The 72,089-nt window shown below is 39.9% G+C and overlaps 1 protein-coding gene across 1 annotated transcript; it reads left to right on the top strand.

Annotated features, from left to right (window-relative positions):
• The first annotated feature begins 29,844 nt into the window (after positions 1-29,844).
• Positions 29,845-69,707, top strand: LOC132858422 (sialate:O-sulfotransferase 1). The gene is made up of 9 exons (XM_060888757.1): positions 29,845-30,149; positions 44,822-45,395; positions 45,910-46,024; positions 54,838-55,022; positions 63,016-63,137; positions 63,643-63,814; positions 65,037-65,201; positions 68,159-68,359; positions 69,042-69,707. The coding sequence occupies exons 2-9, from the start codon at positions 44,990-44,992 to the stop codon at positions 69,392-69,394; spliced, it is 1,719 nt and encodes a 572-aa protein (XP_060744740.1). The 5' UTR covers positions 29,845-30,149; positions 44,822-44,989; the 3' UTR covers positions 69,395-69,707.
• Positions 69,708-72,089: the final 2,382 nt, after the last annotated feature.

The following is a 72,089-nucleotide window of genomic DNA, read 5'->3' as shown; positions in this document are numbered from 1 at the left end:
GCAACTATTATGGCGGAACCTGCAGGGGCGGCTGGCCGAGGGTATATTTTTATCAATAAATGAACTCAATGAGTAATACTATGGTAATACAAATTTGTTTTTGTATTACTGTGTGTTGTAGCTCCGTCTCAGCCCGACTCGTGCATCCCTAATGAACAAGTCTGAGGTGACTGAGGCAACTGTGGTGAGAAAACTCCCTTAGATGGAAGATGAAGAAACCTTGAGAGGAACCAGACTCTAAAGTGAACCTCATCCTCATTTGGGTGACACTGGAGGGTGTGATTATAAACTGTTAAATAAATAAAAAATGTAATATATATATTCACCTTAACACGTGTGTTATTTTATATTCTTAATATCGTCAAGAATATTCGTAAAAGCTGCAGTGTAAACTCCTAATTTTATTGCTTTATTCATTGTTAGATGTTAATTTTATTACTTCAAATTATTTATTTACATAATCACTTAAATTATTTTTTTCCAACGTTTTAAGGTGGAGCTTGTTGTTATCATCAACCAAACAGTAACCAATGCTGATAACTAACAAAACAAACAAACAATTAAACAAACAATTTTTAATATCTTTTATGTAAATTACCTGAAATTATTACAAGAATATAAAATATAGCACATTTTCCATTTGATCACTTTATTACCACACGTGTTATATCATCGTGAATATTCAAAAAATATCAGAAAATAAAGATTTTCTGTAAGAATTTTTTATTTTTTTATTTTTGCTAACCTAACAGACATGTCTTATATATAATATAACATCGAGGTAATTTGGTATCAATCAGTTTATTTAATATAATTCTAACCCAAAGCTATACATGTAGTCTGTGAGATTAGTCTGATTTATGTAAAGCTACACACCGAACACTTCAGGATTTTCTTCACGCTCGGACACGATAAGGAATGCAGTTTATAGAACATAAGGAATCCGTCTTAATTACTTTAACTGTCTCGTTACGCGTCGTCTCATTCAGAGCCCGGTAATTAATACAAGACTTGCCAGAGATTCGGTACAGAGTGAATATGAATAGCACAATTTGCGTATATGTCTTTATTTATTATTTAGTTTTTTTATCTGATCAGAATTAAGTGATTTCTTTTTTAAATTTTTTTCTTTTGCTTCTTTCTAGTGAACAATTATCGATATCAGTTATTTCAAATAATTACTTAGCGGATAAAATGCTCAGTGTCATGCTGGTATAGGTAAGTAATCAATCCCAGTGTGGTGGGATGAGCTACTGTTACTGATCTTTCTGTAATATCACATCCCAGATTGTTTTATTCCTCTTCTACAACAGCAGCTCACCAGCCATGAACTTTTTCACTGAAAAAAGAGCAGGGCCGGCCCTGGCCAAATTGCTGCCCTAGGCAAGATTTCACCTGGTGCCCCTGGAATCACAGACAATTGTGTTCCGATCATTTTGTTCATAAACTTACACAGAAACAAACTGCACAGCTTTGTCCTGTTTTTCTTTATTTTGAAAATATTTTGGAAAAACACACAAACTATATAAAAAAAACTATATTACGGAGACCTTGCTTTCCTTGCCTTTCTTACAGCAATAAAATATATATATAATAAATATATAAATAAAATACTTCTCAGCCCCTAGTGGTGGGCGGCGCCCTTAGCATTTGCCTATTCTGTCTATGCGTAGGGCCGGCCCTGAAAAAGAGTGACATGTCATAGGTTTTATCCTTTTATTGTTACATTTAACACTATGGAATGGATGTAAACTTGTGTACAGTCGCTTTCTCACCTGCCTCAATTTTTTCTCCTTAAGATAAAAAAAAAACATTGTCAGGTTACTGGTGAGTGTAAGCTCCTTTTTGTTAAGTTTTAAGGTGGAGTTTGTCATTCATTGTCATCAACCAAACCAAAAAAATGGATTCAATTAAATTTATTTAAATGAATGAGACACTGGGAGACACTGGGAGACATAGAGAGACACTGTGAGATAGAGAGACACTGCGAGACACAGTGAGACACCGTGAGACACAGAGAGACACTATGAGACACTGAGACACCGTAAGACACAGAAAGACACTGTGAGACACCAAGAGACACAGAGAGACACCATGAGACACAGAGAGACACCATGAGACACTGTAAGACACAGAGAGACACTGTGAGACACTGTGTAGCTCCTCTGTGGTGATGTTCTCACTACCCCAATAGAGCTCACAACTCTTTCAATGCTCTTGTATTTTACTATATATTTATTATCTTATTATTCCATTTCTATTCTATATTTAATTTTATTATAGTTCATTTTTTGCTCTGATTCCTTAGGAAAACCTCTTCACTACATGACCTCACACGTATGTAACATATGTATGTGACAAATAAAGAACCTAAACCTTGAACCAGGTTCAAGAAAATGAAATACTTTATTTGAGTTATTAATTCAATTCAATTCGATTCGATTTGATTTGTATAGCGCTGACTTTTAACGACGGACATTTTCACAAAGTCGCTTAACAGGAATGAAAAATTGTTCCGAACATAAATGTTAAAATTTTAAAATTCGAATTATTAAATGATCTAATACAGCTTTGCTGTTTTGAAATTATTAGAAATTGTTTAGAAATGACAACAAACACGAACGTTTAAAAAGGTGCAACGAAATTGCAGAAATCCATCCAGCACTTAGAAATTCCCAGCTGTTGCTTAATAAATAATTAAAAAAATTCTATAAATATCTCATATCTAACTAGGGCATTTGTAATTCATTTGTGAATTGTGTTTTTTAACAACAGACATTTCTGTAGAAGTGTATCATATCTCTGTTTGCACCTCATATGTCAATTTAGCAGCTTGCTCACAATCTAAATGAAAGCGAATGCTCGGTTCAGTCACTGCAGTGAAATCCAATCCTTCTCTCGCTGCAATCAAAGCTCCTGGGAGTCTGTTAGGAAGTGGAGCGAGACACCACTCGGGTGGTCTCAGATCGCTTGTTTTGGTCCGTGACCAAGTGCAATTAGTGTGTTCTTCCTCACACAAACAAACTGCACCGATGAAGTAAACACACAGGGGGTTCCAGTCATATCGACTACATCAGGGTCAAGGACCGGACCGTGGATAGAATTCGAAGGATTTTAGTGGAACGATTAAAGCTATTGAATAAAATATTGCAGCATTTTGTCTTAAAGGAAACATCTAAACATCTGCTTCTGAAATGATCATGTTTCTGTCCAGAATCGGGACTCTTTTTGCTTGAGATTGTGTATGACTGTGATAGATCATTGTACAGTTTAACTTCTCAGAACAAAAAAACTCATGAAGATAAAAAAAACACACACATAAAAACTGTCATCGAGGATTAAGACTGAATCATGTGTGAACGTAAACGTTTAAATAAATAAAAGTTTCTTTCTTTTTTTTTTTTTTAAATTAATTAATACTTAATGCACTCCGTCCAGGGTGTATCCTGCCTTGATGCACGATGACGCCTGAGATAGGCACAGGCTCCCCGTGACCCGAGGTAGTTCGGATAAGCGGTAGAAGATGAAAGAATGAATGAATGAATGAATAAATAATACTTAATGCTATGAAATACATCCAACCACAGACATGGATGCACGGACACAGTAAAGCAATTTTGTGATTTTGCTATTTTGTCTTGTGCCATGTGATTTGTTTATATTTTGACTTTCTGTCTGTCTGTTATATTTATATAACATTTTTATATAAGTATCCCTACTTATACCTGCTGTTTCATGTGTGTGTTTTTGCTGAGTCCTCATTGTTTGTTACCTCGAGTTCTCCGTTTTTGTTTGTATGTTCTTTTGTTTTTATGTTTTGTTGTTTTGATGTTTTTTTTGTTTCTTTGTTTTTTGTTTTTATGTTTTGTTGTTTTTATGGTTTTTGTTTTTATGTTTTGTTTGTTTCTTTGTTTTGTTGTTTTTATGTTTTGTTGTTTTTTGTTTCTTTGTTTTTTGTTTTTATGTTTTGTTGTTTTTATGTTTTTTGTTTTTATGTTTTGTTGTTTTGATGTTTTTTGTATCTTGTTTTGTATTTTAGTTGCTCAGTTTTGCTTTAGTGACATATGTTTGTAGCACAATTTTGTTGATTTCAGCCTGATGTTTCTAACATAATTAAAAAACCATAATGCACATAAACAAAGTTTATAAATAAATAAATAAATAAATAAATAAATAATGCGTGTGTGCCCTGCGATGGGTTGGCACTCCGTCCAGGGTGTATCCTGCCTTGATGCCCGATGAAGCCACCCAAGGTAGTTCGGATAAGCGGTAGAAAATGAGTGAGAATGAGTGAGTTAATAAATAAATGAATAAATAAATAAATAAATAAATAAATAAATAGATTAATTAATACAATTCATGATGATCTTTAAATTGAGACACTAGCCAATAGCCAGCAAACATGACCTTGTTTTCAGGTTCCAGTGTCAGGTTTGAAATAAAAGTCACAGTTCCCCAGATGCCGAGGAATAAGTAACATCTGAACCAAAACAACGAGAAAGTGTCCGCTCGCAGTGAGGACACCGTGAGACACCGTGACCCCTGTGAAGCTCCTCGGTGGTGAAGTCCCCTCTGCACATCGCCATTATTACTAATGACTGCAACACTCGGGTCACACCTCCCATTCCCAGAGGTTTTTTCTCCCTCATTCATATGCATGAGACCGTTTTCCTTTGCTGAGATTGCGCTGTGCCATTGGGCCGAAGTGGGACAGCTCTGCATACCTGTATTGCTGTTCATCACCTTCAAGGGTCAAAACATAACCCACATAATCCCACAGCCTATTAAACTCCAGCGCATGATTATACTAGTCGTGTCAAAGCCAGAGAACATTTCAGCAAGAAAAATGAGGACAAAAAGTGTAAATATACGTACAGTTTATAAAGCATGTGATTATAAGTAATGGCACCCTCTGCACCATATGTTCTACACCACGGATATGAACGCAAGCACTAACTCAAAACGACGCAGATATTTAGGTAGAATGTAGGACTTTTTCTTCTAATCAATTGTAAACATGGCCTATTTACAAGGATTATTAATGTACGTGTTGAGCGTGTGCCTCTAACCGTCTTTCCATCTCGTTCCCAGTGGTGTTGCGAGTTCTCAGTTCACACTCATTTAGAAAGCAACATGGAGTCTTGGAACTCAGTTGCAGACTCCATGACTATCCACCCGGAGCCAATTCGTCAGACGGCGCGTGCACACGGCAGATACAGTGCACTGAAAATTGCACTGAGGCAGGGGAGTAAGTCATAATCACGAGAGAAGCGTCTGAGGGGAATTCAGGCACCAACTTCTGACTTTCCTGACGAATATTTTTGTCATTTGTACCCGAGGTCTGCTTAAGTAATGGCAGGATTTGGTAACACTATCTGTTTAGTGCTACAGTACATGTGTCTGTGACATCGTATCTGGAAGTGTGTGACTTAAATCAAAAATTTGAATGAAAATAACTATCTAATTATACAGCGAAATATTATTCATAACTTTCTTTACCTCCTGAACCAGTTTTTCACTCCTACATTTGTCTATAGTCTGTCGGTCTGTCTTTTTGCTTATTTGCCTCTCTGTCTGTCTGTGTCTCTATCTTCTGTCTTTATGTCAGTTTGTTTGTCTCTTTGCCTGTATCTGTGTGTCTGTTTGTCTTTTTGTTTGCCTCTCTGTCTGTCTTGGTCTCTGTGTCTTTCTATCTGTCTATCTGTCTATCTATCTATTTGTCTTCTTGTCTGTCTGTCCTTCTATCTGTCTTCTTGTTTTTCATGTGTGTGTTTTTCCCTTTGTTGATAATCTCACACTGAAATTTTGTGGCTGAAGATAAACACCTTCATATTTGAGCTGCTTATGAACAAGAACTTGGAGCATCTCGGAGAGCAGAAATAGGTTTGATATCAACATTTACTTTGCAAAAATAACTGTTTTTGTTTGGATCGTTTCTATGAATATCTCACTCTACTATCATATGAGCTTCATATTAACACCACTGTGGAGTGAGACATGATAAAGACATTAAGTGATCTACATTAAAAAAATAAAACAGGAAGAGACATTTAATTGCCCTCTGGGAAAAACTGTTAAGCGGAAATGTCTAAAATGACAGAGAAAGAAAAAACAGTTTTTGTCAGGACTCAGGCCGGACTTTGTCCATGTGCATTTGTTTTTGTGTCACGTGTCTGCCCCGCCCTTGTCTCTTCCTCCTCGCCTCTGCACACCTGTTCCTCATGTGTCTCGCACTCGCTCTCTCTCACTCATCTTCTACCACTTATCCGAACTACCTCGGGTCACGGGGAGCCTGTGCCTATCTCAGGCTTCATCGGGCATCAAGGCAGGATACACCCTGGACGGAGTGCCAACCCATCACAGGTCACACACACACTCTCATTCACTCACGCAATCACACACTACGGACAATTTTCCAGAGATGCCAATCAACCTACCATGCATGTCTTTGGACCGGGGGAGGAAACCGGAGTACCCGGAGGAAACCCCCGATGCACGGGGAGAACATGCAAACTCCACACACACAAGGCGGAGGCGGGAATCGAACCCCCAACCCTGGAGGTGTGAGGCAAACGTGCTAACCACTAAGCCACCGTGCCCCCAGGTGTCTAATCGTGATTAGTAATTAGTCGAGCCGCGTTGCCTTAAGCAGCGTGGAATCCTCTGTTGCCTGATGTCTGTTGTCGTCTTGTCTTGAGTCTGTGTTCCTGCTCTGTGTTTTTTTAGTTAATAAATCCTGTTTATTTTAGCTATCCTGCATTTGGTCCCCCCCCCAGTTTTGTTTACATCTTTGTCCTATTTGGTTCGTTACCATCATACAGTTAATGGTAGAACACAGACAGTCGTGTGTCATCTGTCTATAGCTCAATAAATTTATACTACTGTATAAAAAATTGCTTTTTTTTTTTTTATTGTCAAAATTTGTAGAAGAAGAAGAAGAAGAAGAAGAAGAAGAAATTGATCAAAAATAGAACTTATCTGTTGTGCACAAAGATGAAATGAAATGAAATCTGCATTTCTACAAGACATGGCTCATGTGTTGGATATACAAGCTTTCAGCTCATCTTTTCTGCCCTTGTTTGTACATTTTGCTGATCAGCACATCCTCTATATTGCAGATTATACTCTAGTGTTTATTTGCAGTTTATTTCAAAGTGTGCTTTTTTTCCCCTTTTTCATTACATTTGATAGACTAAATGTTTCCATGAATATTAAAAATATAATAACGGTGAAATGGAGAAGCGAATATTCCCATCTGGAAATGTGCAAATAACATGCAAAGATGCTGCACACTCTGTATTTTATTGAACTCGCAATCACTTTTTAATGAATTCCAACAGATGGGCTGTCGGTTTGGGTATAAAACCGTTTTCCTTTCCCTGTGCATTTTGCCCTGCTGACGTTCTGGTAAACAGGATGTGTCCATAACGGCTTAATGTGAGAGAACGTGTCTGACACTTGAGCAGAAGAAGGCCATCATATTTTCTATGTTATTACCACGGTTTTGGCTACGAAGCGTTCGTCTTTCTCAAGGTCACCAGAGCTGCTGCTCTCGTCCTTCCTCGTGTCAGCTGGCCGGGGTTTGTTGATGAGCAGGTCTGATTGCGATGGGCAGGAGACGGAAGATGAAGGTGAAAATTGAACGTCTCGGGAGAGTCTCCCAGGCAGCACGAATCGATACTGCTTTTCTCAAAACTCTCTTTGTGACTACTAATGCTGTCTGTGTGTAGACCGACTGGGGATTTTAACGCTTTGCATTTCTTTGTTAGAAATAGTATTAAAAAGCAAGTGACAGCACAAGTAGCATTCTTTTTTTTTTTGTCAAACAAATTGAGTTTCCTCCTGTCTTTGTTGTCACTGAATGTCTTTGGCCTCCTTTCCACCAAAAAGAACCGGGTGCTGGTTCAGAGCTAGTGCTGGTGCTGGTTCAAAGTTGGTTCCACTGGCGAACCTTCTCAGAACCGGTTTGCCTTTCCACCGGCTAAAGAGCCGTCACAGAGCCGAGTCTGACGTCACTGTATACGTGTCACGTGTCCCAGGAACTTTAGCGCAGCAGCGGCAAACACAAACACAACAACAATAGCGGATGTTGCTTTACTGTTAATGCTCATGGCTTTGTGAACCTACATTAACACCCAAACGCGGCGAATCCAACGTGTACGTGCAGCTCCATGTAATCTGTATAAACGGAGGTTGTAATGGAGAAAGTACATAACATTATTTTATCATTAACACAGAAAAAATTTAGCCTTAGCATGTAGCTACTTACTATCATGTGTGCTGATAATGTATCATATCGCGGTAAAGTAAAAGTGTATTAAACATTAGTATACTTAAGGTACATTATCAAATGCGCTAACAGTAGCCCCGCCCACAGCCCCGCCCACAGCCCCTAACACAAGCGGTTCTTAAGTCTAGACCAACAACGTTTTGGTGCTACTTAAGAACCACTTTTCCTGGTTCAGAGCCGGTGCTTTGGCTGTCGGAAAAGAAAGAACTGATTCTAAATTAGACTCCGAACCAGCACTCAAACTGCCTCGGTGGAAAAGGGGCATTTGTCATGTCTCACTCCACAGTGGTGCTTAATAAAGTAGAGTTATAAAGACTATATGACACGCCGTGTTCTACCTTTAACAGTATGATGTTAAAAAAGCAAAAAAAACAAAGATGTAAACAAAACTGCTTTATTTTCTGTATCATTTTAGACATTTCCCTTTAACTCTTTATCCCTGAGAGCAAATAAATGTTTCCTCCTGTTTTTATTGCGTTCATGAAGATGATTGAAGGTCTTTGTCATGTCTCACTCAACAGCGGTGTTAATATGAAGCTCATATGAAAGACACTCAGGACAGAGTTTCATACCGTAAGCAATATATTCATTGAAAAGTTCTTTATCAGAGTAAATGTTGATATCAAACCTGTTTCGTCTCTCTGAGATGCTCCAGGTTCTTGTTTACCTTAAGAACAGCTCAGATTTATCTTTAACATTAAGATTCAGTGTAAGATTCTCAACAGAGAGACAAACACACGTCTAAAACACACTAAAAGAACAACAGAGTCCTGACTCACTTTAGACACAACGTCAGTCGGTTCTTTATACTAATTAAAAATGCCCCATACGTCCATTTTGAGTTACACGCACACGTAATGAGATTTCTCAAGCATTTTATTGTACATTTACTTCTCTATGTTGGATAACTGACTAGAAAATCAATTCATTTATTCCTTCCTTTCTTCCCTCCTTCCTTCCTTCCCTCCCTCCTTTCCTTCCTTCCCTCCCTCCTTTCCTTCCTTCCTTCCTTTCTGCCCTCCTTCCTTCCCTTCCTCCTTTCCTTCCTTCCCTCCCTCCTTTCCTTCCCTCATTCTTTCCTTCCTTCCTTCCTTTCTTCCCTCCTTCCTTCCCTTCCCTCATTCTTTCCTTCCCTCCCTCCTTTCCTTCCTTCCTTCCTTTCTTCCCTCCTTCCTTCCCTTCCTCCTTTCCTTCCTTCCCTCCCTCCTTTCCTTCCCTCATTCTTTCCTTCCCTCCCTCCTTTCCTTCCTTCCTTCCTTCCTTCCTTCCTTCCTTCCTTCCTTCCTTCCTTCCCTTCCTCCTTTCCTTCCTTCCCTCCCTCCTTACTTTCCTTCCTTCTTTCCTTCCTTCCCTCCCTCCTTACTTTCCTTCCTTCCTTCCCTCCCTCCTTTCCTTCCCTCATTCTTTCCTTCCCTCCCTCCTTTCCTTCCTTCCTTCCCTCCTTCCTTTCCTTCCTTCCTTCCCTCCCTCCTTTCCTTCCTTCCTTCCTTCCTTCCCTCCTTCCTTCCTTCCTTCCTTCCTTCCTTCCTTCCTTCCTTCCTTTCATTCCTTCCTTTCCATTCTTCCTTCCTTCGTTCGTTCCTTCCTTCCTCTACGAAACACTGCCCAGGAGACTGTGTGACGATTCCACGCTGAGTTTCAGTTCCAAGCTTCAGTTCCTTTTGTACAGAGACAGAAAGCACATCCAGTGAGTTTTGTATATTTTACAAAAGCACATAGACTCTTTACTCTTTCGATCGACGTCTTCCTCTCTGGTGTATGAGCATAAATGGCGAAGTAGTCGAACTCGTCGCTGTTGGTATTATTATGGTTTATTAATGAAACCATGGCAACATACATTTCATTAGCGGTTGCAGCTAATTGGCTGACATTGGTATTGAATAGAATTTAAATTGATGATTTTTTTTTTTTTGCATATCTATTTTTTACTTCCTCAATCTGTGTTTCTTCTTTTCTACTTTGTAGATGGTGTGACCTTTTCGCCTTTCCACTGATTCTGATTACTGCCTTGCCCTTTCGGTTTTGCTGGTCAATAAAAACCCTTCACATCCAAACCTTTTCATTTCGAATAAATTGCCTGTCTAATATCAATTTATGATATCAAACAGAAAGCAGAAACAGTTTGAATGTGAATGAAAATAAATTTATAAAATATATATATATATATATATATATATTAAAAAAATGCACTATAGTCTTTATTATTTTTTGGGCTTTATAGCGTCAAAGTCTTAAAATTCTCATTCTTGGGCTCATGTGATAATCTGAAACCCCGATTTAAGGGAGTCGGATATTCAGAGCTGTGTGACTTAAGCTCTATTCGGACGGGATTAGTTTTACGTGGGGACGTGGGGTAAAGTAATTATTACCAGAGCTTCTCTGTGATTTTAGTCCCGTCCGAATGTGCCATCTCTGTAATCATTACGGACAATGTCAGTAAAGATTACGCCGACTTTTACCTTCTGTAAAAAGGTCCGGAAAAATGACCTCAGGTAATACTAATCCCGTCCGAATAGACCCGCTGTAAATATGTACGGTAAAATTCCGTCATTTCCTGTTTAAAAGTAGTTTTTGGCGCGTTTTGCAAGCATGGAGGCGCCATGTTGTCTGTTTGCGCACGTGATAACAGGAAGCAACGTCATACGCATATGATGACAAGGAGGTTACTGTGCTGTGTAAAGCGAGTTACCCCTCCCACTTCTGCTAGTTTTACCGAGATGTCTTGTCCCGTGCGAATTGGCCAATTAATATTACAGACGTCCTGAGGTAAAATTGCATTACTCCACGTCCCCACGTAAAACTAATCCCGTCCAAATAGGGCTTTAGAGCCTGGTTTAAAAGGAGCACAAAGACTGGTGTTATAAGACTGGTGTAACAACTCTACAGGATATACATTATAAATAGACACATTTATCTCCACTGATCACGTCAGAGGTGACGGCAGTGAGGAAAAACTTCCTGAGATGAAATGAGGAAGAAAGACACAAGAGAAGAACATCCTCATCTGGGTGACACGTTTGGAAAAATGGGATTTAGAAACTAAGATAGATTTGAAACACACACACACACACACACACACACACACACACACACACACACACACACACACACACACACACTGAACATTACCCACCCCACCCCATTTTTCCACACCCTATTAGGAACCAATATTCCTGAATTTCTTGTTTTATTTTTTAGTTGTGGGGCACGGCGGCTTAGTGGTTAGCACGTTCGCCTCACACCGCCAGGGTTGGGGGTTCGATTCCCGCCTCCGCCTTGTGTGTGTGGAGTTTGCATGTTCTCCCCGTGCCTCGGGGGTTTCCTCCGGGTACTCCGGTTTCCTCCCCCGGTCCAAAGACATGCATGGTAGGTTGATTGGCATCTCTGGAAAATTGTGTGAGTGAATGAGAGTGTCTGTGCCCTGCGATGGGTTGGCACTTCGTCCAGGGTGTATCCTGCCTTGATGCCCAATGACGCCTGAGATAGGCACAGGCTCCCCGTGACCCGAGGTAGTTCGGATAAGCGGTAGAAAATGAATGAATGAATGATTTTTTAGTTGCTTTCAGGATGTACAGAATGTCAACTCATGGCTCATGTCACATGTAAGTCAAGGGCACTGTTTGGCTCTACACATCCGTCCTGTTGTGTCTCGTCTGCATTTTTATGACAGACGACGCTCCGTGCTGGTCAATAATGTCCTTGTGTTATAATTCATTCAGTCACCTTAGTCATCAGTCATGCCTTAGAACTTAATCATGTCCCTTTGTGATGTAATGGGTTCAGTCATTCAGTCATCAGTAAACACTTTATTTCTCCTGGATAGACAGAGCACATGTTGTGATTAGGAGCATCACTATTTCACCACTATTTCTCTTGTGTCTCATTTACAGCTCTCTGTCAGCATCACCTTTTATGAAGGTTTGTTGGGGTGAGAACATTTATATTTAAATCAGTTGTGTCTGGTGTTAATTGGCAATTACACACAAACGTGTGTGGTAAATGTTCAGTGTGTGTTTGTGTGGTTAATGTTCAGTGTATGTGCGTGTGATTTATTTTAAGTGTGTATGTGTGTGGGTGGTTAATGTTCAGTGTGTGTGTGTGTGTGTGGGCATGTGGTTAATGTTCGGTGTATGTGTTTGTGTGGTTAATGTTCAGTAAATATCTGATTAATATTCAGTGTGTGTGTGTGTGTGTGTGGTGTGTGTTTGTGTGGTTAATATTATGTGTGTGTGTGTAGTTAATGTTCGGTGTGTGTGTGTGTGTGTGTGTGTGTGTGTGTGGTGTGTGTGTGGTGTGTGTTTGTGTGGCTAATATTCTGTGTGTGTGTGTGTAGTTAATGTTCAGTGTGTGTTTGTGTGGTTAATGGTCAGTGTGTGTGTGTGTTTGTGTGGATAATGTTCAGTGGTGTGTGGTAAATGTGTGTGTTTGTGTGTGTGGTGTGTGTGTGGTTAATGGTCAGTGTGTGTGTGTGTGTGTTTGTGTGGATAATGTTCAGTGGTGTGTGATAAATGTGTGTGTTTGTGTGTCTGGTGTTTGTGTGGTTAATGGTCAGTGTGTGTGTGTGTGTGTGTGTTTGTGTGTATAATGTTCAGTGTATATGTGTGTGTGGATAATGTTCAGTGTATGTGTGTGTGTGGATAATGTTCAGTGTATGTGTGTTTGTGTGTGTTTAATGTTCAGTGTGTGTCCTTGATTAATTTTCATTGTGTGGTGTGTATGTGTGTGGATGGTTTTATGGTTAATATTCTGCATGTGTTTGTGTGTGGTTGATGGTCATTGGTGTGTGATTAATGATCAGTGTGTGTGTGTGTGCGTTTGTGTGGTTAATGTTCAGTGCGTGTGTGTGTGTGTGGTTAATGTTCAGTGTGTGTGTGTGGTTAATGTTACGTGCATTTGTGTGTGTGGTTGATGTTCAGTGTGTGTGTGGTTAATGTTCAGTGCGTGTGTGTGTGGTTAATGTTCAGCAAATGTCTATGATTGATATTCAGTGCGTGGTGTTCTTTGTGTGTGGTGTGTGTGTTTGTGTGGTTAATGTTTAGTGTGTATGTGTGTTTGTGTGGTTAATGTTCAGTGTGTGTGTGTGTGTGTGTGTGTGTGTGTGTGTGTGTGTGTGTGTGTGTGTTTGTGTGGTTAATGGTTAGTGGTGCATTAGCCCCACGACACACGACAGATGTGGCTACACACAGAACATTGCCCCATCCTCAGTTTCACACTTCGGCCATGACACTGAGCATCTGCACAACACACTGCCATGTGTATTCCTCATGAGGGATATCATCAGAGGGATCTGCGTGTCCAAGGACACTTAACACAGGGACGGACCCTGAGGATGAAGAAGGACCCTCACACAGGGCAGGTGCCTCCTTCACTCTTCACACCACTTCTCTCCTCACTATGAGCAGCACACAAGAGAAGAGCAGTGAATGAAAGGCTTCACTGAGTCACCTGAGTCACCTGAGTCACCTGAGACACCTGAATCACCTGAGACACCTGAGACTCCTGAGACACCTGAGACACCTGAGTCACCTGAGACACCTGAGACTCCTGAGACACCTGAGACACCTGAGTCACCTGAGACACCTGAGACTCCTGAGACACCTGAGTCACCTGAGACACCTGAATCACCTGAGACTCCTGAGACACCTGAGTCACCTGAGACACCTGAGACACCTGAGACACCTAAGTCACCTGAGACACCTGAGTCACCTGAGACACCTGAGTCACCTGAATCACCTGAGACACCTGAGACTCCTGAGACACCTGAGACACCTGAGTCACCTGAGACACCTGAGTCACCTGAGACACCTGAGACACCTGAGACTCCTGAGACACCTGAGACACCTGAGTCACCTGAGACACCTGAGACACCTGAGACACCTGCGTGGGTGAATTAGGACTTGCAGCTCAGGACTGTAGAGAGGGACAATGTTCAACAGAGTCAATAAACTAGTAGCAAGGTTTCACTTTAATAATCAAATCACAATCACATATAACAAAGCACAACGGTAAACAACCTCTAAACAATTAACACACACACACACACACAACATTAACCACAAAACCACACCCACACCCACACTGAACATTAACCACAAAACCACACCCATAAACACACTGAACATTAACCACACACAATCATACACAGATATACACACACAAACTGAACATTAACCACACAAACACACACACTGAACATTAACCACACACATGCACACACACACACACACACACACACACACTGAACATTAACCACACACATGCACACACACACACTGAACATTAACCACACAAACATACACAGTTATACACACACACAAACACATGCACACACTGAACATTAACCACACACAAACACACACATGCACACACACTGAACATTAACCACACACAAACATACACAGATATACACAAACACACACAAACACATGCACACACACTGAACATTAACCACACAAACACATGCACCACACACACACACTGAACTTTAACCACATAAAGAGAGACTCATCACTTAACCATTAGCTTGGTCCCAAAACAGAAGTGAAGAAACCGTTAACTCACAGTGAATCACAGCTTAATGTGATTGGTCTGAATATTTCTCTGAGACACTCACTTCTCAGTAGGAACAAAGTGGGGAAATGTACACATTCCTGACACAGTGTGTAGAAAATATTTACCCAATAAATAAGATTTATTTTCGCACCCACACAACTCGAGGCTCGTCGAGCGTATTCGAGCAGCGTCTTCTGATTAATTATGTATGTAATTTTGCAGTCATAGCTGAATGCCCTCTGAGCCGAGCACCACGGCGCTTTTACACGTCGAGAATGTGAATATGCATCGAACAGGAATAGCTCTCGGAAAGAAATCCACGGCAGACAACCCGGAGCGCCTAGAGCTCCTTCGGCCCTTATTTTCTTACGGAGGATGCTTGCTTTGTGACATTTACAAATCCATTCCATAAAGGTCACCTTCTCATTAAAACCTTTTATTAACACTGCAGAAGAATGGCATGGGAAATGTCATACCTTTTTATCTGGGATTTTATCTATTATTCAAAGCCTACATGCACTCCAAGCAGATCAAAAGCGGCACGTAGGCGTAGGCGTTGGTGTGTGCGTGAGCGTGTGGGGTCAACAAAGACACACTCGGTTGATGTTAATAGTAGCAAGACGTACTCCAGAAATGAAAAGCAAATCACGTCGCTAATAGGAGCCTGACAAACTTCAAAGGAAATAAAGATGCCGTGTAGAAAATGCTGTTTTCAAGCAGCTGACACTTTCGATAATGTCTTTAATTTCAGCGCGTTAGGTTGGGGGCGGCGACGTTTGGCAGGTTTGAGAGAAACTCGCCTCTGCGTGTAGCTCACATATTAACATCCCATTTGCATGCATTAAGCAATCAGTGAGAGGTCCCCTGCCATGAATGTCAGTCTCATTACACAAAGGCTTCCAGTGGAGTTCTTCACAGCTGGAGAACCCGAACACCACTGCGCTTATAATGATTAAACTGCTGTCAAACGCATGGCTGGACTCTAGAGCCCGACAACACCAGGTACAGCTCTGAGGAAGAAGTCGAGAGGGAACACGAACAAGGATGGATAAAGTGATTTAATTGCCATGTTTGTTTTTTTTTAAACTATAGGAGGTTATTTCATGGTTGGGAGAAGAGTATGCACATGCACAGGGTCTGACTCTGGGATGGTGTTACATTAATTACACAAATAAGCTACTCCAGGTTTCACTCGAGTGTCTCGGCTCGAAGCGAAAGCGATAATAACGACGTTAGCGAGAGAAAGAGAAGTGGCTGCAGTAAAGACAGGTGAGAGAATGGAGAAGGGTGGTGCAGAGCTGAGGAGAAGGCTTTGGGTTCTACTGTATGAGGCAGGATCTCAAAGTGCTGAAGCATGATTGGTCTGAAGAGCAGAACATGATTTAATAAAATATTATTACTGAGCTGATAAATTTGGAATACAAATGGATATTAGAACCGGACAGGATTACAGATAGCTGTGTAGCAACGGGAGAATTTTAGCTTCTGATCTGAGGCAACAATTGATATGAATCAGGGCAACAAGCATCATTCATTCATTCATTCATTTTCTACCGCTTATCCGAACTACCTCGGGTCACGGGGAGCCTGTGCCTATCTCAGGCGTCATCGGGCATCAAGGAAGGATACACCCTGGACGGAGTGCCAACCCATCACAGGGCACACACACACTCTCATTCACTCACACACTCACACACTACGGACAATTTTCCAGAGATGCCAATCAACCTACCATGCATGTCTTGAGGAAGCCGGAGTACACGGAGGAAACCCCCGAGGCACGGGGAGAACATGCAAACTCCACACACACAAAATGGAGGCGGGAATCGAACCCCGACCCTGGAGGTGTGAGGCGAACGTGCTAACCACTAAGCCACCGTGCCCCCTCAGCAAGCATTAAATGAATATTATTTTTACATTTATGGAATTTAGCAGACATCCTTAATCCAGTGTGATTAACATTTTATCTTATTTATATACAACTGAGAAATTGAGGGTTAAAGCCCTTGCTCAGGGGCCTGGGATTCGAGCTTATTCCAGTTGGTAGTCAAGGTAGTAGTAAAGGTAAATTAAAAACCTCTTCTTCTTCTTCTTCTTCTTCTTCTTCTTCTTATTATTATTATTATTATTATTATTATTATTATACAGATGACTAGACACAGTTGTTGCTGTAGATACAGATGACTATAGATAAAGATGACCACAGATCCAGCTGGTGCTATAACATCTTTAGCACCCTTGCTAAACCATATTGCACTGTCCTCCATAATGATAGTGACATAGTAAATTATAAAGATGAAGCGATGTCCCTGGAAAGTTTCTAGTAGTTTCTTAGCCATTAGAAAACATTATTCATTATTCTACATCGTCTACATTGTTATGGCATGTTTGAGAAACACTTCTTTTACACAGTGTGTAAGTTTAGAGCCATATCCACCAATCTAGAGTATACGTATCACACCAGAATTGTGATTTTGACTGAAGACCTTCGACAGGCCTGAAGGGGAAAAGCTGAGGGACATAAGAACCTCCCTGTTATGATTGCCTCTGAACTGACACGAACAGACTCGAGTAGCAGAAATACATCCCAGCCTGTCTCTGAAATGTGAGCGTCACGGCTGTTTGAATGAATGGGTCTGTATATGCCCCAGGCGTACCACTGAGCACAACAACGCCAGAAAACAACAGTTTCTTACTACAATGCGTTACTTACTGATGTTTGGCGCTATGAAGGATTTATAGCTTTGTGTCAAAATCTTACAGTTATAAATGGAGGTAACCAGTCAAATAAATGTAATCAGGTATGTTTTCATGTAAAGAATATTTTTGTTACTGGTCTCAAACTGTTTTATACACCATTTTGCTTGAAAGTATTATTCAGCATCTGTAATCAGGCTATGGCTAATGTGTGTCTTAGATCAGGCTAAATTAGGCTATGGCTAATGTGTGTCTTCGATCAAGTACTATACTTACAGACAACATTTCGAGATGGCCGACGACACTCCGGCTGGCGAGATGAGACGTCTTACGAATGTCTTTTTAAAGATTTTAAATTCTAAAAACGCACTAAAGCTACTGTAGCGGTGTGTTGTTATGTGAGTTTGACGCCATTCAACTCACTCACTCTCACTCATTTTCTACCGCTTATCCGAACTACCTCGGGTCACGGGGAGCCTGTGCCTATCTCAGGCGTCATCGGGCATCAAGGCAGGATACACCCTGGACGGAGTGCCAACCCATCACAGGGCACACACACACACACACACACTCTCATTCACTCACACACTCACACACTACGGACAATTTTCCAGAGATGCCAATCAACCTACCATGCATGTCTTTGGACCAGGGGAGGAAACCGGAGTACCCGGAGGAAACCCCCGAGGCACGGGGAGAACATGCAAACTCCACACACACAACGGCGGAGGCAAGAATCGAACCCCGAACCCTGGAGGTGTGAGGCGAACGTGCTAACCACTAAGCCACCGTGCCCGCCACACAGATAATATAGTCAGCTAAACGTAGCAAATTAGCAAAAACCTACATCATCATTATGCTTCAAATCAAATAATATCTTCTACGCAGGAAAAAGACCCAGCTCATTTTTAAGTCTTTGTTTCATCCAGTATAGGAAAAGATTTTACTAAGGTAAGGTCAGTTTAACACTACACAAAGATGGCAGTGTATATTGTGTTTTTCTTTTCTGAAACATAATAAAGCTAGCAATTTGTTTCTATACCATACAATAAAGTATAAACACACCAAAGATATATTTAAGTACAGTAACAAAAATACATTTATTTTCAAGTATTTCTTATTTTTGTTTGTACATATTTGTGTCTTTAAACCTGAAACCCACTAGCAGCACTAGGTATAAATGCTCTTTCCTGATTTAACATGTCAGTCCAAGTGACCAGGAACATCAAGTTGTTTCCACAGGACTCCCCTGAGGTGTTGGGAGCGCTGAGTGCTTAGCATTCATTAGCTAGAGCTAAGGCAGTAATTTGCTGAGGGCTTCATCCGTTACGGCTTGGTGTCATCCACCCATCACGCTATTTTCAGCCTGGCCAGGCTATGGGAGGCTGCGAAGGACTCTCATATCCAAAGAGAGAAATGAAGTTAGTTCCAGTGGAACCTTTGTGCTGAGAACCAATCACTCCAGCCTGTGTGTCCTCGGTGAGGCACGACAGAGCTGCTCGGATAATTGGACATGCTCCAGCCAACATGAGGTAAATATATCTTTGTAAAGCTAGCTGGTGGATGGGATATGACAAGTAAAGACAGCTAAACGAAGTGAAGGTAAATGAGAATACTATATTATGTTGTGTTTGGTCTTCTATCGTGTGGAACAGGATTACAGTGCTAATACTGATGCTACTGCATATACTCTATATATAATCCTTATTAATAACTTCTAATTCCTACAAAAGTATCAGGAGTGACTCATGAAATTAAGCATGTATCACAGTCACTCTATCTGTATCTATATACACTATATATATATATATATATATATATATATATATATATATATATATATATATATATATATATATATAAATTGTGTCTCGTCTGCCTTTACATGCACATTAACTTCAATCACATTCTATTCCTAATCTATTTGCAACCTTTGCAGCTATAACAGCTTCAACACTTCTGTGAAGGCTTTCCACAAGGTTAAGGAGTGTGTTTATGGGAATTTTGACCATTCCTTTAGAATTGCATATGTGAGGTCAGGAACTGATGTTGGACGAGAAGACCTGGCTCGCAGTCTCTGTTCTAATTCATCCCAAAGGTGTTCTATCGAGCTGAAGTCAGGACACTGGGCCGGTCAGTCAAGCTCCTCCACACCAAACTTGCTCATCCATGTTCAATTCAGTTCATTCATTCATTCATTCATTCATTCATCTTCTACCGCTTATCCGAACTACCTCGGGTCACGGGGAGCCTGTGCCTATCTCAGGTGTCATCGGGCATCAAGGCAGGATACACCCTGGATGGAGTGCCAACCCATCACAGGGCACACACACACTCTCATTCACTCACACAATCACACACTACGGACAATTTTCCAGAGATGCCAATCAACCTACCATGCATGTCTTTGGACCGGGGGAGGAAACCGGAGTACCCAGAGGAAACCCCCCGAGGCCTGAAATGGGCCTGAATTATGAAATTTCTTCACATAGGTCTTCATTCACCCTTGGATTTCCCATCTCCTTAAATAAAACTTCACCTTTAAATTTTTAAGATCTTTATCTGTTAATTCATATAAAATAAAGATAAGATATATACCTTTATTCGTCCCACAATGGGAAATTTCTCTAAAAGGAAGAGTCCAATATCAGAAGTAGGATTAATATGCATTGTCATATTGTGCATTGTCCGTGATACAAGTCACAGAGCTCGAGCTACAGAGCTACACTATTGTCAGAGTTCATTTGGAAATGAATCAATACTCAGATTTCGATTAACCAGGATCTAGAATTCAGCAGCTTTGTGGTATAATATTTTGTAATATTCTGATCTGATTGTCTTGAACAGAAGAGTTGAGTAGTGCTGGTGTTCATTCATTTGATTGTTAACTATTTATTTATTTTTCTGTAGTGCAGCTAGCTGGACGTCTCCTCTGGTTTCAGACACAGGGTGAAAATTGCTCTAATGATCTCCATCTCCTTGCTACCTGAAGTTTTCCTCCGCTTTCTCTGCTCGATCCCGCCTCTGCACCCTGTCATTTTCCTCTCCATGCACAACAACAACAGCAGTAGCCGCAGCGGCAGCGGCGGCGGATCTAAATGCACACACACAGCAAACTTTTTATACAGTATATAATATCTCCACATGAGGAAAAGAATAAACGTAAGTTTTACAGCCTCAGGTAAGAAGCATAGCAGTTACAAAAGAAATAAAAATAACTTCTGTTTCATAACAGTCCAATTGCCAATTTGCTAAAGATTCATTCGTGTCTTAAAAATGATGACTTTTATCTCAGAATTATAAGTAGTATCTCGTAGTTAAATATAAGATATCTCATGACTTAGTAGCTCAAATTTATCACTTAATATTCTGAAATTATTGGATGATAAAACCCAGGCCTAACTGGCTCAGAAGGCACACGAGAGTATATATCAGCAAGACTTCACAATAAATCACTATTAATATTCTCCTTAAATCAGTGCTAAACCAGGAAGTGACCCCGACGTGAGATGTGATGGCTTGGCTTCTGCTGGAGCAGAAAGGAAATGTAATGAGTCACATATTCAGGGATATTTATGTAACATTTACAGAAGAAATCTCCAGTTCTTTCTCCAGTTCCTTTCTGGTTTCTTGGTCATGTGACATGCTATGTTTTTTTTTTGTTTTTTTTTTAATGTAGCTGCTATAATACAAGTGATAACAGGAAATAACTTATTCCACAGATACACACGATGTAACTATAAACAAATCTTTCAATATAAATTAATTCATACATTTTTTTTGTAATTGTTGACATGTTGCAGTTGGACCACTTCAGACTGTTCTGTTATTGGAAAACAGGCAACGTTCAGGGAGTCAACAGTAACTCTGCTCTTCATGAGCGAACGCCTGAAGTGTTTTATTTCTTACTTATAGTCTCTTGTATTGTTTGTGTTAATATAAGCACAGCTCTCACTCCTGGAACATCGCTTATATAACTGAAGGGTCAGTGAGACACACTGTCTGTCTCTCGGGGTCTATGAATGCTCTTGTTTTTCTGGAGTAGGGAAGACGCTGCAGTTTTATGTAGCTCACTTCCTTTTATATCTTTTATGGGACTCTGCAGCAATAACAATAATTCCACTATGTAAATTTAAGGAATAATGGCTAATCTTTGTGTCAGCAAAGGAAACCACTGTTTAACATTAACGTTATATGTGTACTCAATTCTCATTTCACTTATATTAAGTGTATGATTGTGTATGTTTCCGTCCCTGAATGAATCATGAAATCAAACTCTTTCCCCAGAAAACGAGCCAGCAGCGTGACATATTTCCTGTTTCACACTAAACCTTCTGTTCCTAACAGACTGTCGGAAGCTGTTAAGAATTATTTTTCACTATTAGCACTATGCATCTGAATGTGATGAATGGACTAATTGAATTGTAATTTGAAAGCGTTAGAAAATATTTGCAAAAAACAAGCCTTGTAACCTGAAGTTCCAGCTTTACGTTCGACTCTTTCAAAACACTGGAACTGGAAATTTTTTACCTGTAAATTAGCCCATTAGTCCATCTGCCCCACAGTTGGTCCAGCAGCAGGAATCTACGGGGGGGTTTACTTAGTGGTTAGCATGTTCGCCTCACACCTCCAGGGCCGGGGTTCGATTCCCGCCTCCGCCTTGTGTGTGTGGAGTTTGCATGTTCTCCCCGTGCCTCGGGGGTTTCCTCCGGGTACTCCGGTTTCCTCCCCCGGTCCAAAGACATGCATGGTAGGTTGATTGTCCGTAGTGTGTGATTGTGTGAGTGAATGAGAGTGTGTGTGTGCCCTGCGATGGGTTGGCACTCCGTCCAGGGTGTATCCTGCCTTGATGCCCGATGACGCCTGAGATAGGCACAGGCTCCCTGTGACAGTTCGGATAAGCGGTAGAAGATGAATGAATGAATGTTCAATGAGGGGGCACACACACACTCTCATTCACTCACACATGCAAACTCCACACACACAAGGCAGAGGTGGGAATCGAACCCCCAACCCTGGAGGTGTGAGGCGAATGTGCTAACCACTAAGCCACCGTGCCCCTCTCTCAGGACAATCAAAGACCAGGAAATTCAACCATTCTAATGTGTTTAGGACTGGATCTGCCTGAGCTGGTTGGAGTTCATTTAATTTTACTTACGTCCTGTTTCTGTTCTGTGAGTCAGACCAAGTTATGTGTGCTCAAGCCAATATGGAGATCAGTTGAGTTGATAACGTGTTAATTAACCAAAAATCGGTGTGCTAATTGAACCATTTGCTTTGTAGCAAGAAAAAACAAACAAGATACAAGAGTATATATTGTGTATATATTTTGTCCATATATTGGAGTTATAGACAGGAAATGATTTATAATTGTACTCTAGAGTGTAAAAGTCTGGTTTTATTGAAGTTTTCTTCTTAGGGAGTAAAGTATAGGCTTAAAATTGGTTCATTTGTTCAAGGATCATTGTTAAAAGTGTTCCTCTCTCTTTTATTTTTTTCCAGGAACACTAGAAGTTTATGCTGGTGGCTTAAAACCGAGGCTATTAAGAGGTTAACCTCCATCTTACGAGGCGGAGATTTAAACCCGTGGGTGAAATGAAGCCCTGCCTGAGAGACAGAAAGAGAAGAACCACGTGGATTTTCTACCCTCGGAGCTTAGATTGAATAGCACACAGCGAGGTGTGAGGCTTTGACGACCACACTCGTTTCTCTTTAATCCCCGCTCGGTTGTGCGAGGAGGAAAAGGTCTGGAGTTTAAATGGAACAGTTTTGTGAAGAAGGCACCCAGTGGGGAATGAGGTCTTTCTGAAGCGAATGGCTCTGTTGTGTGCCGTTGTCTTCCATCGCCATTGTGTCCAGGCTGTGCTGAATGGAGATAGAGACTATTTCGAAGCAGGACTGAGGCAGGGAGCATGAGCCAACATGTGGCTGACTGGGAAATTAAACCAGGCGGATTTTTGAAGTAGGCTATAAATCATGGGGTTTGTCAGCAGGCTACACTCCAACAAGCATATCAGTGCACAACACAGCTCAGTGAATGGGTGGCTGGGAATGAATAGGATAAAGGTGACTATCTGCTATCATGCCTCGGTTTATAAATCTGAAGAATTTGTAGAATTTGGGGAATTTCATCTGACCTCCAGGTACAGTACAATAGTTTACCCAGGAAAACCTTTAAGGCTAGATGATTGTTCATTCATTCATTCATTTTCTACCGCTTATCCGAACTTCCTCGGGTCACGGGGAGCCTGTGCCTATCTCAGGCGTCATCGAGCATCAAGGCAGGATACACCCTGGACGGAGTGCCAACCCATCGCAGGGCACACACACTCTAATTCACTCACACAATCACACACTACGGACAATTTAGAGATGCCAATCAACCTACCATGCATGTCTTTGGACCGGGGGAGGAAACCGGAGTACCCGGAGGAAACCCCCGAGGCACGGGGAGAACATGCAAACTCCACACACACAAGGTGGAGGCAGGAATCGAACCCCCAACCCTGGAGGTGTGAGGCGAACGTGCTAACCACTAAGCCACCGTGCCCCCGATGATTGTTCAATCTGTCTAAATGTCCAATTACTCCTCAGCCTGAGATGTTTTTCTGCTCACCATGAATTATGGTAAAGAGTAATTATTGAGACATTGCATCCTTCCTGGGGGGCATGGTGGCTTAGTGGCTAGTACGTTTAGCGTTAGCACGTATCCGTACCGGATACTCGTTTCAGCCGAGTATCCGGCTCATCTCTAATAGTCATATAATACAAGATTCCACCGATGTCAGGATGGATAGTCAATTTAGAAGATTTTAAAAACACTCATTCTTTTCCCACCACTCTCGTATCCCTCTCATGGACTCTTCACTCTCCTGCCATCTGGCAGAAGGTCCTGGAGTATCCATGGCTCCTCCAGCACCACCACCAACAGATCTAACTACAGCAATTCCTTCTGAGCCACTCAGACTATACAACTCATCTGGACCCTTTCAAACACCACAATAGTCTGAGAATATCTTTATTATTTATTTATTTATTTATTTCTAGCCCTGCTACATTGCTTTGCTGTAGAAATAAACCTGCCTTGCATTGTGAAAGTGCATTAGGGGTTTTGAACAAGAACACAACACAAAAACCATCAATAAAAATGTCCAAATTTTCCAATTGTTGTGTGCAAAAATCCCAACAGCAGCTTCTTAAATGCTCACACTAGCCCATCTGCTAACAATCATGCCATGCAAAAGTCACTATTGCCCCTTTTCCACCGAGGCAGTTTGAGTGCTGGTTCGGAGCCTAATTTAGAACCAGTTCTTTCTTTTTCGACAGCCAAAGCACCGGCTCTGAACCAGGAAAAGTGGTTCTTAAGTAGCACCAAAACGTTGTTGGTCTAGACTTAAGAACCGCTTGTGTCAGGGGCTTAGGGCGGGGCTGTGGGCGGGGCTACTGTTAGCGCATTTGATAATGTACCTTAAGTATACTAATGTTTAATACACTTTTACTTTACCGCGATATGATACATTATCAGCACACATGATAGTAAGTAGCTACATGCTAAGGCTAACTTTTTTCTGTGTTAATGATAAAATAACGTTATGTACTTTCTTGATAACAAACCTCCGTTTATACAGATTACATGGAGCTGCACGTACACGTTGGATTCGCCGCGTTTGGATGCCAATGTAGGTTCACAAAGCCATGAGCATTAACAGTAAAGCAACATCAGCCATTGTTGATGTGTTTGTGTTTGTCGCTGCTGCGCTAAAGTTGCTGTGTAACGTGACACGTATACAGTGACGTCAGACTCGGCTCTGTGTGACGGCTCTCTATCTGATGGAAAGGCAAACCGGTTCTTAGAAGGTTCGCCAGTGGAACCAACTTTGAACCAGCACCAGCACTAGCTCTGAACCAGCACCCGGTTCTTTTTGGTGGAAAAGTCACTAAGACTTACTTCCTTATTTTATGTTCAATATGAACAGTAACAGGAGCTCTTTTTTATTGAGTCTTGGACGATTTAATGCAATCCTCTGCTGCTACATGATTGGCTGATGACATAACCCTATGAATGTTGTATGATTTAATACTATGACCGCTTTCCGCAATTATTTAACGTCCGTCTTTAGTATAATGTCAGGAATTTAAAGTCTTCACCGTAGAAGACCGTTTACTGTTGAATTATTGCCAGATTTGACACTTCACTTTATTGTTACTGTTTCATAAAAAAGAAATAAGCCTTCAAATTATAATAAAGCCGACGTAATGCGTCTAAATCGAGAGCGATTTTTTTACAGGCTTAAAATGAGCGTGATGTTGAACTTAGTGGGAAAAAAAGGATATAGAAATAAATCAAAAATATTATTCAAAAAAAAATAATAATAATAATAATGTGACACATCTTCAAAAAAATATGTGTCAATTTCAAAGAGGACGTTTATGTGACATTTCTGTATGGGCGCAGACACACACACACACACACACACCCACCCACACACACACACGCACATGGATTTCTTCTCTCTATCCAATTTGTGTCTCTAACCTCAGGGTTAGTACTGATCCCATCGATTCAGGTCATAACGTTATTGCTTGCCACACAGACCACACACACCCACACACACACACACGCATGCATACACATGCACACATATCTCATCCCTCTGTCCAATCTCTGACTCTGACCCCGAGGTCATTCCTGATCTCATCGATCGAGATAATGACGCCACTGCGGCCACTTCGGGCTGAATTTCAGAAACACAAGCAAGCTAAAGGATAAAACAGCACACGGAATCAGCTCGGATATCTGCTCTCTCACACACTCGGACGAGTCAGACGATGAGATGCTGAATGATAAAAGAGGATTGAACTGAAATGAACATGTATGAATAGAGGCATATCAAACAGAACCTGTGCACAGTACAATTCAACCACCTCTATTTATTTTTTTCCAATAAATACCAAATAGGGTCCAAAAAATTCCACCATTGTCATGTCCAAGAGCAGGACAAGGCAAGACAAGACCAAATCTTAATGGGGTCCAAATGCAAGTGAGACCAAAAACAAAAACATAAGACAACACAAGTCAAGACCACAACCAAGACTGAGACAAGACCAGCTACAGACAGGTTAAGGCTTTGGGATGTCGTTCGGAGGATGAGGGTTCAAGCTGCCACTTTTGGGCCCTTGAGCAAGGCCCTTAACCCTCTCTGCCCCAGGGTCCCTGTATCATGGCTGACCCTGTGCTTTGACCCCAACCTCCAAAAAGTTGGGACATTTAACGTTCTTTAATGTACGTGTGACAAAATAAAGACTTATTTAAGTAATTTCCTAAAAGAGAAATTTTCCTGAGATCGATTTAATTCGACCTTAGTTTAATTTTTTTTTTTTTTAAAAATTAAAGGAATTTTTTCCTTTAATTTAACCTTAGGTCCATTCACACAGGTCCAGGTTTATCGGATAAGAGAAGATCAGACAGCAGAGACGCATAGCCCTGTGCAGTATGAGTGCGTCTCCGGTGACCACTCGTGATTGGATTTTATACGTCGCTCCTGCTGTCTGTCACACACATTTATTACATCAGTCATCTGCTGCATTTATATTCAGGCTGAAATGTCCCATGAATTCTAACTCGTGTACATTTCCAGATTGGTTCAGATATGAAGGAAAGTGACAGATGAGACGACAAATGAAGCTATCAAAAGCAGATGCTTGGATTTCCTGCTCAGGAAACGATGCGGTGGATAATTTGAGCTTTTGATGCATTGAGACGTTTGTTCAGACTACAAATGAGATGCGGAGATATGAGTCCCACATGCGTCCGATCTGGTTTGAGTGATCGGATCTCCAGGGTGTAGGCTACATGTGGTCATTTGGAAGTAGGTAGAAATATTTATGATAGAATTTGATACGCTGTTGCTTTAATGACACTGTAAACTCTAAGTACTGGTACGAACTCCGCAAGTTCATCTGATCAAGTGCTTCAGTGGAAGAGATTAGACTCAAGGAAAATCAGTCCTGAAAGAAAGAATTTTAATTAGAACTAGATATAGTTGTGTCAATAGAAAGAAAGAAAGAAAGAAAGAAAGAAAGAAAGAAAGAAAGAAAGAATTTTAATAAGAACTAGATATAGTTGTGTCAATAGAAAGAAAGAAAGAAAGAAAGAAAGAAAGAAAGAAAGAAAGAAAGAAAGAATTTTAATAAGAACTAGATATAGTTGTGTCAATAGAAAGAAAGAAAGAAAGAAAGAAAGAAAGAAAGAAAGAAAGAAAGAAAGAAAGAAAGAATTTTAATAAGAACTAGATATAGTTGTGTCAATAGAAAGAAAGAAAGAAAGAAAGAAAGAAAGAAAGAAAGAAAGAAAGAAAGAAAGAATTGTAATAAGAACTAGATATAGTTGTGTCAATAGAAAAAAGAAAGAAAGAAAGAAAGAAAGAAAGAAAGATTAAATCAGATTATTTTCTGTCTCCACTGTAAAAATCTACATTTACAGCATATCATTTATTTTAATCTAAATAAATTACATCTTCATAATTTAAATTTTTGAGAAAGAGAGAGAGAGAGAGAGAGAGAGAAAGAGAGAGAGAGAGAGAGAGAGAGAAAGAGAGAGAGAGATTTACATTTATGGATATTCCATACTATATTTCTTATATATCAGGGTCAGGGTCACAGTGAATGTATCCCAGTATCTATACTGTGGATTCGTCCTGAATGAGACACAAGTTTAGGGGGACTTTAGTTCAGCTAATGAACCTACAGTACCATCATGAAGCAGATACGGAGGAACATCCTGGTGAAACTTCACCCAGACTATAAACCAGGTTTTAGGCTCAAACCTTGGACCCTGGAGCTGTGATGCAGCATCACTAAACATTTTTAATTTAAAGAAACTGGATTTATTATGTAAACTACATTTATCTACTGATACTGATTACTTATTTCTTCTTGCTGTACTGATCTCAAAGTTCTATTATCAAGTGTAATTAAAGGTCAATTATATATCAGTGCTTCTGGCACATTTCATGTCTCCCATGCTTTCGTAAGGAATCACTGTGCTGTTGACCAGCTGTGATATTTTCTGGCTATATACCTAAACCAGGTGGAGATATGCAGGGTACAAAGAGTATGGTTGTGTGTTTAAAGCCGTCTTAGCTTTAAACACCACACACAGGTTTCAAACACCATTTAGATTTATGGCAGATGCCCTTATCCAGAGAAAAGGAGTTCAGGAGATCAGGAGCTCAGCAGTGGCAGCTTGGTGGACCTGGGATTCGAACTCAGAACCTTCTGGTTCAGTAGTCCAACATGCTAGGTTGCTAAAGTTTATAATAAGATCAACTTTATGCTAACAATATCGTTTCCTCCTCACTTTAGTCACTGAGAAAAACGTGTTCATGAGGTAACTCTGTACTGTAGAGCTGAGAGAAAAGAACCTGAAGGTCAGAAGATTAGAAGATGATTGGATTCATTAACAGACCTATTAAAAGTGAGACATCTTATAATGTACCTGTAATGTTACATAGTTCCTGTATTGTTGGCCTTCAGGAAAGAAGTACTCGAGCTCCTGCATCTGCTCAGTCACAGTTTAACCCCCGCTTTCTGCTCGACTGCTCTGTAATTTACTGCTTCTGCTTCAATACATCATCAGGAACATCAGCTGTTGACATAAAAATGGATAGATAGATAGATAGATAGATAGATAGATAGATAGATAGATAGATAGATAGATAGATAGATAGATAGATAGATAGATAGATAGATGGATGGATGGATGGATGGATGGAGTATTGGATGGAAGAACGGACGGACTGACAGGCGGGCGGACGGTTAGGGCAGCCGGATAGATAGGTAGATAGATAGATGGATAGATAGATAGATAGATAGATAGATAGATAGATAGATAGATAGATAGATAGATAGATAGATAGATAGATAGATAGATAGATAGTGTTGATCAAAAATAATAAACAAGTAAATATTTAAATAAACCATTTTAGATTAGTTGCCACAGATTGAGATTGTTGAATTGGACTTTTAAGCGAATTCATGTAAATAATCCACAAATAAAAACTTATAAACAATCAAACATAAAGAAAATGATATTTATTGTTATTCATATTGTGTGTATTATTTATAAACGTTATATGTATTATGTTTATATAAGCATACAGTAATATTTTAGATATTTATGTTATATATGCGTGTGTGTGTGTGTGTGTGTGTGTGTGTGTGTGTGTTGTGTGTGTGTCAGAAACTGTGCGCATGCGCAGAGCCTCTTCGCTGTCCGCCTTAAACCCGTCCGTTCGTCGATGCTGCGCTCTACTGTGCGCGCGAGCGAGAGGCGAGAGGCACGCGCTGCGGGGTTCAGACCCACTTTCGCTTGTCCGGTGCTCTTGAGTCAAGCACGAAATAAATCGTGAGGGAAAAAATCGGATTATCGGTGAGACCGGATGAAGTGCGTCACACACAGAGAGAAAACAGCGGCGGCGGGAAAGCAACATGCGGAGCAGTGACACGCAAAAACACCGAGAACCGGGAGTGTAGAGGAACTCTGATCCCTAACACACACACACACACACACACACACACACACACACACACACTTCACCGTGGGGAAGAGGTAAGTGATCTGATCTGCTGATTACATTTTTTTATTATTATAGAAACACTGATGAAGAGAGAAACACTGATGATGATGATGATGATGATGATGATGATGAGAAACACTGATGATGATGAGAAACACTGATGAAGAGAGAAACACTGATGATCATTGATCTTAAAAAATAATATTAAACTTCTGTGTTTATTATTCTTTACAGTCTGAGATATGATTAAAGTTTCTGTATCTGATAGAACACATCACAGATCAGACTTAATGTGACTGTAGATGCAAACAGGTGATGAACACCGAGGTGTGTGTGTGTGTGTTTGTGTGTGTGTGTGTGTGTGTGTGTGTGTGTGTGTGTGTGTGTGTGTGTGTGTGGTTTTATTTGAACCCTAAACTTGAAGATTATAAGGTTAGACGTGTGGATCAGGACCAGAGCGCTGATGTCTCTCAGGGATGTCAACTTTATAACTGCTTATAGACAGAGAAGACAGAGGAGACACGCAAACACGAAGCTCTATCTATCTATCTATCTATCTATCTATCTATCTATCTATCTATCTATCTATCTATCTATCTATCTATCTATTATTTATTTATCTATCTATCTATCTGTCTATCTATCTATCTATCTATCTATCTATCTATCTATTGTTTATTTATTTATTCATCTATTTTTATATTTTATCCATTTATTTGTTTAATGTTTTATTATTTGTGTAGTCTTCCTTCCGTCCTTCCTTCCTTCCTTCCTTTCTTCAATCATGTAGTTTTATTGTTTATTCATTTATTCATGTACGTTTTCCTTTTTTGTCTATAAAATTAAATATTTACACATTTGTCATCTATCTATCTATCTATCTATCTATCTATCTATCTATCTATCTATCTATCTATCATTTCTTTTATTTATTTATTTATTTATTTATCAATTCATTTTTTCATTTATTAGTCTTTTTTATCTATTTATTTGTCTAATGTTTTTAATTCCCTCCGTCCATCATGTAATTTTAATTTTCATTCATTGATTCATTCATTCTTTCATGTATTTATTTTTTTATAACATAACTAAATATTTACTAATTTGTCATATTTTAGATCAACACCAACTATCTATCTATCTATCTATCTATCTATCTATCTATCTATCTATCTATCTATCTATCTATCTATCTATCTATCTATCTATCTATCTATCTATCTGCTCTGTGTGTGTTTCCGTGTTTGATGGTAAACTGTGAAAAGGATTTTAAGGAACTGTAAAGGGAGGGAATGTCAGAGGCAGAGGAAGGTGAATGTGTATGAGGTGAATACGATGTGTGTGTGTGTGTGTGTGTGTGTGTGTGTGTGTGTTTCAGGCTTAATGACGGTGTGTAACGGTGTGTATGTGACAGGAAGTGAAAGCAGGAAATTGGAGTGAAAAGCTCAGGCTCTTTATGGTTGCTCAGAGTGAAGCTTTACCGAAGGCCGTGTGCATTTCACTTTAAAGGAACGGATATCAGTGTTTTTCCTGTCGATTTCTTTAAACCGCCCCCCGTCTCTTCTGTGTGTGTGTGTGTGTGTGTGTTTGACCACTGAAGGTTTATTACATTTGGAAGGACAGCTGTGTGTGCAGCTGTGTGTGTAAATATTAATGTTTTTAAGATCTGTGCACAAAATAATGTACGTTTATGTGGATTTGGTGATTTTGCTGTAAGATAAATGCTGTTTCTTTTCTTTTTTTTACGTCTTCATCCTGAGTTATTTCATTTTTTACTCCCAGTTGTCTTTATTACACTTGACTTTATGAGACAAGATATTTTTTATTTACTCCTAAAACATTTATATAACTAGGTTCTAATGTAAAATGCATAACTTATTTATTAATATGAAAATATTTTGCTAGTTATCAGGGATGGAGTCGTGCTTATTAAATCTTATCACACCCTAATTTATTTATTTAAAAACGATTCAACTATCAACAGCTAAAAACTTTCTTTAAACTTTCTTAAAGACGTTCTTTAACATCTCAGAACTTAACCTGAAAGTTGATCTCTCGGAGCTGTGCTGTTTGTTCCGAACACAGTTCAGGTAGCAAGCGGCGCAAAAAATAAGAAAATAAAAAGTTTTCTTGTCTAAAAATGAAATTAAGGCTAGGATTTTTAAATATATTTCCATTTGTTTATTTCACTTGTTTGAGTAAATAACCCTCACTGGGATTAGTCTGTGTTCAGTGTTCAGGAAAGTACTTTGATTTCTTTTGTCGTGCCTGTAAAAGTTTTCCCTGTTTTCCCGGTTTTCCTGTCTGGAGCGCTATGATACAATTCTTTATGTTGACAGAGTGACATTGAAGCGCTTGTCTGAGCCAATAGCGTTTGAGACTGAGACACTACACCAGAGCCACGCCCATGCACATAGCCACGCCCATGCACATAGCCACGCCCATATCCAGTTGAAGCAACCCTGACAGAAGCTTAGAGAACTAGCGAAAAATTGAGAATGGTGCAGAGTTAAACAAGAGGTTTTATTGAGCTGTGTAGGATTTCTTACTGCCACCTTCACCCACGGCGTCCCCTTTAATTAGGACGACGAGATGCTGAGGTAGAGATGTTCTGGCACTATAAAGCCCCAAGTTAGTAAAACACTCCTCTGCCAACTCACTCGAACTCCACCGTCATCTAAATTTCAAGAAAAGGGAAAAAAGTAGAAAAGCCAAAGACACACTGATGCTGTTTAGTGTTAATGATCAGCTACTAATAGTCCTAGACACACCCCCAAGGCCCGGGGGGGGCGGGGCTTACGTACAGGTTCTAGACAGCATTTTATTTTGTGCTAAAAGTGAAGTAAAAAGCTATGAAATATTTTAACTCTTTTTGTGGTGAATTTAGAAATTAGAATTTTGGAAAAAAATTGCAGGTATACTCTCGACATTTATTGGTATTTGTATTGCTAATGAACGGGTAGAAAAAGCTCCGAACCACCAAATTTGATTTAGTTGTGTTACCGTAGTGGTCTAAAAAGATCAGAACCTTTTCTTTGTGTCTTGCCAGAGCTAAGCAAGCAGATGTTGAATATTTCCACTGGGTATGCAGTGCAATTGCATTGTAATCCTGTGTGTGTGTGTGTGTATGTGTGTGTGTGTGTGTGTGTGTGTGTGTGTGTGAGACACACATCCTTTTACAGGTGTGTTTGTCGCTCTCTTACATAATTCTGCCTGGTCTCTGCTGAACTTCTTCTCTCGGTTTTGTAAAGACTCCTGTTCGAATTCAGCGGTCAATAAACCCACGGTGTGCCGTCATTTCAGCAGAGGTTTATGGAGCGGATTTTAGTTGTCGTTGGCTTGTTTACGGGAGTGCAGTAAATCTGCAAAATGCAAATGTACCTCAAGCAATGTACAACCTAAATAACGTAACAACAACAACAAAAAACCCGGACGATTGGCCGAATATCTCTGTGGCTCACATGGCTTGTAAATGTGGGCTTTGGGCTGGTGAAGTGGAGCGTATATGATGTGGGTCAGGTGTGTGGGCAGTGTTTACTCCTCTACAGATAAACAGCTGTGTGCTTCACAATGAATGTACACCAAAAGATGGACAATCACTTCTGCTCACTGCAGTACAGAAATCTGAACATAAAGAAGGCACTGATCTGAGAATTCGAACAACGTCTCTGCAGCCGATCTTCTTACATTAATAGATCTCGTTTATTCTCATCTATAATATGAATATAGGAGCTTTTAGCTTGTCAGGTTTTATGTATAAATTCCATGAATCATATCATATATTAGGTTCCCCAATATATTTTTGTATTTTTGATATTTCCCCCTTTACTTGTACAGATAATTCTGATATTTTTACCATAAATATATACTTTTTAATTTTCCCCAATTAATGTACCAAATAAAATTTGAATATTCATGTAAATTCCATTCATCATTAGGTTCAGTAAGATATTTTAATATTTAATATTTGATATTTTTCTCCTTGTACAGATAATAATAATAATAATAATAATAACAACAACAACAACAATAATAATAACAATAATAATAATAATAATAATAATAATAATAATAAGAATAATAACTATTATTATTATTATTATTATTATTTCAGGGGAATTAATAATAATAATAATAATAATAATAATAATAATAATAATAATAATAATAATAATAACAACAACAATAATAATAACAATAATAATAATAATAATAATAATAATAATAATAATAATAATAATAATAATAATAATTATTATTATTATTATTATTATTATTATTATTACTATTATTATTATTATTATTTCAGGGGGAATTAATAATAATAATAACAACAACAACAACTATTATTATTATTATTGTTGTTGTTGTTGTTATTATTATTAAATTATTATATAATTATATATTTATAAGAAGAAGAAAAAGAAGAATTATTATTATTAATATTATTATTATTAGTGTTGTTATTTATTTATTTTTTTTTTTCTCCTGAAATTGTTTTAGGACACATTGTACTGTGTATAAATTTGAATATTGATGAGATGTGTACACTGATGCCCTGTACAGCTAGAAGTACAGAGATACCTGACCTTCACACCCAGATATTGAACAGCTTGTATAACATCCCATTATAAATTAACTCCTCTTAATTCTTGCAACACCTGGGGTTCAGTCGATGTTTGTGTTCATCCCAAAGATGTTTATTAGGGTTGAGTTTGCGTCATGGCTTGTTTTCCTATCTGATCACAGCATGTCTTCATGGGACTTGCTTTGCTTTGTGCACAGAGACATTGTCTTGTTGGACCAGCTTCATCTTCTCTCCATTGAAGGAACTTTTAAAGCTACAGCATACAATGTTTGTTCCAGAACTTTCCAGCACACATTAGATTTAATGCTGTTGTTTTTGCGAGTTATTTGAGGTTTGGCTAAAAACCTGTTCATTAGCAACAAGAACTTGATAATAAATATAACATTAATAGTGAATTTTAATTCTGTATTAAAATAAAAAAAAAAGAACAATCAATTAAGTCTTAATGATGATAAATAAACAACACACAGCACACAGCACAACACACAGCACATTCAGACAACAGGTTTTACTCTGGAATCTTGCTTAAATAACAATCAAGCCCAATTTTGCAAGTTAAAGGAGACAGATTGGGGTCACCGCATGCCCTCGGAGCAGTGGGTCACCTCATACCGTGTGTCTGTTTTTCCCCATGGCGACATGCAAAGTCGGCTTTAAGACATGCTCCGTTCTTTAAGATGTCCAGGTGAGTTTCTGTTGAACAAAAAAACAAACAAAAAAAACAAGTAATTTAAATTGGGACAAAAGACAGTCCAGACCCCGATGCCGAGCCCTTCAACAATACACATTGTCTAGCTGTCAAGTTGTATAATGGTTTTACACAGAGGAAGAAAACATCTTAATTGAAGACACCGATTCTATTGAACGGTGAGTTTTTAAAGATAAAAATGTAAACAACATTAAAATTGAGGTTTAATTGTAGTGCTTGTTCGGCTTGTACTTTAAAAGCCATGGCTATGTTTTCATTCGAACGAACAAAAGCATTATTTTATTTATTTAACAAATCAATGTGTTGAATTAAAACGTGATTACATTGTCTAGAATTGGCAGTTTGCACCGAATCGTTAAATTTTACGATTTAGTGACTTAGGGTGTGGTCTAGTCCCAGGTTCCCAGACTAGTGGTTGTGACCACATGCACTGGAAAATAAAAGGAATATGTGGTCAGTCAGATTTCATATAGTTTACATCAAAATAAACGTAACATAATATATACATTACTGAATTTAAACATGTTTCTAATGACGAGAACTACAGAGTACAAACTGTTGTAGATTATTTCCTGTCCAGTGTCTCTCAAAAGAGGATGAGGTTCACTTCTGGTCCTGAGTCTTGTTCCTCTCTAGATTTCTTCGTCATATCATCTCAGGGAGTTTTTCCTCACCATCGTCACCTCAGGCTTGATCATTAGGGATAGATGTTAGAGATAAACAATAACTTAATTTTAAACTTGTGTAAAGCAGCTTTGAGACAATGTCCAGTGTTAAAAGTGGTACACAAATAAACTGAATTTAAAATTGAATTGAAGTACAGAATAACTCCAGCGGGGGGGCACGGTGGCTTAGTGGTTAGCATGTTCGCCTCACACCTCCAGGGTTGGGGGTTCGATTCCCGCCTCCGCCTTGTGTGTGTGGAGTTTGCATGTTCTCCCCGTGCCTCGGGGGTTTCCTCCAGGTACTCCGGTTTCCTCCTCCAGTCCAAAGACATGCATGGTAGGTTGATTGGCATCTCTGGAAAATTGTCCGTAGTGTGTGATTGTGTGAGTGAATGAGAGTGTGTGTGTGTGTGCCCTGTGATGGGTTGGCACTCCGTCCAGGGTGTATCCTGCCTTGATGCCCGATGACGCCTGAGATAGGCACAGGCTCCCCGTGACCCGAGGTAGTTCGGATAAGCGGTAGAAGATGAATGAATGAGTGAATGAATAACTCCAGTGTTACATTCAGGGGATTAAAACCTGTCTAGAACAGTGCAGTGGTGATGAGTCTGTTACTAAACACCAGCGTTGGGGGTTTAATTCTCAGCTCAGGTGTGAACTCGGGGTTGGGGATTTTTTTAAACGTAACCAAAACATGTTTGATGTACGAATGTAAATGTAAAGAGAGTTTAAGAGTTGACCAAAGCCCATGACAACATGAAATTTTATTACATTTATTACAATTTATTTGAGATCTTGACTAAACGTACGCTACGCTAAGCATAAAGGTAACTAATTAGAGGCAAAATACATTATATTTAATTGCTTGTTCTTTTATTTTCTTCCTCATTCATTTATTAATCATCTTCATCTTTAGTAAGTACATTATCTTGGCCAGCATCACAGTGGATCCACAGTAGATTCCACTCTGTGATCAGTGGGTGTGAGGCAGGAAATAAACTCTAATCTACTTCCTGCATTTAAGAGGAAGTTGGATGTGGGAGAAAGCCCTTAGGAGAACCTTGAGGAACCCAGACGGATAGGTGAGAACATTCCAAACTCCACACAGACGGTAATCCGTTCTCAGGGAACGAACCCAATACCTGGAGCAGCAGCGCTATCACTTATCCAGTAAACCATACACATTGTATTCCTCTGTTTTCCCCATAGAGAATAATGCGGTTATGCATTAGAGAGATGATCGAGCTGTAATGAAGAACGTTATGAAGTCCTGTACCTTTACTTTACGTAATTATAACATCTAATGAAATAAGTAACTTTCGAATGTAGGCCACGGCTTAATTAACATCACTACAAAAAGCCTGTGGTCGATTTCTGATAGAAGTGAGTCTGTGTGTAAGAAAAGAAGCTCCTTTAAAATTCCTCTCACTCCTCGACTTCCAAACACCTGGATTTATGCAGCTGTACTGTATATAGAGAAGCTGTCTGAAACGCAACGCTGACTTTTAAACCTGAGTGGGTTTTCAAAGCCGCTGAGCGACAGATTGGCGTCAGGATTAAAGCTTTAAAGCTGGGTACCACTCCCTAATCGGCTTACTTTTTTCCTTTCCTTATATCAGGATGAAAGTGAACCTGTTGAAAATCAATATAAAGATTTTTTTAAAAATATAAACTAAAACTAATAAAAAAGGGTTAAAGTAAAATGACTTTATATTACATTGCTGTATAACGACACGTTCATAAACATCCATTTACAGCATTTAGCAGACGCTTTACAGAGCGGCTTATATTTTTATCTCATTTCATACAACTGAGAAATTGATGGTTAAGGGCCTTGCTCAGGGGCCCAACAGTGGCAGCTTGGTGGACCTGGGGTTCAAAATCACAACCTTCCAATCAGTAGTCTTAACCTCACCTTAACCGATAGGCCTCCACATCCACTGATGAAACCCTACGTACAGAGACGTTTTGGACGTCCTGTATAACTGTCAGGACTCAGACTTTGGCCATGTGCGCTTGTTTATGTTCCCTGTCACATGTCTGCCCCGCCCTTGTTTACTCCTCCCCTTCTCTGCACACCTGTTCCTCATGTGTTCACTGTCTTTTCTATTTAACTGTGCCGCGTTGCCTCGAGCAGCGCGGAATCCTTGTCGTCTGTTGTCGTCTCGTGTCGTCTCGTGTCCGATCTGGTTTTGTCTGCGTCCCTGTTTCATGTTTTTATTTCATTAAACCCTGTTTATTTTTTACGCTATCTTGCATTTGGGTCCGATTTACCCCCCGCATTACTGACAATAACAACTAATTTCCATAATTATCAGTTAACTTATGTTAACTTTAAGGTCCATATACACAAAAAACTAATCAAAATGAGAGACGGAACAGATGAAGACAGTAGAATAACAATGTAAATGTTAATGTTACTGTCAGGACTCAGCCCGGACTTTTTGGCCATGTGCATTTGTTATTGTTTCTTGTCACGTGTCTGCCTCGCCTTTGTCTGCTCCTCCCTGTCGTCACACCTGATCCTTATTGTGTCATCATTGTCTTTTATATTTAAGTGATCATTAGTTACGTTTACCCCTCGTCATGTCTAGTCAATGTTAAGTGTCGTCATTTGTATTGTTTCAGTTATCGTCATTTCCGTCTTTGTCGTCATTATTTATTAAACCCCTTTTCATTTGAAGCTATCCTGCGTACGGGTCTGTCTCCTTCCATCCCTGGTTGTGACAGTTACTGATAGTAAAGTTTATAGTTTTTCTTAACTAATGTTTTGTTAAAAAATGTCAGTAAAAGGAACCATAAATAAAGAGTTTGTAATATTTTTATATCAGTGATTCATTTCTTTTTACATGAAAGCTGTAGAACAGATTGGTACAGATTTATACAGATTTTCTGTATATTTTCTTTCTAAAAATAATGTTCACTCTACAGTTGCTCAACAATCTAAGCTGCATTCGGTCTCAATCTGATCTCAAGCAATGAAAAAAAATGAAAAAGATTTTTTTTTTTATCTTATACGGTTTCTTTTTTTAAGTGTCTCCAAGCATTTTTCTATGGACTGAAAATAATGGGTTAATAAAGTGCTGAGAAATGCTGCACAAAGACATTTCTGAAATGAAAAGTGCTGTCTAAAAAATCAGTTCTTCAAATTCTTCATGCTTACTTTAAGTGTGTATGTTGTTATAGAGAGCTGCAGGATAAGATGACTTATTTTGGTTGGCCGACCTGTTGTGATCGTCGCTCTGGTTCTCTCCAACAAAAAGCCAACAGGATTTTTCCACTGGATTGTTCAGAAAATAATATCAGAAAACATTATGCATCTTGGGGTCACGGTGGCTTAGAGGTTAGCACGCCTCCACCTTGTGTATGTTCTCCCCGTGCCTCAGGGGTTTCCTCCGGGTACTCTGGTTTCCTCCCCTGGTCCAAAGACATGCATGGTAGGTTGATTGGCATCTCTGGAAAATTGTCCCTAGTGTGTGATTGCGTGAGTGAATGAGGGTGTGTGTGTGTGCCCTGCGATGGGTTGGCACTCCGTCCAGGGTGTATCCTGCCTTGATGCCCGATGATGCCTGAGATAGGCACAGGCTCCCCATGACCCGAGGTAGTTCGGTAGATTCCAAAATCTTCATAACATGGAACATGACACTGGAGCTTGGCGTATCTTCTGGTTTCATGGACGTTCCTCAATAGTAACTGTAACTGTAAAGAAATAACTATAAAATGATAGCATATTGTTCGTTAATAAACATGGTAATGAAATCGTTCTGGTGAATGAAGCACTTCTAGTTTTAATATTATTGTAAACAAATCTAATCTAGGGGCAGAAATCCTATATCTGCTTTATTGCATCACGCCATCGGATGTTCATAAGGCTACATAAAACTTACACGAGACCACGATTTAAGAAAAAAAGATAAATCCTGCCAAAATAAATAAATAAAAAAATTGTCTGCCAAGTCTATCATTTTTTCTGGGCTGCATGCTGTTCCTGTCTTTATTACTGAAAGAATCGAGTAATCAGCAGCTACAGAACACTTCCGGACGAATGAAATCCAGCAGCCACCAGTCACTCACCGTGCAGCGGCTGTGGAATAATGAGCCTCCAAGCTGATTGACATTCTCAGCATGATCTCAGTGATGGTTTCTCTTGGAGAAAAAAAAAAACACCCGCCGCTGCATCCTCAGCCTTTATGCAGGTTCTGGGACACTCGCCAAAGCTGGGTCCAGAACAAGGGACAAGAGGTTACAGGGACAAAAGCAGGGGATTAGTTAGCGGAACTGGCTTTTAAAGCAGCGTTGTGGAGTCTGGGGAAGATTTTCAATCACCGTTCTACAATAAATTTAAAAAAGAAAAAGAAAAAAAAATCCATCCTGAACGTCTCACATATTAATCTCTATACAGAGCGTGCCGTCTTCAGACTCGGAAAAGATCTAACTTGTAATGGAGTTTGACTCGTTTAAAGTTCTATCTTTATGAAAGGTTTCCTACGTATGTTACCCATAATGCACGGTGTTTAAAGAGCTTCTCGTAATGGTCTTGTTTCATCTAATGATTTTCTCTCTGCAAATCTGATCTAAAATGAGTCGGACCTGGGCGTCTACTTACGTATGAGCTTCGTATTAACACCACTGTAGAGTGAGACATGATAAAGACGTTTAATCATCAACATGAACACAATAAAAACAGGAGGAAATTCTATTTTTTGATCTCTGGGGGGGAAAAAAGAGTGTAAATGCCCTTAACCCGTAATTGCTCAGTTGTAAATACATACGATAATGTAAGTCGCTCTGGATAAGGTTGTCTGCCAAATGCTGGAAATGTCACTGTCACAGGTGTGTTACGTCACTGTCTTAGGCGTGTTACGTCACTGTCACAGGTGTGTTACGTCACTGTCACAGGCGTGTTACGTCACTGTCTTAGGCGTTACGTCACTGTCTTAGACATGTTATGTCACTGTCACAGGCGTGTTACGTCACTGTCTTAGGCGTGTTATGATACTGTCATAGACATGTTATGTCACTGTCACAGGCGTGTTATGTCACTGTCATAGGCGTGTTATGTCACTGTCTTAGGCATGTTATGATACTGTCATAGACATGTTATGTCACTGTCACAGGCGTGTTACGTCACTGTCACAGGCGTGTTACGATACTGTCATAGACATGTTATGTCACTGTCATAGGCATGTTATGTCACCGTCATAGGCATGTTATGTCACTGCCATGGCTGTGTTATGTCTCTGTCATAGCTGTTTTATGTCACTGTCATATGTATGTTAGGTCACTGTCATAGGCGTGTTATCTCACTGTCATAGCTGTGTTGTTACTGTCATAGCCGTGTTGTCACTGTCATAGTCATGTCTATGTTACTGTCATAGCCATGTTATGATACTGTCATAGCCGTGTTATGTCACTGTCTTGCTTTAAATGGGATCAGTTTCTTTTTTGGTGATGTGGCCTCAGACTCAGTGATGTGGCCTCAGACTCCAGGCCCCAGACCTCCAGTTATATGTAACTATTGTTTCCTGGTTCTTATGTACTGCTGTTCTATTCTATATGACGAATGATGTTTGATGCAATTTTCTCTGCAAATATTAGTAAGAGATGAGCACAGTTTTTGCAGTGCCAGTGACAAAAGATGGCAGCTACATTTGGTGCAAACCACCATCAAACCGTACCGAGAACAAACGTTTGTGGTATCATTTGAAATGTTCACATTATATGGGCACGAGGAGCCTTTGACAAACAAACAAATTCACAGTAAAGTGAAACACAGGATGATGAAGAGCAGTAGGAACGTTGTCACAGAGACGAATAATATCTGCAGACGTCTCATGTGAACTGCTTTGATTGCACCTCCTGTGCTCCAGACTAATCCCACATTCATATTCATAGTCAGTCGACTGATTATTCTGTTAGCACTTAAAATTAATCAGCGCAGGTTCGCGTTTGCCTTCACGTTGGTCTCGGCAGACGGATTGCGAATGAAACAGAGTAAGTGAGTTGTGCAAAGCTCAGCTTCAGCAATTGGCAGGAGTGCAGCAGCGCCAGGAGACGCGAGACGTGAGACGTGAGATGTGAGACGTGAGACGGCCCTCCCGGAAACTGCAATTAGCCTCTGTACACCGTTTGTTTTTCAAGTTTGTAAACGCATATCAGCATCTTTTCTTTGGAGTGGAAATAACAGGCTTAGGTACTGAAAAAATGCTGCGTAAGTACATTTCTGAAAATAATAAAATAATGTCTGACAAATTTCTTTCTTGCTCAGGTTAAGCAGATGATATATTATAAACATTGTTATTTATGTAACATTCAGTTTATAGGATGTGCTTTTTTTTTTTTTAACTTTCCCATTCGCAGACAAAAGTATTTTCATAGCCTTGGGGCACCTACATAAGCCCTTCATAAGAACCGGTATAAACCTTTATAAACCGTTGTGAAGGTTAATCCTAATCTTTATCGGTATTTATTAGTTTTGATGTCAAGCAAACAACAGATTTTTCCAGTGATAAGGTTACATCACTGTTATAGCTGTGCTATGTCACTGTCATTGGGGCGTGTGGTAGCCTAGTGGTTAAGGTGTTGGGCTACCAATTGAAAGGTTGTGAGTTTGATCCCAGGTCCACTGTCATTGCTGTTTTATGTCACTGTCATAGGTATGCTAGGTTACTGTCATAGGCGTGGCTATGTTACTGTCACTATCAAAGGTGTGTTACGTCACTGTCTTAGGCGTGTTATGTCACTGTCTTAGGCGTGTCATGATACTGTCATAGACATGTTATGTCATTGTCATTGGCATGTTATGTCACCGCCATAATACTGGCTGTATTATGTCTTTGTCATAGCTGTTTTATGTCACTGTCATAGGTATGTTAGGTCACTGTCATAGGCGTGCTATGTCACTGTCATAGCTGTGTAGTTACTGTCATAGCCGTGTTGTCACTGTCATAGCTGTGACTATGTTACTGTCATAGCCATGTTATGAAACTGTCATAGCCGTGTTACGTCACTGTCTTGCATGACATCATTATAACTAATGACTGTTGGTGCAGAAATCCTACGAGTTTTTTTTTAACATTAATAAAAGGATGCTTACAGACACTTTTGTGTGCTATAAAGTTTTAACAGTTACATGTACGTAGCTACGTCCTTATGATTAAACCCTGCTGAATTCGGGATTCCGATTGGTCAGAAGGTGTTGTTTTAGTTTCTATAACAGCAGTGACAATAGAACAGTAGAACAGTCTAACTACAATTTATAGCTGTAGGTTTTTCATAAGTTTTTGGTTTTATTTATATGGTTGACACTTGACATAGAATATACTGTATAATAGTGGATATGTTGATGTTTTTTTTAAAACAATTGCATTAGATTGAGTTTCTCTGGAGGCGTTTTTTTTTTTTTTTTTCAAGCCACCACCACTGATGGTGTGTTAAAAGTCGTAGTTACCACCGGAAAATTCTAGATTTCCATTAAGCTCAGAGCTTAGAGAAGAGAAGTCAGTGGTTAAAACATCTGTAATTGATGGGAAAGTTGTTGCTGACAAACAAGCTAATTGCTGTAAAAAATGTGATACAATGATGCATAATACAATTGTGATATAATATGATATAATATCATGGGGGATGTGGTATACTACTGGTTAAGGTGTTGGGCTATCAATTGGGAGGTTGTGAGTTCAATTCCTATGTCCACCAAGTTGCCACTGCTGGGCCCCTGAGCAAGGCCCTTAACCCTCAATTGCTCAGTTATATAAAAAAAATGAGCTAAAAATGTAAGTCGCTCTGGATAATGGCATCTGCTAAATGTTGTAAATGTAATATAACCTTAAAGTTTACAGCAGCTTCATAAAATGATTTTGTTCTTCATTCTCTAGAAGAAGAGTTACACTTTTATTTATGGCTTTGGCAGACGCCTTCATCTAGAGCAACTTACAGTTTCATCGCATGTTAAACAATTGAGGTTTAAGGTCTTTGCTCACGGGCACAGCATTTACAGCTCAGTGGACCTGTGAGTTGAACTTGCAACCTTCCGATCAGTAGTTCAACCGTAGATGCTAGGCTATCACATCCCCCTAAAAGCTTGCTGAATTTTTTGGTTCTTAATTAGGAGAAGTGACTGGAACGCACCTGCCGTCGTAATTACGACTTTCCAAATCTTAAATACGAACTTCCCAGGAGACCTTGAACATAATACGAACAACACATCATGTAAGGAATAAAACCTGAGAGAAAATATATTGGCCTGCATGTATTAGCTGTGTTTATTGCTATTCACAACACCAAAACATCACTTATTATCTCATCTGTACATTAAGATAAAAATTGATAAAAGAGCAGTTAAAGGATGTTGGAACCAAAGCTTTGTAAAATGTGTACACATTTCATCATATCTCAGTTGTCAGAAAGGCTTAACTATGTTTTGTGTAGCTCTATGAACACCATCTTTCGATCAGATCTTCCAGAGTAACAGAGACTCTATCCAGCTGTGGTAGGTTAACAGCAGCATGCTGTATCAGTGTCAGATAAGGATATAGAGAAGGAGAGGAGAGCAGAGTGGAGGTGTCAGCTCAGCTGAGAAGACTTCTCTTCTTTTTAATGGAGACGTATAACCAGTAGGACCCTCAGCGCACCAGATCCATAATTTCCCTCCGCTCTATAACCTTCAGCTTTATCACCAAGGATAAAAAAGGGAACAATGTGCCTTGACTTGTATCTAACAGCTTTCAATTTTTACTTCAGGTTCCTGGAGGTTTCCCGAGCGTACCAAGAGGACAATCGATGGAGCAGGGCTTTCATGCAACACAACAAAGTAAAGTTATGCAGATGTGAAGAAGTATTCCACAAAGGGAGTTTTAAGACCTTGACTTCCTTTCCGTTCACGCGATGAACTTGTGAACCCGAGACAAAATGGCAAAGCCCTTTTACAGACTCCAGCGCTTCTTGAGGCGGACTCAGCTGCTTTTTCTTTTCCTGGGCGTGGCTTACATCATGGCCGGAAGTGTTCTATTGCTGCAGAGATCAGGATCGGTGATTTCTCAGAGAGATAGCTTGCTCCCTCCACCCTCGCTGCCTTCACCTCCACGAGCACTCGAGGCTCCAGCTTTTAGGACGGGGTACGGTGTGATGGCTTCACGGTTGGGTAGAAAAGCGTATCCGGTTGCTCAGACGAGCAACGGGAGAGAAGCACAATGGCTGGTGTCACGTAACCAAGAGATCAGGCATCTTCGGCGACGCTGGTTCCATAGCCTGATGTCCGAGCAGGACACGAGCAGGGTTGAGAGAGTTACTCCAAAAAGGAAAGTCAGACACAAGGGTAACTTTAACCTTTGGTGTTAAATTACTTATTTATATTATTTCCATTAATCTTTACAGTCTTGAAGAAAGCGATCAGAAACAATAAGTCTAGCCGTGCAATTAGAACAAAATATATGGCACCCTAGAAAATGAGGAAAAGTAAAAGTGTGTACCATAAGAGTGTGTTTACGGTAGCCGACACACTGCAACAGATGAGCTGCATTACTGGAAGATTTAGTGCATGCTGAGTTTCACATCCAGCTCTCTGTCAGCTTTTGAATTCCTTTTATGGTTAATTCCCTTTTTTTTTTTTTTATTTTCCATTTTGACTCATCCTTTTATTTTGATATTGTCAGGAAACAAATGATCGAATATGCTGTGACTACGCAACGTACATACACGAGTATGAAGAAAATGTCTCATTTGACAGGAATTTTTAGTTTGTTTGGCCAACAGAATTCTTTAATCAGACCCAAACAGAGTAACAAAAGAAATAAGGGAACAAACATAAGTGGTTTGTCTCTTTTATCAAGGAACCTACATTGGATGTTTTACGGATGATGCCAAGGACCGAACCCTGAAGGGCATGGTGTTCTACGACTTCCGCAAAATGACCAGCACTCTATGCCAAGACACCTGCACAGAGAGGTACACAAAATTTCCACACAAACTTTAGATCTAAAATCTATAAAAAGCTCCATTTTGAAGGTAGTTACAGTACCTATTGTAGCATCCTGCAAATGTAGCTGAATTTCATATACACTCACCGGCCACTTTATTAGGTACACTTGTCCAACTGCTCGTTAACACAAATCTCTAATCAGCCAATCACATGGCAGCAACTCGATGCATTTAGGCATGTAGACATGGTCAAGACGATCTGCTGCAGTTCAAACCGAGCGTCAGAATGGGGAAGAAAGGTGATTTAAGTGACTTTTAACGTGGCATGGTTGTTGGTGCCAGACGGGCTGGTCTGAGTAGTTCAGAAACTGCTGATCTACTGGGATTTTCGCACACAACCATCTCTAGTGTTTACAGAGAATGGTCCGAAAAAGAGAAAATATCCAGTGAGGGCAGTTCTGTGGGCGCAAATGCCTTGTTGATGTCAGAGGTCAGATCAGAATGGCCAGACTGGTTCGAGCTGATAGAAAGGCAACAGTAACTTAAATAACCACTCGTTACAACCGAGGTATGCAGAAGAGCATCTCTGAACACACAACACGTCGAACCTTAAGGCAGATGGGCTACAGCAGAAGATCACCAAAAGCTGTTGGTGCGCTCCACTTTCTAGAAAAATAAAGAAAACCAAGAAAAACAGAGATAACAGTGTCAGCTAGCTAATCTTATTAGTGATATATTAGGAATATGACAAAACTAGCTAAGCTGTGAAACTGTACTGCATTTGTTAAGCTAGTTAGTTAAGAACAAAAGAAAGAAACAGTATCAGTAAACAAAAAAAACTAATGTTCTAAGTAAACAATCTAATATATCTTTGTTTGGGCCAAATTTAAAAGCTTCCTGATGAAGATATTTCACCATACGTTTCCAGTGATGAGATTGTGTCACTTGGAAACCTTGGGATTTGAAACAGGGCCAGTTAAGGAGGCTGAGCTCTGAGTTTTGACAGCATATGTGTTGGGGGTATCTTTAAAGTTTGCAGTGACGGAGGCAACACCTGCTTCATCTCATCAACCCGGAGTTAACCGATCACCAGAGAGACGATAATTATCCTCCAATATGCCAGGGCTTACTTAACAACATGGATGACATTTGCAGTCACTTTGTGGGAAAATATATAGACGCAATTTTCAGATTTATGACTCTCTAAACCATCACGATGGCTCCGAAAGGAAGCAATCAAGATGTGATATGAGAAGTCTAGACTCTCAGCTTTAATTTATTAGAAATATTGCATCACCGTTTAGGAATTACAGCTTTTTTTTATATAGTCTATTCATTTCTATGTTCCCAAAAGTAATTGGACAAATTAGCATAATTTTGTAAAGCAAATCCTTTATAATCAGTTGATGACAGGCATAAATTCTGGAACTCATGGTCTGAATCTGAGCAGAAAGTATCTCTCTATATACACTTCAGACTTCTATCAGAAGCCAGATCATCAATTAACAGCCGTGACCCAGATCCGCTGGCAGCTACATACGTCCTTATGCCGGAACACTCAACACTGCCTCCACCATGTCAGACAGATGATGTGGAATGCTTTGGATCTTGAGCGCTTCTTTTTGATTCTTTATACTCTTCCAAGATAATCTTGGTTTCATCTGTCCAAAGAATCGTTCCAGAACTTGGCAGGAACTTTTTTGTATTAAAGTATATTCTGCCTAGTATTACCAGCGCTTTTCACCTTGAGGTAATCCCTCAAGGTTTATTTCCATTCATCTCTCGATTGTAGACTTCGACAAGGATACGCCCACCAGAGTGCTCATGACTTGGCTAGAGTCTTTTTCTTCACCAAGGAAAGAATTCTGCAATCATCAACTTCAGTAGTCTTCTGGCATCTTCCACACATTGTTAAAGTGTCTCAAGTCTCAAATTATTGATTTGACCACATCTAAAGTTTGAGCCATCTCACTGATCTCACTCACTCACTCATCTTCTACCGCTTATCCGAACTACCTCGGGTCACGGGGAGCCTGTTTTAATAGAAATAAATAAATGCAAGAATAAAATACTTATTTCTGATTGGCAGGAAGGTCGGCATTTATTTTTTAAATCAGTATAAATAACAGATTAAGCTGAGACCGGTTACCATGAGTGAACTAAAAGGCTAAAATTTGTTTAGGAAGATAGCGAGCTGCAGGGATGATGTTTTTATTTTTATTTTTTTCTCGGAAATGATCATCAGCCTGATTCCCTCAACAACAATAAAGGATTTATTCCACTGGCTTTTGTATTGTTCCAGAAAAGAAAGTTTTTGATGCTTACTAAAGAAACAGGACTTTAATGAAAGTCGAAGCCTAGATACAATCAGCAGAAATAAGAAGCTGAAGTTATAAAGACTATAAACCAAGCTCCACCACACACAGTCACATGACCATCACTAAGCTTTCATTCATTCATCCATCCATTCATTCATTCATTCATTCATTTTCTACCGCTTATCTGAACTACCTCGGGTCACGGTGAGTCTGTGCCTATCTCAGGCGTCATCGGGCATCAAGGCAGGATACACCCTGGACGGAGTGCCAACCCATCACAGGGCACACACACACTCTCATTCACTCACGCAATCACACACTACGGACAATTTTCCAGAGATGCCGATCAACCTACCATGCATGTCTTTGGACCGGGGGAGGAAACCGGAGTACCCGGAGGAAACCCCCGAGGCATGGGGAGAACATGCAAACTCCACACACACAAGGTGGAGGCGGGAATCGAACCCCCAACCCTGGAGGCGAACGTGCTAACCACTAAGCCACCGTGCCCCCCCATCTCACTGATGTTTTTTGAACACTTGAAATCAACTTCATGCCTTTTATTTCGTTATCATGTACACAAATAACAGGCCTCACCTGGCCATCACACGGCTTCTCGGTCAACTGTCCAATTTACGTTTGAGCCTGTGAATATGGAAGGGCTATGTGAAACAAAATGTCTGTGATTCCTAAACGGTTAATCATCTTTTGGTTGAACATCTTGAAGTAAAGGTTCATTAATTATTGTTTTATTTCAAAGCCATTTGGGTTACAGACGTAAAATGACCAAGATTTTGTTCTTTGTCCCAATACTAATGGACCCAACTGTAGATAGATAGATAGATAGATAGATAGATAGATAGATAGATAGATAGATAGATGGATAGATAGATAGATAGATAGATAGATAGATGGGTGGGTGGGCAGAGGAATGGATAGATAGACAGACAGACAGACAGACAGACAGACAGACAGACAGACAGACAGATAGATAGATAGATAGATAGATAGATAGATAGATAGATAGATAGATAGATAGATAGATAGATGGGTGGGTGGGCAGAGGAATGGATAGATAGACAGACAGACAGACAGACAGACAGACAGACAGACAGATAGATAGATAGATAGATAGATAGATAGATAGATAGATAGATAGATAGATAGATAGATAAGCAAAAAACCTGATTTGTTCTTTGATCTGATTTTATTTTGCAGAAATTAATGCAAAATCAAGCAAAATCTTCAATATTCAGAGAGGAGTTTGTAAATTCCCAAAATGGCAGCAGATCTTTTGCCATGTCATGTGACAATATATTCATTCAAAGCCCTCATAGAAATCTTTGAAAGTCATTAAACATGTTCTTCACTGGTAGGTTTTGAAAGAAGAATCTTTCGAATGCGATTTTGCCATTTCATGTATTCAACTATTCAAAAAAAGCACAAAAGCTCTGCAAGTACAGCATCAAGTCATTTTGGCCTCAACAGACACAAAAACCAATACCGGATGGAGTGAAGCTTTATTGAATATATTGAGAAATTTGAATATTGGAAGTTATAAATAATCCTTCATCTGTATGAAGCTGTAGTCATTAAGCTAGATATTGTTAAGAACTGACCATGTGGACAATTATCTGGTGTACATATTTAATGCAAAGAAAAAATAAACCTTACAGTTAATTACAACAGCATTTCATGCATTATGTAGTTGTCAGTGATCAGTGATAGGGTTAGGATGGGATTTCATTCAGTGCTTTGGCTGAATGTCATTTTTGATGTGGACATGAGTTGTATGCAGACATAAGCAGTGTGTATAAAGCAGTTAGTGCACCTGGACTGAGTCAGTGTTGCAGCATTTTAGGAATCAATGAGCTCTAAGAAGTGGGGAAAAAAACAGCCCTAACAACAGACTTCATCAAGTTCACTCAACTGAATTATTCAGACCGACCGCCTGGATACAAGTTGCCATCATTTATAAGCATGGACAGTCAAGTAGAAGGGCTTGCATCATCAGATTACAACTAAATAAATAAACAAAAGGGTGTAATTTCCTGTGTTTGGATTGGTATTACTGCAGATATATTGCTTCCCAATGCGGAAGAATCCCAAGAAGTATTATTGACGTGCATACCAAGAGTTTTAACACTTTTACAGTACACACCATACAGCCAACAGATTCTGGAACCCTGACTATCAAACCCCTATGTACTCGTTTCAGATCTCTTGCAAGATGTACAGTATTTCTCCTATTGTTGTTATAATAAGCTCCTCCCTTTTGAAAAGGTTTATGGAGCGTGACTATGGGTAAATTCATCATGCAGTTCATCCCAAAGATGTTCAGTGGGGTTAAGTCAGAACGCAGGACACTCTTTTTTACTCTAGACTTCTCAGACCGTGTCTTCATGGAGTTCAGGGGATTTTTGCACATGGCCATTATCGTACTGGAACAGGGTCGGGGTGCAAATACTTTTGGTCATATCGTGTATTTTTATCTTTAACAATGTGCATTTTTTATGTATTTATTTTTTGAATGATTTTTCCATTCAAAAATCCAGGTGATCCCTTTGACTATCGCTTGTGTCTAAAACAAATGAATTATTTTAAACAAATGTTAGCATAAACATTTAGAATGACTCATTGTAATTCGAATCACATAAGGATAAAGGAAGGGTTGGCTTTTGACTTCATTTTGAGGTTTCTGTCGAGGTTTCTTCCTCACGAAGTCTCAAAAAAGCTGGAAAATGAATGAGAGATTGTTCTGTCGCAAAAACATATAAGATGTCTGTCATTATTCAGTATCACTGTTTGAACCCTAATGCTTTTTATAAGACGAGGTCGCTGAGAGCGATGATAGCTGTTTAGCGGCTTAAAAGAGCCGTCAGAAGAAAACGGGTGGGCGTGAGCTTGCTGTCTGTTAATTTGCAGAAACAGAGCCAGAAATGGATCGCTTCACGTTGCCATAGTAATGTATTGATGCAGAGGATCGACCCGAGGACAGATCAGTGAACGGGTGCTCGGTCTAACGTCCGCTGTTCATTTTAACAGCTCAGGACCCTGCAGAGATTATTCAAAGAATTCAGAGAGTTACTAAACTTTATAATACACCGCTGTTACTGATGTGCGTCACAACCCTCGTGATTGATGCGAGCGAACGGCTTGTCGACGTGTGCAGAGGTTGCCAGGAGATTTCGTCCGGCCGTGGATTCGATGGCCAGGTGGCATCCTGCAGACAGCTGCCACTACAAAGAGGGTCTAGGCTGCACTCCATACACAAGAGAGACAGCGAGACAGATGTTTAGTGCTGCAAGCTGGCCATTAACCAACTGTTAACCCTGTCTAGGCACTGTCTGGCTTGCAGATAGGACTGGAGAGAGAAATAGAGGCTCCTGTGTTATAAAACAGCACCGCTAATAAGCCCCGGATAGCAGGGTTTTATTTATAACTTATATGTATTCAGACCTGTAAAACTGAAAGAAGAAGAATGCAATAGTCCAGCTGAATAAATACTACAGCAATAAGTTCAAAACAAGTAAATAACAGTAAAGAAAATAATTGATATTTCTCATCTGCCCAAACACCATTTTAGAATAGAAGCCTTTATTTTGTCGCATGTAAATTACAGCACAGTGAAATTCTTTTTTCACATAGACCAACAGAGCACAGGGTCAGGCATGATACAGCACCGCTGGAGCAGAGAGGGTTAAGGGCCTTACTCAAGGGCCCAACAGTGGTACCTTGGTAGCGCTGTGGCTTGAACCCTGATCCTCTGATCAACATCCATGCCTTAATTTCATCACTCTCTATCAGTACAAAAACTGTTTTGGATTATTTTCTGTAGCATATGAAGCATGCCAGAAAAGCCAGAAGTATGTGGACACCTGATTATACCTACATGAGCTTGTCGAACATCTCATACTAAAGATAAGATGTTGGAGCATGGCTGGATTTTTAGTGTTTCATTCAGCTACAATTGCGTTAGTAAGATCAGACACTGATGTTGGGATGTTCAGGTGACTCCAGTTCCATTTCATCTCACTGGTGTTCAGTGGGGTTGAGTTAGAACCAGGGCTCTCTGTAGAATGCTCAAATTCTTGCCAGCTTTAAACAGGGAAATTACAATGCTGCAGAATACAGAGACATTTTAGACAATCGTGTGTTTCTAACTGAGCATGTGTTTAATGGTCAGGGGTGCACATACTTTTGTTCATACGGTGTAATTCTCCACTGTGTGTGCTGCGTCTGTGTCTTTCAAAAGGGAAAAAGCAATCTGCGATGAGAGCACGGCTCGAAATCAGTGACAGGGCGGAGCTTCAACACAGGGGTGTACAGAACACATACACAGCTGTCAATCATTAGAGATTTAGATGTCCACACAAACACACACATATACACGCACACATACAGACACGCACAAAAAAACACACATGAACACACGCTCACACACATATACACGCACACATACAGACACGCACAAAAAAACACACATGAACACACGCTCACACACATATACACGCACACATACAGACACGCACAAAAAAACACACATGAACACACGCTCACACACATATACACGCACACATACAGACACGCACAAAAAAACACACATGAACACACGCTCACACACATATACACGCACACATACAGACACGCACAAAAAAACACACATGAACACACGCTCACACACATATACACGCACACATACAGACACGCACAAAAAAAACCACACATGAACACACGCTCACACACATATACACGCACACATACAGACACGCACAAAAAAACACACATGAACACACGCTCACACACATATACACGCACACATACAGACACGCACAAAAAAACACACATGAACACATGCTCACACACATATACACATTCATACAGACACATATGCACACAAACAGACACACTCAGACACACAAACACACACACATATATACACATACACATACAGACACACATACACACACTTGCACACAAACACACACACACACAGAAAAACAAAAACACACACATGCACACACACAAACACAGACACATATACACACACATACAAACACATGCACATACACACACTTGCACACAAACACACGCACACACATCCAGAAACACTAAAACACACACATCCAGACACACAAACACATACACATACACACACATACAGAAACACAAAAACACACATGCACACACAAACACATACACACACACAAACACATATATACACATTCACATACAGACACACATACACACACAAACACATACACATATACACACACATACAGACACACACACACACATGCACACACACACACAAACACATACACACACACACAAACACACACATATATACACATTCACATACAGACACACATACACACACTTGTACACAAACACACGCACACACTTACAGAAACACAAAAACACACACATGCACACACACAAACACACACATATACACGCACATACAGACACAAACACACACATGCACACACACACACAAACACATACACACACACACAAACACACACACATATATACACATTCACATACAGACACACATGCACACACAAACACATACACATATACACGCACATACAGACACACAAACACACACATGCACACACACAAACACACACACACACACACAAATAAATATGTGAACAATCTAAAGGTCTTGTTTAAAAGTTGTAGCTCTTTGTCAAAAAATAGAACCTTGGAAAGTGCTCAGGTATAATCTGAACATTATTATTATTATTAGTAGTAGTAGTAGTATTGATATTGCTAAAAAACTTTTACTCCCTTAATCTATGGATGCAATTTAGAGTCTCTCCATGAAATACTTTATAAATAATTCATCTATTACAATGAAATCAATAATTATAATTTATTTAATTCCTATGTTAGATATTGCTAATGGGGGGGCACGGTGGCTTAGTGGTTAGCACGTTCGCCTCACACCTCCAGGGTTGGGGGTTCGATTCCCGCCTCCGCCTTGTGTGTGTGGAGTTTGCATGTTCACCCTGTGCCTCGGGGGTTTCCTCCAGGTACTCCGGTTTCCTCCCCGGTCCAAAGACATGCATGGTAGGTTGATTGGCATCTCTGGAAAATTGTCCGTAGTGTGTGATTGCGTGAGTGAATGAGAGTGTGTGTGTGCCCTGCGATGGGTTGGCACTCCGTCCAGGGTGTATCCTGCCTTGATGCCCGATGACGCCTGAGATAGGCACAGGCTCCCCGTGACCCGAGGTAGTTCGGATAAGCGGTAGAAAATAAGTAAGTAAGATATTGCTAGTCATTGTAGTGTTGTTACTACAGCTACTCTATGTGAAAATGTATTTTAAAGTGTGATGCTGTGTGATGCTAAGCAGCTAATCTGTAGCCTCATCCATCCTCGATGTCTGGACTGATTAGCGATGTCTGGACTGATTAACTACACACAAGATCAAAGGAAAGGAAAAGCATTGAGAAAAATGCGCTTCTCCTTTAAAGGGCCGAATCTCATTTGTCTGCTGTTCATTTACACAGTGGGTACCAGTACGCTGGGCTGGAGTACGGGTCCGAGTGTTACTGTGGCAACCGCATCTCCGGTGCTCGGATGAAGGAGGAAGAGTGTAATCTGGACTGTAAAGGAGAGAAGGGGGCGGTGTGTGGGGGCGTGGCCCGGCTCTCTGTCTACAAAGTGGAGGAGGTTCTTCCCGGGCAGAGGAGATGTGAGTATGAGGCTTGATCTTATCTTCTGATGGTTATTACTGCTCCATTCTCTTTTTTTATTGAAAAAATAAATAAAAATCAGGCCTGTTCTTCATGTATGCATTAGAGGCTACATTTAACGTCTGACTTAATAAACCTTCAAACCTTTAAACATTAACTACTCGGTACATCATCAAGCACAGTGCTTAAGATGTTGGACTACTGATCGGAAGGTTGTGAGTTTAAATCCTAGGGCCACCAAGCTGCCACCGTCGGGCCCTTGAGGAAGGCTCTTAACCATCAAGTGCTCATAAAAGCAGATTTTATGGATTTATCTCTCAGATTATTAAATGTTTATGTTTTCTTGAGTAGATGTTTTTTTTTTTCCTTTAATTTGTCACACTTACATATATTCCTAGACCATTATTTTATTGTATGAGTATAAGTAGTGCGTACATTCTGGTACATGTCACTTTTAAATAAATAAATAAATAAGCCACTCTGTATTAAATCAGTCTCACTGTAGCCCCCCTTTTTTGGGCTTTCCTAATTTAAATAGCAGCGATTAATATTCAGTTAAATAGCATAATAAAAAATATTTAATATAATAATATAATATAATTTTCTGCCTCTTTTTATTATATTCTTCTCACACGAATGAGAAGCAGTAGCCTATGTTGTGGAATTTTAATAGAAATAAATAAATGCAAGAATAAAATACTTATTTCTGACTGGCAGGAAGGTCGGCATTTATTTTTTAAATCAGTATAAATAACAGATTAAGCTGAGACCGGTTACCATGAGTGAACTAAAGGGCTAAATTCTTTTAGAAATCTAGCGGTTTTTATTTTTGTTTTTTTCTCGGAAATGATCATCAGCCTGATTCCCTCAACAACAATAAAGGATTTATTCCACTGGCTTTTGTATTGTTCCAGAAAAGAAAGTTTTTGATGCTTACTAAAGAAACAGGACTTTAATGAAAGTCGAAGCCTAGATACAATCAGCAGAAATAAGAAGCTGAAGTTATAAAGACTATAAACGAAGCTCCACCACACACAGTCACATGACCATCACTAAGCTTCAACTCTTTCATTCATTCATTCATTTTCTACCGCTTATCCGAACTACTTCGGGTCACGGGGAGCCTGTGCCTATCTCAGGCGTCATCGGGCATCAAGGCAGGATACACCCTGGACGGAGTGCCAACCCATTGCAGGGCACACACACACACTCTCATTCACTCACACAATCACACACTACGGACAATTTTCCAGAGATGCCAATAAACCTACCATGCATGTCTTTGGACTGGGGGAGGAAACCGGAGTACACGGAGGAAACCCCCGAGGCACGGGGAGAACATGCAAACTCCACACACACAAGGCGGAGGCGGGAATCGAACCCCCAACCCTGGAGGTGTGAGGCGAACGTGCTAACCACTAAGCCACTTGTCCTTGTGTTAAACACCTGATTTCAGGCTTTTCATAAGAACACATTCAGAAAAACTTCTTCAGTGGAGCAAGAGGTAAAAAAATACTGATTCATGTCCAGGTTCCTGCAGCACTCTATTATTATGGAGCTGAGTTTTAAAGCTTTCACATGGAAACACTGGTTTGTTTGTAGGAAGTAAAGACAGGGGAGATTAGAAACAGGGTAAAAAAATGTCCTCTTCATTTTAAAATATATTAATGTATTAGACATTTTGCTAAAACACTACACAGACACTTACACTTACACACACACACACACGCGCGCACGCACCCAACATACACACACAAACTCACACACGCACACACACCCACACACACAAACTCACACACACACACACACACACACAAACTCACACACACTCACACACACACACACACACACACACACACACACACACACTCACAGACACACACTCTCTCTCTCACACACACACACTCACACAAACTCACACACACACACCCACACACACACAAGCACACACACACACACCTCACACACTCACACACACACACAAACTCACGCACACACTCACAGACACACACTCTCTCTCTCACACACACACACACACTCACACAAACCAACACACACACAACCCATGCACACACACAAACTCACACACACACACAAGCTCACACACACACACTCACACACACACACACAAACTCACACACACTCACACACACACTCACAGACACACACTCTCTCACACACACACTCACACAAACCCACACTCACACACACATACACACACACACACACACACTTACAGACACACACGTACACTCACATGCACACACGCTCACGCACTCGAACACACACACACAAACTTGGAGTGTAACACAATACCACTTCATGTGTACGTATCTGCTTACTGCTTTAAATATCTGTATTTGTATTTAGAATTTAAGATGCAGTGGGCGTGGCCTAAAACAGAAGGTTCTTCTTCTTCTTCTTCTTCTTCTTCTTCTTCTTCTTCTTCTTCTTCTTCTTCTTATTATTATTATTATTATTATTATTATTATTATATGTGAATCTGAAGACATCTGAACACGAGACACATATTTTCATCATCAAAATGCTGTTCATGCTGCGTCACATTGCAGCGTCTCACACACACTGAGGAACACTTTGTCCATCCTCTTTCACATACATGAGCTCACAGATGCATGTGATTGGCTAGCGTCACTGTGATTGACAGGGGGGAGAATGACAGTGTGTCTTCAGTTCCAGCCAGAGATCGTGGTCTGTTTTGCTGGATTATGTATTTGTTGGATTATGGAGCTGCTGATGAACGCTTGTATGGTTATTAGTTTTAGTTTTCACCTCCCTGTGATGTGTCTAATGAATTAACTCAGTTCTGTTTCCTAAAATATCAATGGGTTTCATTTTAAACCCCATGACCAAAACTAAGCGGTTACTGAGGATTGTTTATATTAATCATCGTGGTCTTTGTTATCCAGAAGCTTCATATCTCACCTCATCTTTTATCTCTGACCTTTCCACAAGCTTTCCAAGCGAATTGTGAGTCTCGTTTCTGTGTTTGTATTCATTTAATACACATTATCTGTTTATTCTGAATAGCAGATTTGTGATTCGCACACACACACACACACACACACATATACTGTACACACACATACACACACTCACACACACACACTCACACACACTGCTGTTATCCAGCCTAATAGAGGTTATCCAGAAGGTGAACTAGATTCTGGCTTCAGTTCTGTGAACAGCCATATGTCTGAGTTTTGCCTCTCAGAACCTGGCAAAATGTAACTGGAGCCAAACCAACACCACACAACACCACAACAACGCAACAAACCACACCACAACACAACATAACACACAACACCACAACAACACAACACACCACAACAACACAACACAACACACCACACTACAAAACACAACAACACGACACAATGCACCACGACAACACAACACAACACATCACACAACACAACAACACCACACAACACACCACAACACACAACACACAACACACCACAACACACCACAACACAACACATCACACAACACACCACATCACACAACACACCACATCACACAACACAACAACAACACCACACAACACACCACACTGCACAACAAAACAACACACCACAACAAAACAACACACCACACAACACACCACAGCAACACAACACACCACAACAACACAACACACCACAACATACAACACACCACAACAACACCACACAACACACCACATCACACAACACAACACAATAACACAACACACCACAACAACACAACACACCACAACAACACCACACAACACACCACATCACGCAACACAACACAATAACACAACACACCACACAACACAACAACACCACACAACACACCACATCACACAACACACCACAACAACACAACACACCACAACAACACCACACAACACACCACACCACAACAACACAACACAAAAAACACTACAACACACCACAACAGATGCAGCCTCTGACACTGACACACACACACACACACCTCATGAAGTTAATTTCAACACACAACAACATTTTATTATTACACACACACACACACGCACCTCATGAAGTTAATTTCAACACACAACAACATTTTATTATTACACACACACACACACACACACACACCTCATGAAGTTAATTTTATGTGTCTTAGGTGGACATTTTATTATTCTGAATGACAAATAAACAAAAAAAATCTTACGCAAAGCATATTTGTCATTTTATTGATAAACACTTATGTTTTACCTGCAGACCCTCGAACCCACAGATACAAATCCAGCTCAATCTTGTCTGTTAATGACGTTTGTGCTTGAAAGACTTATAGCTCAATAACTCCTGCGCACAGTCGCACTTTCTAGTCGTCACTCCACCGTCTCTTAACTAAACCCACACAGCTTGGAGTTTTCAGCGCGATGTGAGGTTTCACTCTGACGGCCCACAGAGGTCCAAACATCTCCAGTCCTTATGAAGCTTCAATTATTTGGTCCTGAAAAAAACAACGCTTGTGTTTGGTTAATTCCACAGAGGTGCTGATGAGTATTGTGTGTCATGGCATGTCTCACAGGCAAGCTGACACATGCTAGTTAATGAATCTAAGATTGCTGTAATTGTTTAGGAGACAATTACTCTGAGACAAAATGATCTCTGGGACGACTCCATGCACCTGATGGACGTGTCACAAGCCTGTGTTCACAAATCAATGGTCTTGTTTTGTTAAAGTGAGAGTAGAACAAGCTGACTGACTCGACATCGCTCTGATTGTTTACAGCTTATTAGCATAAAGGAACTTATCTCTAGATCACCAAATATGGTAAAAATGCTTCCTGTTTTGCAACGTGGACGTATACAAAAATACCAAACACCATACATCATTACGTCCCTTTCTCCTTCTCATCTACATCCGTACCTATAGAAGACAAGTACCACATTTATTTTTCCTTCATATCATCAAGAGTATATTTTATTAAGCAACATCATTTTTATCTTTAATTAACTATTATATTAAAGCTTTATTATAGTCTTTAAGGTCCAGTGATGCACTGTAGGTAGCGCACTATACTTTATATTGATTATATTTTCTAATACTTTGAATAGATTTTAGAATTTATGAAATTTCACGTAACATAACATCAAACATCAAATTTACATTTAAAGAGTTATTCAGTAGATCAGACAAAAAATATTATAGAACTAAGAGAAACAAAATAATCTCTCCCTTTTATACATTCACTCATTTTCTACCGCTTATCCGAACTACCTCGGGTCACGGGGAGCCTGTGCCTATCTCAGGCGTCATCGGGCATCAAGGCAGGATACACACTGGACGGAGTGCCAACCCATCACAGGGCACACACACACACACTCTCATTCACTCACGCACTCACACACTACGGACAATTTTCCAGAGATGCCAATCAACCTACCATGCATGTCTTTGGACCGGGGGAGGAAACCGGAGTACCCGGAGGAAACCCCCGAGTCACGGGGAGAACATGCAAACTCCACACACACAAGGCGGAGGCGGGAATTGAACTCCCAACCCTGGAGGTGTGAGGAGAACGTGCTAACCACTAAGCCACCGTGCCCCCCATTATATTATAAACCAATAATCTCAGTTCAGTAAGATTGAAATCAAACAACATTATTAGCCATTTTGCCTAGAGGTTATTAAATGCACTGAATTGCAAACTGTGTGAAAATATATGTGAGTGTGTGTGTGTGAGTGTGTGTGTGTGAGCCAACATTTTATATTTTAATTAGTTCTTTTCATCATTTTCTGTTAGCAAATGAAAGTGAAACTGTGTTCCTGGTATTTCAGAAACGCAGACATGCCTTCAGTGCAACTTTTTTTGTAATATCTCATATTGCCTTGAGACAAATCAATTTATATTTATTTTGCTTTTGATTTCATGGAAGTTTATTTGTACACTTTTATTTTACTCTACATACACGGATTTGAAAGCGTCTTATAAGATCTTTAGAGCAACGTTAATGCTCGAGAATCTGTTCAAATGATCTACGAACCTTGCCAACCTTCACCTATACTCTAAAAAAAGCATAAAAGCATCTATGAATATTCATAAAAATGCAAATCAGAACCACCCCCATATTCACCAGCTGCTCTACAATGTTAGTCTGCTAGATAAAATGCAGTTACATAAAAACCTCTGATCACAAATCGAGCGAAAGGATAGTTTACCCGTAAAGCTCAGGAACTTCGGATGAATGGATGAGTGTGAGATTTTCAAGTCAAGTCAAAGTTTATTTATAAAGCACTTTTTTTTTAAAAAACAACAAGTGTTTGTCAAAGTGCTGTACATACAAAAAGGAAACGTCCATTAATACATACAGTCAGCACCATAAAAGAAAAACACTTAAGACACAATAAAACAGTAAAAAAAAGAAAGCAGCTCTCACATGGCATAAAAATAAGTTTTTAGGCCAGATTTGAAGACCTCAAGGGGGGCACGATGGCTTAGTGGTTAGCACGTTCGCCTCACACCTCCAGGGTTGGGGGTTCGATTCCCTCCTCTGCCTTGTGTGTGTGGAGTTTGCATGTTCTCCCCGTGGCTCGGGGGTTTCCTCCGGGTACTCCGGTTTCCTCCCCCGGTCCAAAGACATGCATGGTAGGTTGATTGGCATCTCTGGAAAATTGTCCGTAGTGTGTGAGTGCGTGAGTGAATGAACGTGTGTGTGTGTGCCCTGTGATGGGTTGGCACTCCGTCCAGGGTGTATCCTGCCTTGATGCCCGATGACGCCTGAGATAGGCACAGGCTCTCCGTGACCTGAGGTAGAGTGAGTGAAGACCTCAAGTGTTTGAGCCTGTCTGATGTAGAGAGGCAAACTGTTCCAGAGCTTCGGGGTCGCTCCTGCAAAGGCTCGATCCCCCTGCTCTTCAGTTTTACTCTTGGAACAGCTAAAAGCTAACGGTCAGCAGACCTTAGTGCTCTTGACGGAGGGTACAGATTAATCAAATCCGATAAATAACTTGGCGCTGAACCATTAAGAGATTTAAAAACAAGCACCAAAATTTTAAAATGAATCCTATAATGGACAGGTAGCCAGTGAAGAGACGCCAGAATGGGAGTGATATGCTCCCGCGAGCTGCCGCATTATGGACCATTTGCAGTCTGGAGAGAGAGGCATGACTAATACCTAAATAAAGGCTGTTACAATAATCAAGGCGACTTGAAATGAAGATATGCACAACTCTTTGAAAGTCTTTAGAGGACAAGAAAGGTTTCACGATCAAAACGGATAAAAACCTCTGAAAACTCTCCATGGTCTAAGCTAATATCTCCATCCCTGTAGCTAGTCTCTAGTCTGAGCAACATTGTGCAGGTCAATCTGGATATCTTCAGATGTCCCAGCAGAATAATTTGATTAATAAATTCAAATTTAATTACATTTTATTTGTATAGCGTTTTTTAACAATGGAAATTGTCTCAAAGTATATTTACAGAACGTAAGAAATATAGTAAAAAAAAAAGTATTATTATACAAAGATTAATATTAGACAAAAGTTAAAGATTAATATTAGACTTATATTTAAATGTGTTTGTATTTATCCCTAATGAACAAGTCTGAGGTGACTGAGGTGACTGTGGTGAGGAAAAACTCCCTTAGATGGAAGAGGAAGAAACCTTGAGAGGAACCAGACTCAAAAGTGAACCTCATCCTCATTTGTGTGGCACTGGAGGGTGTGATTATAACCTGTTATAAACACCAGAGAGTGTTATTATGAATAATGTCCTTTCTACAGTCAGATACAGTCTGATAATTGTGTATTGATGAGGAGGCTGTTGTCCTCAAAGACCACATGGAGTTGGCATCTTCTCATTGAAGGTCCGAAATCTTTATGAAGCAGAATCCAAATTCAGCTGGCACAATTTCAAGATGCCTCAGGATGGATAGAAAAAGAAAATCAAGCGGAGAGGAATTAGCAAATTTGCTGTTCATAATAACAGGCTTGATTTTTCTGTGTCATGTTTTTTTTTTTCAGACAGGAATGTACGCTATCGTGGCTGCTTCAGAAGACCCGACAACACGAGCGCAGCGTCACTGATCCGCACGGTTGAGCCTAACCTCACGTCCCAGACGTGTGTCGAGGCCTGCATGGACAAGGTATTGCCTTCCTGCTGTCTTCCATCCCCCTTTCCACCCCATTGATTCTTTATTTCTAGAAGATTAGCATTGATTACTCTTTCTCCCGGCGTCTGTCTTCAAACTCAAGCGCAGTTAGATGTCTCTTGCAGTCCTTTTGAAAACAATCTGCTTGTTTAAACATTCATGTGGCCCTTAAGACAATCAATTAATGCTCTAATCAATTGTGCATGCTCCTTGCTGAGTGGTGTTATTCTGAAGTAATTGGAGAACGCGCGGTTAGACGCTAATGCTTTGCTACGCTCTGCCCACAGGGTCAATTGATTGTCAACTGAGAAACTAATTTTGGTGTTTGAAAGCACTTTTTGCTAAAAGGATCTAAAAATAAACTCAATAACATGCAGCGATAAAGAGAAAAGGCAAAGATCTCAGCGACATGTTTATGTTTCACGTGTGAAATACTGGTTTGGTATTTTTTTAGCCAACATACAAAACTCTGTCTTTAGCTTTATCTTTGTCTCATTAGGAGTTTCCTTTAGCCATGTTGAGCACCGCGGAGTGTTTCTGTGGCTACGCTACTCCGTCGTTCTCCCTCCACGATCCGGTGATGGAGGAACGCTGCGCTCAGATCAACAGCAGCTTGACGACTGAAAGTCCACAGCCGTACTTCCTGCAGGTCTATCAGACGCCCGTGCAGGGTAAGCGTCGTACAATCGAACACAAATACGTGTCGACTGATTCTCACGATTGCTTTGGGCACAGATGCCTCTTTTCCACCAAAAAGAACCGAGTGCTGGTTCAGAGCTAGCACTGGTGCTGGTTCAAAGTTGGTTCCACTGGCAAACCTTCTAGAACCGGTTTGCCTTTCCACCGGCTAGAGAGCCATCACAGAGCCGCGTCTGACGTCACTGTATACGTGTCACGTGTCCCAGCAACTTTAGCGCAGCAAACACAAACACAACAATGGCAGACGTTGCTTTACTGTTAATGCTCATGGCTTTGTGAACCTACATTAACACCCAAAACGCGGCAAATCCAACGTGTACGTGCAGCTCCATGTAATCTGTATAAACGGAGGTTGTTATCGAGAAAGTACATAACGTTATTTTATCATTAACACAGAAAAAAGTTAGCCTTAGCATGTAGCTACTTACTATCATGTGTGCTGATAATGTATCATATCGCGGTAAAGTAAAAGTGTATTAAACATTAGTATACTTAAGGTATATTATCAAATGCGCTAACAGTAGCCCCGCCCACAGCCCCGCCCACAGCCCCTGACACAAGCGGTTCTTAAGTCTAGACCAACAACGGTTTGGTGCTACTTAAGAACCACTTTTCCTGGTTCAGAGCCGGTGCTTTGGCTGTCAAAAAAGAAAGAACTGGTTCTAAATTAGGCTCCGAACCAGCACTCAAACTGCCTCGGTGGAAAAGGGACAAGACAGACAATATTGTACAGCCCAGTGCGAAAGTTTGTCCCCCCATTCACCTTTTCAACATACAGAATCCATGGTGACCAAATCGATGATGAAGTGGAGTTTTATAAAAGAACATTGCATTTTATTTTATCCATTTACTGTTGCTGCTAAACTTCCATGAAACAAGTGAAGCGTTTTTTTTTGTTGTTTTTTCCTTGCCACTGCTGCCCCTTCCTTGCTCATTAAGGATACATACAGTATAAATTAAAAATACCAAACTTTATCATTAATATTCTGAATTGTTTGCTTTGCAACAGTGTCCATTGTTAAAAGAAAAATAGTTGAAAAATGCAATTTAATTGAAGTGAATATTTTCATGTTCTCTTACTGTACCATCAAAACTTCAGAAATGTTCAGCTCCGTCTTGATGCTCCTTCTCAGGCAACACGTATGAGGTTTATTTTTTCGTTTAATGAGAAATAACACAGCGTTTTTCACACAGACTCCAGATGTACGGAGAGAAGGTTCCTGCTGGAGAAATCCAGCCGGTTGGTCGCTCTGTCCAGTTTTCCTGGAGCAGGTAACACCTGGGTGAGACACCTGATCGAGCTCGCTACTGGATATTACACAGGCAGCTACTACTTCGATGGCACACTTTATAACAGAGGTAAAAACACCTGAGGGAAAAGATTCCTGATTATGTTGCTTTGTAGAAGCCAACATTCTGTTTTCCTATTTAAGCTTAGACAAAAATTTATAAAATTTAATGTGGCCTAGAGCTTTCGAGCCACATGCACCAAATTGCTATTACTTTTCTAAGCGATCCGAGTACTGGTACTTCAGGTACCGGGTCTCAAAGTGGCCTTTTTTCCCATAGACTCCCATTATAAAATTTGGAGGTTTATAACTTGGCAAGCTTTTGAACTATCTACACCAAATTTGGAGGGTGATACTCTGAACAAAGGTTTAAATTGGTGTACCGACTGGCCTTTTCGGTTGTGCCGCAGCCCCGCCCCCAATATATGCAAAATCAAAAAACTTTTTACAACATGGACATGTGACATATCAAAACACTCAGAACAATGAGGGGAACTTCCTCAGGAGAATTCGGATGACGTAACATGCTCGTCTCCACTTGCCTCCAAATGTTTTGACACCCTATCTTTCTGTCCACTTGCCTCCAAAAAGCACCGGCCTTTGCGAATACTTGCCTCGTCAAAGCCAACATCAAAGTTTGTCACGACGAACTTTACAAATCTAGTTTCTATTTGTACTTATTTTATATGCTGGTAATATGTAAATATGTGTAAAAATCTAGCAAACTACTGTACATGGTTCTTCAATTCAGTCCTCATATTAAATTTAGTTTAAATAACAATATTAAGCTTAGTTCCCTACTGAGTTCCCTTTCTTGTACTTATAATAAACTCAGTTTCGCTAATGTATAACTTTATGTATAACATATAACAATAATCTAACATTGCAAAATCTTGTAAGGTTTGAATCTCATGCTACTGACTAGAACGACACACTACTAAATGAATACAATAACAATGTCCAGGAGAATAATGCAGATGTAATGAGGTTGTGGCAAAAACTCCAGCTGGAATCAATACTCGGTTTTGCTTTGATTGAAATAAATTTAATTTGTTATTTTTTCCCTCCGTGTATTCGAGGCCGTTTAGGAAGCACGAACGTTAACCATACGATGAACCTCTTTGGAAGCAACGTCTTCTACTTGGCTTGGAGATTTGAAATATGATTTCATACATTAAAACAATATATAAGAATAAAAAAGAATAAAGGAGAAAATATATAAAACAAAACATGATTTGGTTGTTTACACTAAATTGAATTTAAACATGTTTCTAATGACTATAACTTATTAAAACGTATTTTTTTAGGGTAGCTTTTAATTTAACTAATTGTAATTTTACATAGTGCTTATTTTATTGTCTATTTTTGTTGCTTTAATTTTAATCTTTATATTACTGTATGTGTGTAATTTTGTTGCTTTTATTTTGCTTTTGTAAAGTGCTTTGAGATGTTCTTTTAAAGGCGCTATAGAAAATAAAGGTTATTATTATTATTATTATTATAGAACGTACGACGTAGAGCGAGCGTGATCGAGTCACGTTGTGTTAACGTAAACCAGTTACAGTGTGAAATTTCTCCAGATGTTGGTGCTGACGTGAACTACAGAATAACTCCAGTGTTACATTCAGGAGATTAAAAGATGTCTGCTAGAGCATTGCAGTGGTGATGAGTCTGTTACTAAACACCAGCGTTAGGGGTTTGATTCTCAGCTCAGGGGTTGAACTCAGAGATTTATTTTATTTTTGAATTTGAAAATATGTCATCAAACTGTGTTAGAGATTCTCATTTCTGTCTTGTGGGTTAGACTGAGGGTTTTTTGTCAATGGTTTCACACCGTCACATCACCAAGAAGTTCTTTAACGCTGTTAATTGTATACTAGTCAGGTTTTTAGGTATGCAAAACGTCCAGGTGATGGTCAGGTTTATCCTTCATTATCACTTTCACTTTCTTAATGAGATCAGGATGAATAATTGTGACCACTGGTACTAAAAGAAGTTATGGCAGTGGGAGCTTAGGGGTTAAGGTTGGTTAAGGTGTTGGACTACTGACCAGAAAGTGAGCTTGAATTAAAGGTCCACCAAGCTGCCACTGCTGGGCCCCTGAGCAAGGCCCTTAAGTATACAAATGAGATAATCTGATGGTTCTTGTAACTTGTCTTATAAAAATCTCAGTGGTGTGAAGCTTTCTCAGTCACTGGGAATGTGTATAGAAATGCTAAATATTTTAGAGAACAAGGCTAAATCAATAGTTCCATGATTATATGTGAAGCAACTTTAAAATATTTCATGTATCATATTATGGTTTTGTTTTTTTGTTTAATTTTGTTCACTGGTTAAACAAATCTGGTCAATCGTTTATGCAGCTCTACAGCTCTGTCCTTTGGTTCAGTTTGTGCCTCATGGTTTAGCAGCTAACATCTACAAAAAAAGTCTCCTAGCCAAAACACACAACATGTCTGATTCATTTTCTTACAGTCAAGTTGATTCAGAGTTGAATAGTTTTCTCACTGTAAATTTAAACTGGGAAAAACACTACATACCCCATTGTGATCGCAGTCTTAAACTCTCAAGTTGATCATCCTCGCCATTGTAGCAGGACAAATGTTCACAGAATTTACTCGATATACTGTAGGAGTTATTATATAAATGATCCAAAATTAATAGCCGAGGCTTTCTTGAATCATATATGAGACATGTAATATTTAAGATTTACGGAATTCGTGCATTGATTTAAAATGTGACAGAAATTATAAAAATAAATGATGAAATAAAAGTCATTTAAGAATTTTTAGTAGTTGTAAGAACTTGAGTGAAGCAGTGAAATATATCTGAAGGATTTATCCACAGCTGAAAGTCAGACATTTGCTCATATCCATCTCTGAGCTGATATCATTAGTCTGGAGTGTGAAGGAGAAGCTCCATTACTCAGTTTACTGGAAACTGCGTGTGTTTGGATTGAGACGTGGCTCTGAGATCTCGCCCATGTATTTCTGGCATCACATCTCAAACCTCCCTCCTTCTGTTCAGGCTTCAAGGGTGAGAAGGATTACTGGAAAAGTGGACGCACCATCTGCGTGAAGACGCACGAGAGCGGCAAGCGTGACATAGAGATGTACGACTCGGCCATCTTGCTGATCAGAAACCCGTACCGCTCTCTCATGGCCGAGTTTAACCGCAAATGTGCAGGGCATCTCGGCTATGCCTCGGACCAGCACTGGAAGAGCAAGGGTACTGGCATTTCACCAAGTTTTTTCTACTGTCTCACTGGCAAGAAAAAAATTCTAATAGGATTTAAGGTTGAATTCTGATTAATTGTTGATAAAGGTGCTGATTCATTTTCTATTGCTTAATAGCTTAATCTAGAAAATCACCGTTTCTATAGTAACGGGTATCACTTTTCTGTAAGGAGAGGTTTATTTAGTAGTTATGAAAGGAGTATTTTTTATTATTTATTTTTTTTTGTTTGTTTTATTAACCTCAGGTGAAAAAAAGCTAAAACCTTTATGGACATTCTAAACTTAAATTACAACTATAAATGGATAAAACTGACAAACAATCCTGTATTTAGTAGAAGAGGAACAAACCATTTCAAAGTGGTACAGCTGGAAAATAATCTTTGGCGTAACTCCATCATTGATTATTTTCCAATAACAGCGTAGCCGTCCCAAGCTAAGTGGTTTTTTTTTGTTTGATCGTTTAATGTCTTACTCATTGTACTGGATCAATGTTGTTATTTCAGTAATGCAAAAGGCAGAGAGCTATTTGGATCATCAAAATTTAATTAAGGACAATTGAAACACAGAATGATTAAACGTTTTTTTGCTATCTATCTATCTATCTATCTATCTATCTATCTATCTATCTATCTATCTATCTATCTATCTATCTATCTATCTGTGTTTGTGTGCAGAATGGCCCGAGTTTGTGGGCAGTTACGCGTCCTGGTGGGCGTCTCATGTTCTGGACTGGCTCCGATTTGGCCGGAAGCTGCTGGTGCTTCATTATGAAGATCTGCAGGAGTCGTTGGTGCCCAGGCTCCGCTCGGTGATTGCTTTCCTCAACATCAGCACTAGCGAGGAACGCCTGCTCTGCGCCGAAACCAACAAGGACGGCCATTTCAAACGCTCCGGTGTTCGCCGGCCCACCTTCGACCCCTTCACCCCGGACATGAGGCAACTGATAGACAGTTATATTAAGGTCGTGGATCAGGCGCTCAGAGACAGCAACCACAGCAGCCTGCCTCAGGAGTACATGCCGAGATGATGAGGGTTTTAACTGTCGCTGTGTTTAGTTTTCCTTCCAAATTTCTATTTAAGGGCTTTATTCCAGAGAAATGTTGCTTCTGTTCTTGGAGCTTCGTCAAGATTTGACGTTTCTGTTCCAGTTTAAAGCTTTGGCGCTCAGCAGAACTCCATTATGCTAAATGTTCCGGTGAAGATTCATTAAAGTTTCAGTCTCATGAGATCCTGGTTAACGTTACATGAGAAAAACTTTGAATATTTGACCAAGTGGAAACTGATGTCTATAATGTGTATATTTTCTAAAATTGGATTTAATAAACTTTGCTTAGTCTCCAGAGTGTTTTCAGTGTTATTATACTAGAAATGTCGATTTTCAAAAATGCGACAGTGAAAAGAAACTATACTTTACTGGTTTTGTAACTGAATTAGTACGTTCTTTGACACAAATTTGGAGGTGCATTATAAACTAATACACATACAGAAAAACTAAACTTTAACTACTGACTAAACTCTCAACAAACCAACCACAAAGGGGTGAGAGAGAGAGAGAGAGAGAGAGAGAGAGAGAGAGAAAGAGCTGATCGCTCACCACTCAGGTATTTGACCAGAATGTGAGCTGAGACTTTAGCATTTTTAACAATTGACATTGTCTCAAAGCAGCTTTACAAAAGTACAGAAACACAATAAAAATTGTAAAGTTTAAGTTATTATTTATCTCTAACATCTATCCATAATGATCAAATCTGAGGTGAAGGTGATGAGGAAAAACTGAGATGATATGAGAAAGAAACCTTGAAATGTAAAACCTATTTAAATGAAAATAATGTCCTTACTACAACAGTTTATATCCGAGAGAGAGAGAGAGAGAGAGAGAGAGAGAGAGAAATATGGCATGACAAGAAAAAGCAACAAATCCAAATGACTGTCTTGATGATTCCACGGACTAATTCCTCTTATGACACGTGGAGGACCTGCAATTACCTCCTACATGCATTAATATATAAGATATATAATATAACAAAAATGAATTAACCTTAATTGTAGTTTAATCTGGGGGGCACGGTGGCTTAGTGGTTAGCACGTTCGCCTCACACCTCCAGGGTCGGGGTTCGATTCCCGCCTCCGCCTTGTGTGTGTGGAGTTCCTTGTGTGTGGAGTTCCTTCCTCCACCTTGTGTGTGTGTGTGCATGTTCTCCCCGTGCCTCGGGGGTTTCCTCCGGGTATTCCGGTTTCCTCCCCCGGTCCAAAGACATGCATGGTAGGTTGATTGGCATCTCTGGAAAATTGTCCCTAGTGTGTGAGTGAATGTGTGTGTGCCCTGCGATGGGTTGGCACTCCGTCCAGGGTTTATCCTGCCTTGATGCCCGATGACGCCTGAGATAGGCACAGGCTCCCCGTGACCCGAGGTAGTTCGGATAAGCGGTAGAAGATGGATGGATGGATGAATGAATGAATGAATGTAGTTTAATCTGTATCTAGAACAGTTAGCCTGTCATGCTAATTTACCAGTAGCTAATATGACACATACTACAGAACATAAACATCAAACTAGTAATGTTCATACTGATTGTTATTTAATTTGTGTTTAACTAATTATACATAGATTTGGAGTATACAGTATGGTGCTGCCTTGTGTGAGTGTATGTATGTAGCTAGTAGCCTACAAGCTAACAAGCTAATATGAAGCCTGGAGGACATGGAAACAGAAAATAATCCTCAATGATTTTTGTGGTATTTCATTTGTGTCTCACTAGAAATCTAAATAGATATAAAGGTATTAGCTTGAGCTGCTACCAAAGCTAACATGAAGCTAATGCGATGCCTGGAATAGAACTAGCAAAAAACTAGCTATTTTCACACTGGTCATTTAGTTATATTAATTTGTGTTTAATTTGTTTAAAGAATTTATAAATAGATATAAAAGTATAATGTGTGAGTGTTGTTAGTGTATGTAACTAGCTTGAACTGCTAACAAAGCTATTACAAAGTCTGGGATGTAACACGCTTCAAAACATCAGATTTTAACACTTTTTATATTAAAAATACATAATAAAATACATAATAATAATTAAATAAAAAAAGCCTTCAAATACTAAATAAGTACTAAATAAATTGTACACTTGGGTTACATGTGTGCTATGAGTTACATTTTGGCTCCTGGTCCTTCTCATCTAAGGAAGGTGTTTGACTTAACTATGATCAGTGATTAACGCTGCTACAAATGCACAGTGTCACCTGAATGTTCATCAACCCTTCGGGTTAGCAACAAGACCTGCGATGGTAATGTTGTTCTGTCAGCGATGATCACTAAACAGTCACCGGCACCAACAAATAGGCTTTTCTTTGCTGTACAAACATCCCAAAGGACCGTTATGTTGATTCAACCTACTTACTGAACCCTCTTCAAACACAATCTGGACCGCTTTAATAGACAGACTGCTGCTAGCATCACGCTAATCCTCACTAAGCAGATTAGAGCAATGACAGTCAACTCCAGATGTGTCTGGGTTTCATGTCGTGTTGCACAGCTGCAAGGACTGAGATCAGGTCTCTGTGTAACAGCGATGAGGATATAGATTTATACATTACACAGTCTCTAGTGGCCCACGATATGTCGAGACACGGTTAGTGTCATCTTTAGCCAAACTTGATCGAACACACAGTCTTACAGAATCTGAGGAATTTCAGGTTTTACATTTTACCCTGCTTTAAATGTC

The sequence above is a fragment of the Tachysurus vachellii genome, chromosome 15 (assembly GCF_030014155.1).
Source record: "Tachysurus vachellii isolate PV-2020 chromosome 15, HZAU_Pvac_v1, whole genome shotgun sequence".
NCBI classification, from domain to species: domain Eukaryota; kingdom Metazoa; phylum Chordata; class Actinopteri; order Siluriformes; family Bagridae; genus Tachysurus; species Tachysurus vachellii.
The sequence above is the reverse complement of the archived record's forward strand: the minus strand, read 5'-3'. Positions and strand labels throughout refer to the sequence as shown.

What these genes read in the sequence shown, in the direction of transcription:
- LOC132858422 (XM_060888757.1), top strand. Translation starts at nt 44,990, where the DNA reads ATGGCAAAGCCCTTTTACAGACTCCAGCGCTTCTTGAGGCGGACTCAG. An exon ending in AAGGAAAGTCAGACACAAGG is followed by an intron (nt 45,396 to 45,909) that starts GTAACTTTAACC and finishes TCTTTTATCAAG; the next exon opens with GAACCTACATTGGATGTTTT. An exon ending in CCAGCACTGGAAGAGCAAGG is followed by an intron (nt 68,360 to 69,041) that starts GTACTGGCATTT and finishes GTTTGTGTGCAG; the next exon opens with AATGGCCCGAGTTTGTGGGC.